The following is a 60,948-nucleotide window of genomic DNA, read 5'->3' on the forward strand; positions in this document are numbered from 1 at the left end:
CTCCACTCAGAATTCAGAGGATATATAGAAATGCCTGGATATCCAGGCAGAAGTTTGGACTCTGCAGGGGCAGAGTCCTCATGGAGAACCTCTGCTAGGGCAGTGCAGAAGGGAAATGTGGGACGGGAGCCCCCACACAGAGTTCCCACTGGACACCACCTAGTGGATCTGTGAGAAGAAGACCACTGTCCTCCAGACCCCAGAATGGTAGATCAGCCAACAGCTTGCACCATGTGCCTGGAAAAGCTGCAGACACTCAATGGCAGCCTGTGAAAGCAGCCTGGAGGGAGACTGTACCCTACAAAGCTACAGGGGCAGAGCTGCCCAAAGCCATGGGAGCCCACCTTTCGCATCAGTGTGACCTGGATATGAGACATAGGAGATCATTTTGGAACTTTAAGATTTAATGACTGTGCAGCTGGACTTCAGACTTGTATGGGACTGTATTTTGGCTTTATTTTGGCTAATTTCTCCCATTAGAAATGGGAACATTTACTCAATGCCTGTACCCCAACTGTATCTAGGAAGTAACTAGCTTTCTTTTAATTTTACAGGCTCATAAGTGGAAGAAACTTGCCTTGTCTCAGATAAGACTTTGGGTTAAGACTTTGGGGTACCATTGGAAAGACATTATTGTGTTTTGAAATGTGAGGACACTAGACTTGGGAGGGTCCAGGGGTGGAATGATATGGTTTGGCTTTGTCCCTACCCAAAATCTCATCTTGAATAGTAATCCAACTTATAATCCCTATGTGTTGGGGAGGGACCTCATGGGAGGTGATTAGATCATGGGGGTGGTTCCTCCATGCTGTTCTCATGATAGTAAGTGAGTTCTCATGTGATCTGGTGGTTTTATAAGGGGCTTTCCCCCCTTGCTCCGCATTTCTCTCTCCTGCCACCATGTGAAGAAGGATGTGTTTGCTTCCCATCTGCCATGATTGTAAATTTCCTGAGGCCTCCCCAGCCTTGTGGAACTGTGAGTCAATTAAATCTCTTTCCTTTATAAATTACCCAGTTTCAGGTAGTTCTTTATAGCAGCATGAGAATGGACTAATACAGGGACCAAGGAACTAAATTAACAAAAATTTCTTGTTTTTCTCTTTTTTATTCTTTCATCCCTCCTTCCCTCCCTCCCTCCTAATGTCTCTACTTTTCTTTATACTTCCATTGATTCTTTATTTTCTATAACTTGAATTATTTTGTGTATTTAGTCTTCAGTCACTCTGACCCTTAGCTATATACTGCTTGTCATAATTCTAAATGCCTAGAAAAAAATTAAATTCATTGTTTTCATTCTTCTCAAGCAAGTCAAAGTAAATTAGATTGCCTGCGAGGGTATGGATAGCTTCCTTTGCATCTGGGGCCTAGGTCTAAACAATAGTGTCTGGGAGAGCTGGGGATGGTCATATGATCTAGTGTCCAAGCAATTGGACCTGTGAATGAGAATAATTTCCCTGAAAAAGAAATATGGGTAGGGCAAGGTATCAATCTGGGTTCTAGCAGTGAAACAGAATGAGTAGGGCTCTATGTATATATGTATGTATGTATGTATGTATGTATGTATCTATCTATCTATCTATCGATCTATCGATCTATCTATCTATCGATCTATCGATCTATCATCTATCTATCACAGGGAAGTCTCATGCCATTATGGGGACTGGCTAGGTAAATTTGAAATCCATAGGGCAGGCTATCAAGAAGGGCAGGCTGGAAATTCTCAGGCAGGAGCTGATACTGCAGTCTACAGGTAGAATTTCTGTTTTGTCAGAGAAACCTCAGTTTTGTTCTTCAGGCCTCTCATTTGTTTAGGTGAGGCCCCCTTAGAAAATTGAGGATAATTTCGTTTACGTAAAGTCAGTTGATGGAAGATGCTAATCACATCTACAAAAAACCTTCACAGTAACACCTAGGTTAGTTTTTGAATAGCAGGGGACCATAGCTTAGCCAAGTTGACACATAAAACTAACTGTCATAGGCAAGCACTCCAAAACAGGCCTAATACATTGACCATACAAGAAGATGGAAGTGCACTATAAGAAAAAATATTGAGCCTGTTTTTGAACACATAGAGTTTTCAGTGTCCTTGAGTCATTGACATATTATCTTTGTGCTTTTGTACAGTTTGTTATAGATGATTTCTGAGGCTTCAGTTATAAAATAATTCCTATTATTATCATGTGCAAAAACAATAGAGATGATTAACAAAAGGCAATTGTTATTGCAAAGAGAATAACCTTTCAGAATTAAATTTTTTTTTCCTATTTACCACCTCTTCCCATAAGGAAAGTAACAGAATGAATTAATTATGGCTAAGAAATAAGGCATTCAGCTAGTCATTTACTCAGCACCCAATAGACCATATACTATGTTAGATGCTACAGATATCGATATGGAGAAACATGACTATAATCTAATGACTATAGGCAAATCGATCATTTCAGTACATGTTACATTCTGCGAGAGAAATGTGCACAGCACTGAGGAGTGGCGTGTGAATCAGGCCAGGGGTTCAGGGAAGGCTTCCTGGGAGACAGATGTTTTGAACTAAACCTGAAGGTCAGGATTTAGATAGGCAGAGAAGATGGCCACAGGAAGGGGCAGCTGCTGGGAACAGAGAAACTTTGAGTAAACCTCTGCTATAGGCTGGTAAGGAGGACAGAAAAGTCAGACACTTTAGTGGGCTATTTAACTTTTTGAAAAGTGCTGTAGGTTTGCAAGGAAAGAAATTAGTGTGTTTGGGGGCAGTGAGAGAAGTTATGTGTCTTGATCAGAGCCTTGAGAGAAGAGAAGGCATTTCTAGGTGCACTATGGTGGTGAGGGTAGCTGGAACAGGCACAACTGGAGGGGCATTTTAGGCAGAAGGTAGAAGACAGTAGGTTTAGGGGTGACGAAGAAAGTGGATTATTAATTTACTTTTGGCTATGTTGTGTCTTTCCAAACATTCTCATGGTAGAGAGAAATAGCCTTATTAGCTAGATACTGGGTCATATTTCAAAGCTTACGTATTACATGGCTGTCATTTTATGGTAATCTTATTATACAAAAAATTCTAAAGTGATAGGTAATTCTTTCCCTATAGTTATTCATTCAATTTCAAACAAAATTGTATTAAAATTCTTTTGTCCATTTTGTTTTGTTTTCCCTCCATTGTTTTAGCTCCTTCATCTTTCAGAGTTTTCTGATCGTATTAATATTCACTTGGATATCAATCTTGTTCAATTTACTTAGCATACCTAACATGCAGTTTCCGAATTGTGATTTGACTCCTGCACTTCCAATAATTCTCATTTATTCTTGTCATGTTAAATGTGATTGAAAGCAGAAAATTTACATGCTGCTACATTAATGCATTTTGAAGCTGACTTTGAAAATGTCATTTGTTTATTTATACAAACCTTAAGCCATCCAAGGGTCTTTTGAATAAGAAGAAATTTATCTGCTCAGGACATAGTGCCATGTTGTTTTCATTTATGGAGTTGTGAACTGTCATCAACCAGCCCATCTTCAGAACATCGAGATGAAGTAGATGGTAAACTTTGTGGAGTTGTGCTTGTTTGTGATTCTTTGTGTCTGTGTATGTGTGTGTGCATGTGTTTTCAGTGGATTTGTCCAGTGAAGTAATACAGTGCCCCAGAGAAATATTAGTACATGGTTTTCTCCATATTTTGTGCTTAAGTACTTTCTGTCCTATGTATGAAATAAGCCATGTGAATGTCCTTTGTATAACTAATGCATCATATTATGGTGAAACACTACTTCTTTTCATTATATTGAAAAAATATGCATTGTATTATGGTGAAGCACTGCTTCTTTGCATTATATTGAAAAAATACTTCAGGCCTTGCACCTCTTACTGCAGTAGAAATGTGCTCTGGTTTGAATGTGTCCCCTCCAAAATTCGGGTGTTCAAACTTAATGGCCAAATGACTAATATAATACTATTAAGAGATATGGCCCTTAAGAGTTAATTAGTCCATAATGGCTTTTCCCTTGCGAATGGGGTTAGGTACCCCATAAAAGGACTTGACAGAGGGATTTTGTCTCTTTTTACCCTTCCACCTTATGCCATAGAGGACACAGCATTCTTCTACTCTGAGGAGAATAGTGTTCAAGGTGCCATCTTGGAGGAGGAGACCAGACTCTTACCAGATAATGAACTTGCCGGCACCTTGATCTTGGACTTCACAACCTCTGGAAATGTGATAAATAATTTTATTTCTTCATTAATTACCCAGACTGATATGTTGTTATGGAAGCACAGGCTAGGACAAAACTTATTTGTCCAAATTTAGTATTTAAAAGGTTTTAATGTAACTCCTCTCTTTTTTAGCTTTAACATTTTCCTTCCTTCCTTCCCTGCCTCCTTCCTTCCTTCCTTCCTTCCTTCCTTCCTTCCTTCCTTCCTTCCTTCCTTCCTTCCTTCCTTCCTTCCTTCCTTCCTCTCTTCTTGCTTCTTTCTTTTTTGCTTTTTCTTGTCATTATTTCAGTGATTTCATTTCTCCTTTGCCTACACTGTCTTTTTAATATCTGCTACATACAAAGCTGTATTCTTGACATTGTGAGAGTTATAAAGATAAAATAAATACTACAAATAATTAAGCACTTTTGAGTACTTATTATGGCACTCTTTCATATGTTTCACATGTATTAATTTATATAATCTTCACAACAATTGTATGAAGCAAATACTGTTATCATCTCCATTTTACAGATGAGAAAACTAAGTCTTAAGTCCAGTAATTGCCCAAGGCCCCACAGGAGTTAAGGGGCAAAGATTTAAACTCATATTTTTAATCACATCCTCACTGTTTCATCTAACTAAAACCTAGCAGGAAAAGTGACAGCCACAAAAAATACATAAAAAATAAAATAAATAAAGTAGGTACCCTCAGAGACATTCACACAAAGTACTACTGAAGCTCAGAGGAGGGGAGAAGATGTGAGCATGTTAGCCATCATCATGGGCCTTGATGGATGGGAAGGATTTTGAGAGAGAATGATAAAGGGGACATTCCAGCAAGAGGGAATGATTTATCTCTGGGATAGGACCATTGAGAACACAAAGGGGAGCAGTCAGAACAAAGCCTGGAAGGGCGAGTCAGAGCCATGTTGTGTGAGGCTTTACATTCAAGCAGAGAAGTTGGCATTTAACATGTCAGGCAGGAGGAAAACAGCTAAAGGTTTTAAGCAGGAGCTTGACAGTGATTTGTATCAAATCATTTATTAAGATTCTGTAGGATGGATTAGCATGAGTGAGTTCAGAATCTGGGAGATTGAATTGAAGTTTGATAAGAGATACTAAAGGCTTGAATTCAAGTGTTGGCTTTGGAAATGATCCGGGGAGAATAAGAGGCCCTACATATGCATACAGAACTTAGTAACCTCGTGGAGGAAGAGTGAGGTTTCCATGGTTTCTAAAGAAGCAGTACAGCTCTGGGAGAATGAGGGTATGGTTCACTTACACAGCAAGACAGGTTTAAGGGGAGCAGAGTGGAGATGCATTCATGTTTTGACCCATTAGTGTCCAAGAAAATGTTCCACCATTCATAAGAAATAAATGTGTAAAGTCAAGGGCAAGAACTTTTAAGGATCCATCAGTGCTCAGCCAGATTGTTTTGCCTATCTCCTCTTTCCCCTTTTGTTGTTCTTTCACATTTGGCCCCCTGCTATTTGGAACATTTCTCAATGCCTGGATGCACTGGCTGCTCACCATTTATCTCCTCCTTCTGATTTCTCTCTATTGTGACAACAAAATTCATGAAATTATACCTCTTAATTGTTTACATCTGCATGGTGCTGAACCTTTGCTAATAAAAATATGCATTTCTGCTGATCTTTAGCAAAAGATAAAAGCAAAATCATAGCAAAACCAAACAAAAACAGAAGAAATAAGCATGCAGCCTAGAGGAAAAGAGAAACTGGAAGCAAGAGAAACCAGGAAGCCATGCAGTCATCAACCTAATAGAAACCAAGCAGAAACTGCCACAGAAACAACACGGTCTACATTTGTCTCCGTGGATCTTGTCTCAGGTTCTGCCAGTGAAAACCTGAGAGTAGGTCTTTTACAATTACCTACATGGTCTGTGGTCAACATATTAAATTGGATTAAACAAACAACTCTTGAGTAAGGGAGAACAGAAAGCTTTGGTTTTCTGGACTGGATAAGTAGAAGTTCCTTAATGGTATGAAGAGAGGTCACAGCTGAGTTACTCAAAGTAGAAACACGGAGACATTGTTTTGAAAGTTATATTAAATAATACAAGTTTAGGATGCTTATGAATAAGTTTATTATATCATATACCTTCAATCTCATTAGCTGTCAGCTAATGGCATTAACAGAAAGAAAAGTTTCTATTTTTAATTCTCTCAATCTATAAGGATTTGAGTAAAATTACTTCCTGGCAAGTCTCTTGTTGAAAATCATAGTTAGCAAACAGATTTAAGATCAACTTATTTTCTTCAATTAATGTGATTTATTTCAATATCAGTTTTGAGACATCACCTTCTTTTTTTTTTTTTTTTCCCCCCAAATGTGCTATAATTCTGAACTAAGTATGTGCCTTTTAGGTTTCTTTCTGGTGTCCTGCCAATTGCCTGTTGACCTTCTACTTCTGTCTTCCACAACCATCTCTACACATCATTCTTCTGATCTTATTCTATGTACCTTTATAGCAAGCATATCTACAAGTCATGTTACCAACAGGTCCAAACTTCTGAATTCACACCTCGCACCCTCTTTATTTTTAGCTATTAACTGCTCAAGAGTAGGACTCTTGTCTTTAATCATATCACCATTCTCGCCATCATAATAACTCTGCTTTAGAAACTCAGGGCAGATACCACTGCCACTGAGGTGGCCTCCCCGACCTCTTTTCTTCTCTAGTTGAGTTAGTTAGGAACTCTTATCACACCTGGTAATCCTTTCTCTCATTGAGTACAGAAGCTGTGTCATTCTCTCTCTCTCTTTTTTTATCTTTAGAGATTTGCATTGTTTTCAACACACAATGGATTCCCCAGTTAAGACCTGTGGAGTGAAAAAACAAAGGAACTACTTATTCGTATCTGTTAAAAAAATGTGTGCTTCTGCATATTCTCACTCATAGGTGGGAAATGAACAATGAGATCACTTGGACACAGGAAGGGGAACATCACACACGGGGGCCTATTGTGGGGTGGGGGGAGGGGGAGGGATAGCATTAGGAGATATACCTAATGTAAATGATGAATTAATGGGTGCAGCACATCAACATGGCACATGTATACATATGTAACAAACCTGCATGTTGTGCACATGTACCCTAGAACTTAAAGTATAATAAAAAAAGTGTGCTTACAAAATGGACTTAGATATAGCTATTGATACAGCTACAAATTAGTTTCAGTTTTAGCCTTTTCCCAAATCCCCTTTCTGAGGTGTCTTCCTATATATTGGTCCACCTCCATTGGCACTAGTGCCTTGATGCCACCTTTGGGCATTGCTTGAGGCTCAAAAGTGTTCATTTCTCCTCTTCCCATCATTATTTCTGTTCTTCCATTCCTGTGATAATAGCTAGTTGTCAGCAAAAGAGAACACTGTCTTTTAATTCTCGTAAAATAACAAAGAACTAAGAATGTAATGATTGAGCTTTCTCAAATCTATTTGAATTTCAAATGCAAGTGTTAATCCTGAAGAATCAATCTCTAATGATAAGATTTAGGGTATCACCTGAAAAACATCTCATAACCTGCTAGTCCATTTGTAAAACCCAGTCTGCACAGCACTGGGGGACATGGATACTTTGGGACAGGGTAGTTATTTGTGGGGGGTGTGCATTAGGATATTCATTTCTTAGATATGATCTTTAGCTCCCCAGATATGCTGGGTTAAAGCTCAACTTATGGTAAGTGCTTACTGCAATCCCTGCAATGACTGGCTCATGGAAAAGGAGCCCAGGTTCCTCCCCAGGCTCATTTATTGCCACTTCCCTCTGCACACTCTACATTCCAGTGTGGCTGGCTTTCACTTAGTTTTGTATGTATTGCCTAATCTTTTCTGGACTCAGAATGTACTACTCTATCATTCAGGAAGGACATGGCCTCCTCTTCTTCGCCTGGTTAACTTCTACTCATTCTGCTCATCTCTCTGGTGCTAACACTTTATATAACACAGGGTATATATCCAAAGGAAATCAAATTAATATGTTGAAGAGCTATCTCTATACACACATTTATTGCAGCATTATTCACAATAGCACTATTCATAATATTCATAATGTGGAGCCAACCTAAGTGTCGATCAGTGGATGAATGGATGAAGAAAATTTGGTATATATGCACAATGGAATACTATTCAACCATAGAAAGAATGAAATCTCATTTGTGACAACATGGATGAGTTTGAAAAACATTATGCTAAGTGAAATAAGCCAGACGCAGAAAGATAAATACCGCATAATCTCACTCATATGTGGAATCTAAAAAAATTGATCTCATAGAAGTATAGTGTGGACTGCTGGTTACCAGAGGTTGGGGTGGTTAGGAGGGAGGGAAAATGGGGGGATATTGGTTAAGCAGATCTCAGAGATATTGTGGGATCTGTTCCAGATCACTGAAATAAAAGAAATATTGCAATAAAGTGAGTGACATGAATTTTTTGTTTCCCACTGCATATAAAAGTAAAGTTTACACCATACTGTAGTTTATTAAGTGTGCAATAGCATTATGTCTAAAAAAACTACATACATAAAATAAAAAATATTTTATTGGGCAGGCATTGTGGGTCATGTCTATAATCCCGGCATGTTGGCAGGCTGAGTAGAGAGAATTGATTGAGGCCTGGAGTTTGATGCTACAGTAAGCTAAGATGGTGCCACTGCACTCCAGCCTGGGTGACAGAGTAAGACTCTATTTCGGAAAAAAAAAAAAAGAAAAAAAACCAACAAAACTCCCCAACCCCCCACAGAATTTTGTTGCTAAAAAATGTTAATGAGCATCTGAGCCATCAATGAGTCATAATCTTTTTGGCAATAAAGTGTCTTGCCTTGATGTTGATGTCTGCTGACTGATCAGGGTGGTGGTTGCTGAAGTTTGGGGTGACTGTGACAATTTCTTAAAATAAGACAGTGATGAAATTTGCCACATTGCTGTAGCATGTGATGTTGTTTAATAGCATTTTACCCACAGTAGAACTTCTTTAAAAATTGGAATAAATCCTCTCAAACCTTGCTGCTGCTTTAGCAACTAAGTTTATGTAAACTCTAAATCCATTTTTGTCATTTCAACAATGTTCACAAAATCTTCATCAGGAGTTAGATTCCATCTCAACGAAACCACTTTCTTTGCTCCTCTATAAGAAGCAACTTTTCATTCATTAAAATTTTATCCTGAGATTGTGGCAATTCAGTGACATCTTCAGGCTCCACATTTAATTCTAGTTCTCTTACTATTTCCACCACAGCTGCGGTTACTTCCTTTACTGAAGGCTTGAACCTCTCAAAGTCATCCAGGAGGGTTAGAATCAACTTCTTTCAAACTGCTGTTCACGTTGATATTTTGATTTCCTCCTTTGAATCCAAATGTTCTTAATGGCATCTAGCATGGTGAGTCCTTTCCAGAGGGTTTTTAATTTATCTTTCTCAGATTCCTGAGAGGACTCTTGTCTATAGCCTTACAAAAGGTATTTCTTAAATAATCAGACTTAAAAGTTGAAATGATTCCTTGATCTATGGGCTGCAAAATGGATGTTGGTGTTGGCAGACATGAAAACAACATTAATTTCCTTCCACATCTTCATCACAGCTCTTGGGTGGCTAGGTGCATTGTCAATGAGTAGTAATATTTTGAAAGGAATATGTTCTTTTCTGAGCAGTAGATCTCAACCGTGGACTTAAAATATTCAGTAAACCATACTGTAAACAGATGTGCTGTTGTCCAGGCTTTGTTGTTCTATTTATAGAAAACAGGCAGAGTAGATTTAGCATCATTCTTAAGGGCCCTAGGATTTTCAGAATAGTAAATGAGCATTGGCTTCAATTTAAAGCAAAGAACTGCATTAGCCCCTAATAAGAGAGTCAGCCTGTCCTTTGAAGCTTTAAAGCCAGTCATTTCCTTCTCCTCTCTAGCTATGGAAGTCCTATATAGCATCTTCTTCCAATAGAAGGTTGCTTCAGCTATGGTGAAAACCTGTCATTTAAGGTAGCTGTCTTCCTCAATGATCTTAGCTAGGTCTTCTGAAGGACTTTTTAAAAGCTTGTATATCAGCCCTCGCTGCTTCACTATGCACTTCCAAGTTACAGAGACAGTGTCTTTCCTTAAACCTCACGAACATATGCTAATATCACACTTTTCTTCCTCACCTCTCTCAGCCTTCAGAGAATTGAAGAGAGTTAGAAACCTTCTGTGGGTCAAGCTTTGGCTTCAGGAAATATTGTGGGTGATTTGCTCTTCAATCCAGACCACTCAAACGTTCTCCATTCAGCAATGAAGGTGTTTTGCTTTTTTATTATTTGTGTGTTCACTGGACTAGCAATTTTAATATGCTTTAATAATTTTTCCTTTATATTCATAATTGGACTGTTTGGCTCAAGAGGCCAGCTTTTGGCTTGTCTTGGCTTCCAACATGCCTTCCTCATTCAGCTTAACCATTTATAGCTTCTGATTTAAAGTGAGAGATGTATCGCTTCTCAACCTTTTGGCTAAGATCAAGTGTAAAGCGAGAGATGTGTGGCTCTTCTTTTCACCTGAACTGTTAGAGGCCATTGTAGAGTTAATTAGACTAAATTCAATATTGTCATGTCCCAGGGAATAGGAAAACCAAAGGAGAGGGAGTGAGACAGAGGAATAGCTAGTGGGTGGAGCAATTAGAAACACACATTTATCTATTAAGTTTGCCGTCTTAAATGGGTGTGGTTCTTGGAGCCCCAAAATAGTTACAGTAGTAACATTGAAGAATACTGACCAACATAACAGGTATAAAAATAATAATCATAAAGTTTGAACTATTGCAAGAATACCAAAATGTGACACAGAGACATGAAGTGAGCATATGCTGCTGGAAAATGGTGCCGTTAGATTTGTTCAATGTAGGCTTACCACAAATCTTCAATTTGTAAAAACACACAGTATCTGCAAAGCACAATAAAGTGAAGCAAAATAGAATGAAGTATGCCTCATCCTACATACAGTTAGATAGGAGGAATAAGTTCAAGAGATCTCTTATATAGCACATTGACTAGAGTTAATGATGATATATTGTATTCTTGAAAAACGTAAAGATAGTGGATAAGTGTTCTTGCCACAAAATGATAGCTATATAAGGTAATGCTTTTGTTAATCAGCTAGATTTAACTATTTCACAATTTTTATATACTTCAAACATCATATTGTACATGACAAATGCACAATAAAAATAAAAAAAATAGTGAGCAACTACTGGGCTCAAAGCATTGTGCGTGGTGACAAGACAGTTTCAAACACAAGAAATAAGGCTTTTATACTTTAAACAATGTGATTGATTCTCATTTATTCAGAGGCTCATAAGCACAGTGTGACCTAAAATGCAGATGCATGAGTTTGATGGGCACTATGGCTGCTCTGAACCTTTCAGTTTTGATGATTCCAAGGAGACTATAAATGTGTGTGATATGTGTGTAGTGGCAGTGGTGGGAGGCACATTAGATGGATGGGCAGGCAGAGTAATTTTCCCTTCTGTAGAATTTCATAACAAATTGTTTGCAGCAATAAAACCCCAGCAGTAAACTGATACAAACATCAAAGCAATTATTTCTTTTGCAGCAAAGAAAGCCGAGGACCTTGCAAACATGTGCTTTCAAACATTTCTTGCTGTCTAGGTGAGTTTTTATGGAAAGACTGACTGCCAAGTGGATGAGAAGAACAAGAGGAATGGAATAGTAGTTATTACTTTATGTAAGGAATAAAGACAGTTCTGCTGCTCCTTTTTGCTTGCTTTCATAACAAAGAGCCATCATGCCAGCTATCTGCAGAGGGCCAAAACCTGGGTTTAGCATGTTCAAACACACCTCAAATGCCACTGCACTGTTATTTCCGATGTCAGGGTTCTCAGTTGTCTCAACCCCTAGTTAATTATTTCCACTGGCTTACCACTTCTACCACCACAACTGTATACTGTCATGTCCCTAAATAGCTCCCCGGTAAAGACATCCCCACGAATCTACCAAAATAATAAAGATTTGGGTAGGATGTTCATATAAGAGATATTATGAGCATATTTTATTAGTAGTGTTAAAGTAACGATTTTTTTCACTTCTAGCTGCCCAGTAACTCTGTTTCCCTCACATTTAAAGTACTGGTTATCTCTGGTGGAAAGGCTTTTGCCTAAGGCTATAGCTTTGGAGTTATCAGGGTAGTACTTCATTCTGAAACTACAATACTATGATACATACCAGTGCAGCTGGACATGGTAGTACACAGTTACAGTCCCAGCTTCATGGGAGGCTGAAGTGGGAGGATTGCTTGATCCCAGGAATTCAAGACCAGCCTGGGCAACATAGCGAGCTTCTGCCTTTTCTTAAAAATACATACCAGTGGCATGGGCATTGCATAGCATCAAAACACTAGGCCACATGTCCATGAAGAGAAAATTATCACCCTACTTAAGTAAAATGTACCTTTATTGGCTTTCATTTATAACATCTCCCAACCTGTTCATATAAATATATTTATCATTTTAGGTATCTGTGGTAGGTGACATTAAGAAAATCTTAAGTCAGTTAAAAGATAAAGTTGTGGGGCAGAGCAAAAGTAGAATCCAGAGAAGTAGAAAGGAATTAGATGATATGGGCCACACAGAGCATGATAAGGAGTTTACTTTTAAGAGTAATAGGGAAATCATGGAAACATTTTAAATTGAGGATGTCATTGTCAACTGTGAAGGATCTAAGACTACTCTACTTGGTAACAACCTACACAGTCTCAAGTTTTCTGGCAGAGGACATGAGACTCATGAGTTAGAGACAAATGACTTTATTACTCATGGAAGAACAAACAGCATGAGTATCAGCATATCTGTGTCAATTCCCCTTGCCTCTAAGTCCCACAACTTGAATAGGCCCAAGTGGATGACTAGGTACACGGTTTAATTATAGAAGAGAAAACCAGAGCTGGGGGAACCCAAATCTTTTATCATGAGCAATAAGCACGTCTGCCATTTGTTTCCAAAGTGACTTTATTTTTAAAGTGCTGAACAGTAAGCATACTTGCTGTTTGCTCTGGAAGGAGACATTATCTTCCAAGACTGTTGGAAAACCTACATTTGCTCTGGATGGTGACACTATCTTTATTTTCAAAGGCTGTTCACTATTTAAAAATTCTTGAAAGGGTAGTCGAGAACAAATAATTCCCTGCTTGCAGAATGTGTACAAATGTGGAAGCTATGGAGAATTATTTCCCCAAAATATCTATTCCTTGTTTATAAATTGTTTTGATTTATGGAGAAGTTTTCCTACTGGAATTTTCCTACCAGTAGGCAACTATGTTGGCTTAGTTGACCCACAGAGAATGGGACGAAACACATTCAATATTTTTTATAAAACATTTAATTAAGGCTAATATCAGCAGAACTCAAACCAATAACCTCAACCATACCCTCTGTGTTAGACATAACCAGATGAACAAACTACATAAACAAGGGGCTCTGCTTTTGAAAGTCAGGCGGTTATTTCTTTAAGTTTCTGTATTAACTTTTTCTACTTCTGAAGCACTAATGCAAGTATAGTAGAATGTATCTGTGGTTATACAGACTCTACCATGGCTTACAACAAAGAAGTAGAGTGCAATCCATAGCTACCCTGGTCAGTGACTTAAGTGTGACCTGAATGTCTTCTGAAGCTGAAGCGGTAACATTGATCACTTCAGGTAAAGTCAAGGACAAGTTTCATGTCATCTTTTAAAATTGGCTGATCACATGATAAGGATAGCAACTTACAGGGTGTATGTAAGTAACAAGTCATTTATTTCTCTAGGAAACTTCTCCAAGTAAGCATCTTTGGCTTTATTTTAGAGAGATCATCACAATTGTCTGAAGACTACATGATTTACTAGCGGTGTTTCTCTAAATCCTTGGAGTTCTCTTACTCCATCTCTAAGGTGCTAGTTACCACATTTTCTGGATGTAGGAAAACACCAACTGTTTTTGTCTTAAAAATAATATCTTGGCTATATGTGAAGAATGGACTGGAGGTTAGCATCAGTAGAAACATGCGGCCAACAGGGAATATTTGGCAGGCTAGAGATAATGTTGGCATGCACTAGATGTGCAAATAGAGAGAAGTGGACAAGTTCTGGATAAATTCTAGAGGAAGAGCATATAGAATTTGTTGAGGGGTGGGATGTAATAGAACAAAAGGAATCAAGAATGACTCCTAAATTTATGGCTTGAGCAACTCAGTATATTCCCTGAGATATGGAAGACTGGAGAGAGGAGCAAGTTAGAAGGTAATCAAAAGCCGTGTGTTGAACACAACTTACCACAGAGCAGACCTATCTTGCTCAACCCTAGATCTTTCCAAAAATATTATAGTGGAAGTTCCCAAAGCAAATGCAACTTTAAGATCCTCTTACTGGGTTAGGCAAATGAAACTGACAAGAATGAGAAATACAAAGAAGATTCTCTTTCTCTCCCCCACCCCTGAAAAGTATATGGCACATGGACTCAAATGTGTTTAATCATTTCTTTCTAACACCAGCCCTAATGCCATGGCTCAATAATTTGCTTGATCTTGTCTCTCACCTTTATTAGCCTTTTTCCTCAAGGATAGAATGTTTTGTTGGTTGTATAGAGTGACTGGGACATTCCAATTATTATGGATGCCCTTAACTTACAATAAGTGTTCAAGTGAGCTATAAATGCACAGCAATCATATTCATTTGTTCTTGTGAACAACTGACAATAACAGCTAAAACCAAAGATCATAATTACCATGTTTAAGTTATTTTCTGAAGTTATTAAGACTACTTCTGCATAATAAAATATTATAAGAGAAAAAGGAGTTTATGTTTATAAAAGTGGTAAGGTCTGGGGTTTTTCTGTATTTCCAATAATTCTATTTATAATAATATTTTTAAAAGAGTGAATACACTCTTTTTATAATAACACACACTATACAAAATTGGGAAATAAGTACATGTATGTATGTATTTATATATAGAAACATATATATGTGTGTGTGTATATATATATATAAATTTGTTAATAGTGGTTAAGTAGGGAGACTAGAAATTAGGAATGACTGGGTAGGAGGAGATATTCACTTTTTGCTTAACAGCTAATGACATTGGGGTTTTCTTACCCTGAACATTTGTTATAACACACAAAACAAAACAAAACAAAACCAAATTTAAAACTTATAGTGTTTTATAATAACAAGTGAAACAAAGAAAAAAATAAAAAGGGTAAATATTGCTGATTCATACAGCTGCACAGGATGTACACTATATAAATCAGGGGACAACTTTCACACAATGTGAATAAGGCCCTCTGGAGCTGTACAGTGCATTACCCACAAAACTGTACAGCTCATTGGGCAGCTAGTTCTTCTGATCGTTTAAGCAAGTGATTTGTACTGAAACTGAAATAAATTATGTGTAGGAGAAGAGTACACATGATGATTGATTTTAAGGAAATAATAGTTAAGGAATGACTTGAATAAGCTTCATATTCCTTTTAAAGTTCTTTGTAACCTATGAAAACTGAAACAAATCAAAATGTCACATTTAAACTTCATGTATCCATAATTTGCAGAACAAACCTCATGTCACATTTGTTGCTTCATTGACATAACTTATTGGAAATGGGGGAGAACAACCTTCAAGGACATCCATCATAGTGGTTGACACTAGGAAAGGAGAATGCAGGAAAGAATTGGATATCAACATGTCCTGGAAGACGTTTGACCAATTGACACAGGCCTGCCCATCTCTCCTTTCATCTCCTTTTTTTCTGCCCTCATCTCTTCCATTCTGAGGTTCACATATGTCCCTTAGGGCAGAACATATCAGACTCTGAGGTGGGCACCTGTATGGTGGAGTATGTGTGTGTGCACAAGTGTGTGTGAAGTGGGGGAAGACACGAAAGGGGTGTATAGTTTGAAAAATCTTCCAGATAATTCTGATATTTTCACCCCCGCATCCCACTTTTTGCCCTCACTCATCCCCATCGAGAACCCTATATGTGTTATGTTAAAAATGGGCCTGTTTTTAAGAGAGTTAGCTAACAACCAGTCCACAGAGTTAGCAAATAACAAAACTGGCAGAAAATTTTGAACCACAGCTCTTCATTTTTTGGGTTACTTCGCTATGTTATTTCATTTTGACTCTGGAATAAAGTCCATTAAACTGTGAATTTTCCATCTGTGTACACCACAAATCACAATATCCTTCATCATAGAACAAAAAGATAAAATCTTGCCACCGGTATTTGACTAATAGCTCCTGTTATGGTGACCTGATTTGAAAAAGACTGTGGCCTTGACGTTTTCTATGGATAAAATTTGTTCTGTAACCCTTTATTTAGCAAAGATTCGTTCCATTTAAAAAAAGTAACATTAATTTAATGTTAAGAAAATGGCATAGAACAAACATACAATTTAGGATTAAGACATGTTTATTTTCATGATGTAATTTTACCTAGAGAGTTTGTATCTAAAGGCAGTGGGATAATTACTTATAGAAGCAATATTTTAATGCTGTATAAAGATAAGGCTTTGGCTAATACTCAGATTTAGGTAAAAGTTAAATATGCAATTAGCTCTGTTTTATCTTTTTAATCCAAATAAACATTTTAAAGATTTGATACTACATTTTAAGTTGGTAGAAAAAATATGTAATTAGCTCTGTTTTATATTTTTTATCTAAATAAATATTTCAAAGAACTGATATTACATTCGAGGATTAAGTTCTGGGGTATACTGAATAAGATATTTAGAAAGTACTTTTAAGTATTTTGTCTGTTGGGACCACTGCATTCTTTGCATGGGGCATTATTTTATTATAGGCATGGGGGACCAGGATAACAAAGAATGATGAGAAATTAGGAGATAAAAAGAAGAAAAGAAAAAGACGATGGGGAGAAAAGAGACAAAGGAAATGAGTGAGAAAGAATTAGAAAGTCTTTGAAGAGAAATAAACAAGGAGGGTGTTGGATGGACACAAAATACAGGGTAGGCCAGGCACAGTGACTCATGCTTGTAATCTCAGCAATTTGGGAGGCCGAGGTGGGAGGACTGCTTGAGACCAGCCTGGGCAACATTGTGAGACCACGATAAAAAAATAAAAATAAAAAATTAGCTGGGCATAGTGGTGCATGCCTGTAGTCCCAGCTATTCTGGAAGCTGAGGTGGGAGGATTGCTTGAGCCCAGGAGGTGGAGGCTGCAGTGAGCTGTGATTACCGCACTTCACTCCAGCTTGGGTGACAGAGCAAGACCCGATCTTAATAAATAAATAAATAAATAAATAAATAAAAACATAAAAATTGCACAATAAACCAATGAACTAGGGCAGAATAGAGGGCAAAAAAAATACAACAAAAAAAATGAAGACACACAATGAAGCTGAATTTTAATCTGTGACAAAGAGCTATGTGGAGATAGAAAAAAAAAAGTTTCTGACCCATTTAACTTTTAAAAAAGGAAGAGTTAGGGCTAATGGAAACTTAGATTACTGCAGCATTTAAACATAATTTCTAGAACAGAGTATTAATATTTTATTATTATCATCTTCTAACTCCCTCTCTGATTCCATATATTGTGGAGTCTGAAGGATCTCTGTATCCTTAAGAAGTCCTTCAAACGCACCATTAGTAACTTAGTAAAAGTTAGTAAAGCCTGTTGCAGGAAAATAAGCAATATTTTAATTTCAGCTTTAATAGGTGGTTCTTCAGATTTTCCCAGTTAAGTGAGGCAACAGAGTAACAGCACCATTTCTACGTGTTTATTTATATCCCTTGTCTGCACGGCTCAGCCAAAATGCCACTTCTTTATGAAAACTTTTCCCGATCTTTCCCTTCTAGAGGGAATTTATCCTTATTCCTTCATAGCATTTAATCCCAATTATGATACTCTCTACCATTATTGTAGCTATAGGTTTGTTATATTTCTCCTATAACCATTCACATATATAACCAAATATATAAATATTTATATATAACCTACAATGGTAGAATCTGTACAAACGAACAAGTATTTATTAATGAATAAAGAAATGAATTCCTAATTTCTCCAAATGCAAGCCAGAGATAATTTATTGGCATCTATTTTAAAAACTGCTGTTGTTTATGTAAAATCTGACTTACTGAAAGGCTTAGTACATTTTTTCCCTCTTTAGGAGATGTGTGGATATGTGCGTGTGCATGCACATGCATGCATGACTATTTTGAATAGGTTTATTTGATTTGTAAAGAGTGAGTAATTTCAAATTCAGTTTGAAATATTTCCATGATGCCAGTCTGCTTTCTCAAGGGAGATAGACTTCTACTACTCAAAGTGAAAATGTAAAAACGTCTGTATCTTATGGGAAATGGTGTTTCCTTGAGGTAGCACACTTTTCTGCTTGCAGGTAACATGAAGAAATGGTTAAGATCTTAGACTGTGCAGTAAGACGGAAGTCCAAATCTCCCACTCTGCCACTCTGGATTACCCAATTTTGATAATTTTAGTTTCCTGTTTGCAAAATGGAGGAAATATTCATGATTATTTTATAGGATTGTTCTGAGGATTAAATAAGATGTAAAGTACTAAGCAAAGTACATGGACCAGAGAAAACACAGTGTTAATGTTAGGTATAGTAACATCTACAGAGCTGTAGTTCCAAATGCCCCGTTTTTGGAAATTTCTTTCCACTCTAATATGCATGGTTACTTCCTTATTTGTTCAATGTGTCCTTACCCTTTGGCCAAAGCTAATTGGTTGAAAAATGGACTTCACCCTAAGCTAGGTCAATATAAGTTTATTCTTTGGGAATGGGAATTTGACATCAAGAGAATAATTTTTTTTTCTCATTTTGAATTGCTAGCCCTGTAATGTAGACATGGGAGCTATCATGCACATGGATTTTGCACATTACCTAGAGAAAATGAGAAAACTAATCTTAAGCAGCAGAGAGAAGAAAAAAATGGCAGGTTATTGGGCCCTGGTTAAAGATGGTGGATTGAACATACATATTAACCCCACTATTTCCTGAAACCCTCAAAAAACACTGTAAAGGAGTTAAAAGAAGGCATACATACATAGAGAAAAAAAATTCCTGAACAAGACGAAGGAGGTACATTTCTTCTCATTCCTCCCACTAAGTACAGCTAAGTGGCCGGGACATTAGATACAAAACAAATTGAGAAGACTTTGAAAGGTGGAGTGAAGATAGACTGGCTAGGAATTTCAGGACTCTAGATAAGACACAGTGGTAAATTTCCTGAGTTTTCTTTTTGCCTCATATATGCTTGTATTTCTGTGTGGTGGAAAAGCCATCGACCTGGAAATGTGAATAATCACAGCCAAAAAGGAAAATTTAAGAAAAGCCTGTTTTTGTTTTTTTTTTCTAGGCAAAACCAAAAAGTAGGCAGTATACCAGTAAAGTTCTAGACAACAATTACTCTAGTGTAATCAAACATCATAGAGAAAAGTGTGGCCCCTCCTATACCCCCAGAAACAAAGGCCTGGTGGGAAGCCTAGGATTCCTCCCTTGCCCAGTTATGATGAGGTTCCCTCCCCAGCTTGCTGTGTTTCCCAGAAGGCCAAGGGGAACTGATACTTTAATCCCCAACTGGTCATGTCAGTAGAGAACATATGGGGAGCATGGACTTCCATTCCCATCCAGCGATAACCAACTGCTCCTCCTTCTCCCTGCCATGGTGGTGTTACTGAAGGCTGAGTGGGAAACTAGGACCTTTACCTGCTTCCAGAGGTGACAAGGCCACCCCATGGTGTCAGTGGAGGCCACACAGAAGGAAGTAGTAAGTGCCCCTCACTCTTCCAGCCAGGGTTATGTCAGCAGAGGCTTATTGAGAGCCAGAACTACCACCTGCACTCAGTGGCAACTAGGAGCCCTTCTTCCCCTTCCTCAGGTATAAATTAAGGCTGAGTGGGGAACTTAGACTTCCACATTTCTTTCTCTCTCTTTTTTTTTTTTTTAGACAATGTCTCACTCTGTCACCCAGGCTAGAGTACAGTGGCACAATTCCAGCTCACTGTAATCTCTACTACCCAAACTCAAGTGATCCTCCCACCTCAGTCTCCTATTTGGGCTACAGGTGTGCACACTACACTGGCTAATTAAATTTTTTTTTTTTTTTTGTAGAGCTGAGGTCTCTCTATGTTGCCAGGCTGGTCTTGAACTCCTGGGCTCAAGTGATCCATCTTCTTTGGCCTCCACAGTGCTGGGATTACAAGTGTGAGCCACCATGCTGGGCCAAGACCTTCCATATTCTATCTCCACCTGGCAGTAATATGGTGTAAGGCCTAAAATTAAGGTCAAGTATTAAGTGTGATCTTAACATTTGTTGAAACCAGAAGGGCCTCAGTTGGCCTAACCACATGTTCCCCTCCCCCTGCTCCTGCAGATAAGGACCTCTAGCCCAACAATCCCCCCTTTAAGAGGATCAGGTGAAGTTCCTGCTTATCCCTGAGTAGTGGGTTTCAATTCCAGCCCTTGGAATTATTCAAACAAGTCAATCATATCCTCTCACAGGAACCAGGGGGCACCCCACTCTCTTGATACTAGCAAGCTTTCCTTCCACAGTCCCTGGTTGTTCATTCTGTCTTTGAGTGCAATATCAGTGTGACCTGGTATAGTGTAGTATGTGGTGTCCTCCTTCACAGGCTGTGAGTACATGTGACTAATAAATTGCTATCAATTTCATCTGTCTAGTGTTGGGTGTCATGTGTTCAGCCATCTCTATGGTTCTAGGCAGGAATCTCTCCCTTACCAATAAGGTGAATAGGAGGTCATTAAAACAGGAACAAAACAGCATTATCCTACCCAAACTGGAGCAATGTAGAAAAAGAAAAACAACAACAACAAAAACAGTTAAAGTTTAAAATAGATCTCAAGTCTTATAATGTAACACACAAATCTTCAGGTTTCAATACAAAGCAACGCATCATTCCAAAAACTAGGAAGATCACAAATGGAATGAAAAAGACAATCCATAAATTCCAACACTGTGATGACACAGATATTAGAGTTATCTGATAGGATTTTGAAGGAGCCATCATAAAAATGCTCCAGCAAACAATTGTAAATACACTTGAAACAAATTTTAAAAAACCAGAAAATCTCAGTGAAGAAATAAAAAATATAAAGAGGGAATAAATGGACATTCTAGAACTGAAGAAAAATACAATAAACAAAATGAAAACTCAGAGACTGAGTTTCACAACAGAATAGAGAGAACAGATAAAAAACATCTGTGATTTTGAAAGAACAATAAAAATTACCCAGTCTGGAACAGGGAAAAAATACACTTTGAAAAAAAAAAAGGAAAACAGACTTGCAGGGAACTGAACCTCACACCTTATACAAAAATTAACACACAGTGGACTATCTATTTAAATGTAAAATATAAAACTCTCAAACTTTTAGAAGAAAGCATATGAGAAAATATTCAGGATTTAGGACTTGGTGAAGTTCTTAGACTTGACAGCAAAACATGACACACAGATGCAAAAAAATTGGTAAGTTAGATTTTCCCCGAATTAAAATCTTTCTCTACAAAAGACCCCGTTAAGTGGATGAAGAACAAGGTGCAGATTGGGAGAATGGAATATGTGTATTACATGTTACATACCTGGGTATCAAACTCATATCTAGAATATATAAAGAATTCTTAAAAGTTTACAATAAAACGATGACAACAACAAATAACGATTCAATTAGAACATGGAAAAGAGACATGATCAGATATTTCACGGGAGGATGTATAAATAACAAGCACAGGAAAAGATGTTTCACATCACTAGCTATGAAGGAAATGCAAATGAAGACTAATGAGATATCATTATACATGTTAATATGATTAACATAAAAAATAGTGGCAACGCCAAATGCTATAAGAATTTAGGAAAACTAAATCTTCCATACATTGCTGGTGAGAATGTAAAATGATACAGCCACTCTGGAAAAGAGTTTGGCAGTTTCTTATAAAATTAAACATTCAACTACCATATGACTCAATAATCATGCTTGTAACTGAACTCAGGTCTGGCCATTCATCACTTGAAAGCCAAAACTCAAGAGACAAGCTTTGGTGAAAAGGAAAGTTAGCCGTATTTTGGAAGCTGGTAACCTGGGGGAGGCAGTGAACTCATGTTCAAAGACCACTTCTCTGATTTGTGTCTCTGCATTAGGGGTTTTTAAGAGGAAATTGGGGGAAGTACAAATGATGATCAAAGCATTCTAGTAAAATGTGCACAGTCTCAGACAGATAGTTAATTATTGCTTTTTAGGTCAATGTCTGGTAACCTTCTGCAGGCACCTCAGGCTATTCTTTTCAGGCCAGCCAGCCCATTTCCAGAGTTGTTGGTCAGCATATTTTCTTTTATCTTTGTTGAAGGTCCAGTTTTCCTAAGGCTGTTTTTAATGAATAATCTACAAACTCAAACAAAGCAGTAATCATTTTCAAGCAAATGAGCTTTTCTTGAACATGAAGTCAGTACTGTTACATGCTTGTGGGCATTTATCACAGAGAAATAAAATTTTATGTTACAAAAACCTATACAAGAATGGTTACAGCAGCTTAATTTGTAATCACCCTAAACTATAAAAAAAAATCCTTCAATAAATATGTGGTTAATCAAACTGTAGCACACTCATAGCATAAAATAATTTTTTTCTCTGTTTTTAGGCTGATACATGGGAAAACTGAAGACTAAATATGATATATTGGATTCGTTTGTTCTCTTTCATTACAAAAAACCTTTTAAGTTCTCTAACTTAAAATTTCCCATTAAGTAGTAAAAGTTCATTTTACATTACAAGAAGACTTGGTGTTAAGGAATTTGCAGTCAAAATATATAAAATTCTCATATATTAAAATATATTCTTGTGATCCAAGTCTACTAAACACTGTGAATAACTAGAAAAATGATTTCCAGCCCTCCTTTTAATCTTCTAGTAGTTAAAATGCACATCAAAATGTAAAACAATGTCCAAAATCACACAAGAAATAAGTGGAAGAATGGGAATTGTGTCCCTATTTATCTTGTTCCAGAGCCAAGTTCTTAACTGGCATTGTGCATAGAAAGCCTGCAACTTGAGACCTAACCCACTCCAGAGAAGATTTTCCATTGGCCCATTTTCATTTTGGGTAAAGCAAAGCAGCTACATCTTGTCTTCCCCTAATTTTCTCTAGTGCGGAATAAAAACAGCAACAACACTGCTTTATTTTATTGAGCCCTGCCTATAATATCTTACTCTTTGAAAGGTCATGGTATCTCTGTTTTATCAAATATAATAGCATGTTAAATACAACTCTTCCTGCTGTCTCAGAGATTACTTATAAGCCTCCAAAACCAAAAAGAAGTACCACTAAGGCATGGAGCAAGGAAGAGGTGGATCACAAATATGGTACAATACATACTGAGCAATTGTGAAGGCTGTTCTGCCAACCTTCAGTTGTTGGCCACATCCAGGTTACATGAGAGAGGCTGAAGAGGCTATTATCTTTTCTAAATGAAGCATACAGAGGTTTATGTGGTATTCCAAGTTTGGAGGTCCTAGAGATTGAGGCTATGTGTGAATTTTGCCAGGAAATTTGCCAGGAAACTTGAGATGCCTGCCTGGTGACAGAGAAAGATCTGCACAGAAAATGAGATGTAATTCATGCTGTGGAAAAGGACCTATCTTTTGGGTATTAGATGTTGACCCAGCAGACATATGGGTTAATATTTAGAGGGACTCCACAAAGAGGACCATCTGGAGTGGTGAAAAGATTCCAAGAGAGGGAGGAACCATTGGAAGATAGAAAGCAGACATGGGGTCCTAAGTGGACAATGGAAAAAACTATTACCATCTGGGAAGTTGATGGGTCTGAGGAATCCTCAAGAGCAGCTAGCAGAGAGGAAAAACTATTCCTCTACTCTGTCATATTCAGTATCTGGGAATCTGTGACTTAAACTAGTAAAAGACAGATTAATAGGAGAAAAGGCATACAATTTTTATTAATGTTTACATTCATGGGAGTTCACAGGGGGAAAAAGTGAAACTCAAGGAGTGTTTAGACTCAGGGGCTTATATTAAATGGTAATGTTAACAAAAGAAAAGGAGTTTGAACTTTGAGGGATGACAAATTGCAGATAAGTGACTTGGAAACATGAGGAAACTAATGGAAGGTAAGAGTTATTTTCATAGGGTCTTTTAATGCAAACTTACCTTCTTGTTGACTTTGTCTTGAGTGATAATAGTTGCTCTCCTCTTTCTGGTATGAGGAAGGGGTTGTGGGGGAGACATCTTTGCAAACATAAATTTATGTCCTGCTTTTGGGCAGATAAGGGGAGGGCAGCAAACTCTTCTGCATCTTGATTCGTAATAATCCTCAGCTCAAAATACTCTTTTTGCCAAAGTGGCATATTTTGGAGTGGCATATCCTGATCCCCTTCACAGCTCTCCCTATTTCAGGCTTCTGAGCCTGAAGCAGTCTGGAGCAGGTGAATTGAGCTTGGAGTAATGAGCCATTGGACAGGAATTGTGTTATTTGTTATCTGAGAGTGACTGAAAAAGCTAGGGGATTCATTACAATTTCATTTGGAGGATTAAACAGAGCTCTTTAGTGGAATGAGTTTAATGGAGACTGAGGGTGTATTAGTCAGGGTTCTCTATGGGGGCAGAAGTAACAGGATAGATGTATATATATAAAGGGGAGTTTATTAAGGAGTATTGACTCACACGATCACAAAGGTGAGGTCCCACAATAGGCCGTCTGCAAGCTGAGGAGTAAAGAAGCCAGTCCGAGTCCCAAACCTGAAGAACTTGGAGTCCGAAGTTCGAGGGCAGGAAACATCCAGCATGGGAGAAAGACGTAGGCCAGAAGACTAAACCTATCTAGTCTTTCATGTTTTCCTGCTTGCTTTTATTCTGGCCATGCTGGCAGTTGATTAGATGGTGCCCTCCCAGATTGAGGGTGGGTCTGCCTTTACCAGTCTCCTGACTCAAATGTTAATCTCCTTTGGCAACACACTCACAGACACACCCAGGAACAATACTTTGCATCCTTCAGTCTAATCAAGTTGACACTCAGTATTAACCATCACAGAGGGAAAACATAAAGTTGCTTTCTCCATGCTTCTGGCCAATTAAAACCATTTGTGATGGGGAAACTCAACGGAGACAGACACTATGGAATGATAAAAACAGCCTGCATGCTAAATGTAAAGATTAGCCCCCTCCTCGTCACCTAATAGTGTGAGAGAGGAATATTCCAACACAATATGTAGAGTTAAGTGAGATGATAAAGATATGATGAAAAATTCCTTACTGCAAAGGTGATTTAGGAGTTAAAAAGAAATTAGGCAGATAATGAGACTATGGAAATCCTTGGTAAGGTTTTCTTTACATGAAAAACAGCCCCCAAATCGTTTTCTTTTCTAACAAAAAGCAACTTGTACAATTGGGCTGCAAACATAAACAAGCAAGCAGGAAGCTGGCACAGGTGAATGCTGGCAGTTGTGCCTATAGGAAAAAATGCTACCTGGGACCAGGCATGATCAAAATGGTGATTCCACCTTCTTTTTGCCAGCCATGTGTACAGTAAGGAGCAGACAAGAGGGGGCTGGCCGAGTGGAAAGGCCATTTGCATAATAAGATTAGGGTGGGGTGTCCAGCCTTCACTGTGCTACGTAAACATCATATCTGGCTGAACTAATGTGTGGGTCCTAGTAAATCAGACACTGCCTCCTCAAGCCTACCTATAAAATCGGCTGCAATCTGCTGCTTTTCCCTTTTTGGATGTCTCTCTATCACAAGAGAGAGACAGCTGCTCTTCTCTCTCTTTTCTTCTGCCTATTAAAATTTCCAGTCCTTACTCACTCCACATGTGTGTGTCTGTGTCATTAGACTTCTCAGTGGGAGATGAACCCCAGGTATTTAGCCCAGACAATGATGTTGCTTCATTGGGAATGTAAGAGATCATGATGTGACTTTATGTTAAAATGACACTACATATAGATAAGATAATTACAGTAAGAGGTAAGTTACATGGGATTAATTTAGACTCTGGATAGAAGATGAGAACCATGTGTCTACCTAGATAAAGGCATAAAGAGATCATGGTGCAGATGAGTTGCTAGAGGGAATCCTTCGGGAATTTTGGGAGCAGCAGAACAGTATACACTTCCAGACTCTTTCAGAGCTAGCATGTAACCTCAACCCAAATGAAAGAGACTACTTTATTTTTTTGGCCAGAGAAACTTGAAACTGGGAGCAGTGGCTCATGCCTGTAATCCCAGCACTTTGGGAGGCCAAGGCGGGCAGATCACCTGAGGTCAGGAGTTCAAGAGCAGCCTGGCCAACATAGTGAAACCCCATCTCTACTTTAAAAAAAAACTACAGAAAAACTAGCCGGGCATGGTGGCACACGCCTGTAGTCCCAGCTACTTGGGAGGCTGAGGCACAAAGATTGCTTGAACCCAGGAGGCAGAGGTTGCAGTGAGCCGAGATGGTGCCACTGCACTCCAGCCTGGGTGGCACAGCAAGACTTTGTATCAAAAAAAAAAAAAAAAAAAAGAAACTTGAGAACTTATTTTGAACCAGATATACATGTAGGTTGAAATACAGAAGAAAATGTCAAATTTTAACTTAGAAAGAGAATGAATAAACAAATCTGTTAACACGGTGGCCTTCACTGGGCTGACACAATTATAGTAACAGATGCAGAGCTGCTGTTGCCACATGGGTGGGGGTTAACACCCATCCACTTACCCCTATACCTAAAGGTGATTTGAAATTGAGACTGATGATATCACACACACACCAAGAAAATGTGAAAAGATTCATTACTCACATATGAGGCTCTCTGGGAAGACAAGGCAGGCACAGAAGCTGGTCTGAAATAGCTTGAGTAAGGGGAGAAGTGGCTTTGGTTTTTGTTGTGATTAAGGGCTATGGGCAGGGTTTTTGTGGTTTGAACATCCCCCTGAGCTAAAACAGGGAGATGGAGCTTTCTCATCAGTTTTCCTAGAAATGGGACAAGTCAGGAGGGGAGATAGCTAGGACTTGAAAACTTTCAGCAGCAAAACATCAAAAATGGAATCAGACTCTTTAATGACAACATCCATCTCCTCACTTGCATACTTTTAAAATTAAGAAAGTTTGCATTTGGCTGGGCACGGTGGCTCACGCCTGTAATCCCAGCACTTTAGGAGGCCAAGGCGGGTGGATCACAAGGTAAAGAGATCGAGACCATCCTAGCCAACATGATGAAACCCTGTCTCTACTAAAAATACAAAAATTAGCTGGGTGTGTTGGTACATGCCTATAGTCCCAGCTACTCTGGAGGCTGAGGCAGGAGAATCACTTGAACCCGGCAGGCAGAGGTTGCAGTGAGCTGAGATCACGTCATTGCGCTCCAGCCTAGCAACAGAATGAGACTTTTTGTTGGAAAAAAAAAAACAAAAACAAAGTTTGCACTCAAGGTAATGGATCTGAGAGTGTACTTTGAGGAAGTTTATAACGTAAAATTATAACCCCTGGAGAGAACCTGGAGCTCTTGGGTGGTCATAACTAAGGTAGAGGGCTTGGTGTTTTAGACTGAAGAGACAAAATTTGAATATCAGTCTTTTCCTATATTAAAAATGATTTTTTTGCACTTATCTCTTAATTTTATTACTTCATTATTTTACAAATATTTCTTACTATTTAAATGAAGATACCTTCCATAAAGTACAAATTTCTTATGACTTAGGGCCAGAGGACTTACTAATTACTCGCTACAGGTTTTCTAGTAGTATTTATGACCCACGTAGTTGAACGTCTCACACAAAGTGCTTTTGCCAAAGATATCAAGGACAAAGGAAGTTGAAACTTTAAATTTATAAAGGTCTCATTTGTAATTTAAATCTGCCACTAAGTAGAAGAAATAATGTGATTAGAAATAGGTGATGGGAAACTAGAAAAAGCAAATGGTAACTAAACTTTTAAAGGAAGATTAGTTCTATTTTCTGGCTGGCTTTTTAAAAAATATGTAAATGGAATTTTAGGTAACTAGGATAGGATACTTTATGGCAGGTGAAAGAAACTATAGCTTGCAGGTCAAATCCAGCCCACTGTCTGCTTTTGTATGCCTCACAGGCTAAGAATGGCATTGACATATTCGAATGATTACATTTTATGTAGTTATCTAAGTATCTATATAATAGTCTCAATTTTACTTCTTGTCCTGCAGTGTCTAAAATATTTACTATCTTGCCCCCTACTGAAGTAAAATTTGCTGACCTCAGTTTAGGGGCTAGAATTTTGAGAAATAAGAAAAATGGTCAGAATTGAAGGAACAAAATAATAAGGGGGAAAATCTGCTTCAAGGTAGTATATGTGTTTAGGGCCTTTCCTTCTAACATGTGAAATATTATAATCTTAGTATTATCTCTTAGAGAATTGCAGTAGGCCATGCGGAGAATCCCACAGTTGTTTTTTAACGGTGTGGCCAGGATCCAGTGAGGTCTTATAATATGTTACCGTTGTTCATACTTCATTGTTTCCATATAAACAGGTCTTCATAAAGAAGTCTTCAAAGAGGCAAGGACCTCATTCAAGTTATGGAAGAAGAAGACTTCACTAAAGGCAAGTGAACCACATGAATTGCCTGAGCCAAATAATATATTAGTAGCATAGATGAATCCAGCATAAACCCTGTGGCAGCTTGGCCAACTGACCTTAGTCCGTATGTGCTGGTCAGGAGGGGATAAAAAAGTATGCTGGTGGGCCACAGTGGGTTTTTTCTGATGGGAAAGCTGAGACAAGGATGTGACTATCCCAGGCAAAGAAATGTTCACTGCTGACCAAGTGCAACATCACTGAGTTTTGCATGTGCCAGACAGCATAGTAAAGGGCTGCTGCCAATCTTGGGTAGGCAACATTAGATCTGCTGCCTCAAATTTCAGTCTGAGGTCAGCACTAAGGAGGAATTTGTGGAGGAGCCTATATCAGACTCATGTTCTTGTTCACAGGCTCAAAATATTCCTCCTAGTAGTTGGTTCAAATTGGCTCTACTTGGAGAAGTTTTCCAGGAGACAGGTTTTAGATATAAGCAGTTCTTTAGCAAGTTGCAATTATTTTGGAGTGCATAAACAGTCAATATGGCATTAGGCCAAACATACCTAATTACATGAAAATCTAGTAGCTTTAAAACTAGATAGTACACCATTTAATTCAATACTGTGGTGTCAAAGGAAATCAAAATTAAGAGATTTGGATGGATGTAAAAGAAAGGTTCCCCAAATACAGCTAGTGACTACCGTTACTACAGTTGCAAATTACTAAACTTTGCAAGAAACGGACAATTTCTCAAATGCCATTCTCTGCAAAAACCAAATAGGGTGAACTGGAGGTTTCTCTTCAGACATGATACATTTGTCATGTAAAACATAATTTCTTTCTGAGAGATTTTTTTCAAAATCTTTTCATGTTTTCAGGTTACAGGTTCTGCACAACTGGCACAGACTATTTTCTCTGTCTTCCTACAGTTGAAATTACTGAGTCTGTGGCTATTCCAGGTGTTATATTTGGGGAATACTATCTAGTTTGGGATAACAATTTAGGGTGCGAAGAATTATGGTTTGTTTTCTAAATTTCATGCACATGGGTCACTGCTGTGACAGTCTTTCCTTTCCTATTAACTTTTTTTTTTTTTTTCTGTAACAGTGAGTTTCTTAACGGATGTGACATTGAATCGATGTAACTTCAGAGACCTTTTCCAATCAGGGACAGTCCCGGTTGCAACTCCTCAAAGAACTACACCAACACATTAAGATATATTTGAGGGACAGCAGAATTGAAATCTTGGGAGGAAGAAATCGGAACATAGTTCCTTTGAAGTTTATCTCGCAAGGTCAAGAAAATTTGATTTCTAACTTTAATCCCTTTGGTTTTTTAATGTCTGTGGACTTTAGCTTGCAAATAGAATTTATTTTTAAAGTTTAAATTCTTCCTGTGAATTTTAAAATGAAAATAGTTTACTTGCAAATTTGAAGCATCTTTGTAATGCTGAAGTTTTATTTTTAGAGTGATTTAATGTCATTTGATTTCATGGCATAACCTTGAATAGATTATGTTGGATAATACTGCCATACATAATTTGAGGTGAGATTTCCATCTCTCACCTCAGACTGCAGAGTAAACTTTTGGCCTTGGGCACAGAGAGGCTTAAAAGTTAATTAAATTGGTTTTTTATAGACATTTCAGAAACTTCTGGGAAAAATCTGTGCAGCCCACCAGCAGTCCTAGAAAAATACCCTAAAGATAGTGGTTGACATTAGGTACAGCAGACCTGTTTGGATTTATTGCTATTCTCATCCCCAAGGGATAAGTCACAGGCTTTGTATACTATATACTTAATGGTTGAGTTCAAAAGATTTAGAAAGAGAAACTGGGAGATGGGAGCGGGTTGGGGGAAATGCTTCTTTCTGACTTCCTTCCAAAGAAACTCAATTCTCTTAGATCATGGACACCATCCTTGCCCTTACTAGCTCATGGACCCCATCCATCCACTTACTCTTTGCATTTAGAGACCTAAAGTAACATATGTGGTGGTGGATTTGGGGAGGCAAGTGTAGCCCAGACTCTTCTTCCCTTCTGTGGGAGGGAGACTGCCTTCTGACTGCAATCATTGGTACTACTTCATTTACACCCAACGTTTTCCAGGTCCTTCAGTGAAGAGGTTTTTTTCTGGGCTTGAGAATCAAAGTTTATCTAATTCTGGGATGTAAGTCACATTCTCCAACATGAGTCTTATAAAAAATAAAGGTGACATGTCGGGTTCTTTGATAAATGATTATCTTACTTTATACCTTAATTTGTTCAGCACTTGGTTGGGAGATGGACTATTATTCTTTGGATCCTTTCAAATATCCCAAAACTCACTATGCCAGAACTGCTTATAGTTACACACTTCCTGCCTAATGTCTGGTGGGTTAACCCAATGTCTGGTGGGTTATTTTAGGTTTACTGATTGGCAATTCCAGTTTGTTTACTTTGTCTTACCCTGGTTTGTATTTACGAATGCATCACATGGTGAACTTGATCAATATGCAATATTTGATTGTTTCTATGTGGACAAATTTACCACATATTTTAATTGTACTGTACCTTGCAGACAATGTTCTGATTGTTGGTTGTCACAAAAAATTTAAGGGCCCTAAATCCTTTCCTGCGCTCTGTGTTTCTTGTTTCTAACCTTAACTCCAAATGCTGCCCTCACTCTTGAAATTTCTCATTCTTTGGAATGTCTAAGTCCAAAAGAAAAAAAATTCCCTAGATGATCTTGGTCATAAAATGCTACTGACACATTAAAGATGCTCAGCATCATTGCTAATCAAATAAATACAAATGGAAATAAATATTATTACAGTATGGCTATTAGGCAAGCAAGATTTAAAAACCTGGTTAGTGCCAAATATTGGTAGGGATATGCAAACATAGAAACTCTCTTATACTGCAGGAGATAGTGTAGGAGTATAGGGCCACACTCCAGAGAGCAATCTAGTAATAGGTCATGAGAGTAAATACTGTAGACACACACACTTTGATTCAAAAATATTGTTTTTGCATATAAACCCAAGAAAATTCCCATACAGTTCCATAAGGAAACATGTATAAAAATATTTATTACTTTTGGTGGAGGAGAGTTAAAGGGTACCTGGTTATATGCAGAAGCAAGAAACAAGTAGCTTTCCAGAAACGAGAGAGAGTTTGGAAGACTAATTCTTGTTTTCATCAAAGGAGCAAAATAAGCACAGTTTTCTGGCCCCCTTCCCATGTAAAACTCTGAAAGTTCTAGGAAAAATAGAAGAAAGCAGGCCAACACAGAATCACACAAAAAACTAGTACAAAACTATATATCCCAAAGGGTAACATTTAATAAACTGCAGGAAATAAAAATAAGCTCACAGTAAAAAAAAAATAATCATGAGATGTCTAGACATACTATGAGAAAAATAAAGCAAAGATAATAAATTATGCCAAAGAAATTACTCTTATTGGAAGAAACATTATGAAATAGACGAAAACAATAATATGTCATTGGAAACATTAGGGCACTATTACAAATACAAAATACTTATGAAGAAATGGAAATATTGGACATGAAAAATATACTTGCCAAAATAGAGACATTGATTTGGAGGGAAGACGATATTTGAAGAATAATGCTAAAACATTTTTCAGAGCAAAAGAAAGACATGAGATGTAAGAGTGTGCAGCGAAATATATAAGAACAATTTATAATCGGGCACATCAAAAATTACAAGAGCGTCTTAAAATTTCCAAATAGAGAAAAAGCAAATCATTTTCACAGAAATGAAAATTATACATTTATTCGACAATGATTTATAGAATGTTTGTTATAGGGCTAGGGACTTTCTAGATTCTTAGGATAATTTCAAGTAAACTAAGATCCCTGCCCTTGTGGAATTTACATTGAGGTAAGGGAGATGAAGAGACTATAAATAATAAACATAATAACAGAGGCAATTAAAATGGAGTAAGGGGATTAGAAGTGCTATGGAGAGGAGCTTGGGAGATGAGAAGATTGGTGTTAAAATATGCTTATCACAAGAGTCTTCCGTCTCGTCTAGCCATTATCCCTTTATGGGTAACCATTATGCTGACTTACAGCAGCATACATTTTTTCCAGTTTGTGTAATTATTTATATTTAATGATTATATGCATACTTAACTTGTCAGTTTGACATGTCTGGTGGGTTATTTTAGGTTTACTGACTGGCAATTCCAGTTGCTGCTGCTGTTCCAGATGTTATCTTACTACTGGTGTGGATAACACAGAACTTAGTACTCGATATGTGGAAATTAGAATGTTATTTTTCTCCCTATCAATAAACTGAGAATTCCAAGGCAACATGCTTTCACCAAGCAGGGACAGCAATATTCTTTCTCTATATTGATTCAGTTCTACATTACCTCTCTGGCTCTATGCCACAATTCAGTCATAAGAAAACATGATCACCTTTCTGTTCAACAGGGCACCATTCTGCTTCACTACTTGGATAAAATCATTCTTATAGGACTTAATTTATAGGAAGTAGCAGATACCTAGATGCTTGCTAAAGTACATAAACATGGAAGAGGATGAAAGAAGGATCCCACAAAAATTCAGAAGGCTGCATCTTCAGTGATATTTGTAGAGGTTGCCAGTCTGAGGATGTTAGCATATCATATAAAAGTTTTCTGCACTTGCGTCACCTACCAAAATGAAAGGAGCATGTTGTTAGGTAAGATGTTTTGAATCTTGAAGGTAATATGTACAACACTTACTTTGCTTCTCTAATCTGTAATGCTGTTCGTTTTGAATATCCAAGAGCAATACAAAATCAGAACTGGTTCAGGCAGGAATGCAAGCATTTCAGTCTCTTGGCTTTGATGAGATGGCACATCCAGTCACACTCAAAGTATCTGTGGCTTGTTGGGATGCCATTTGGAACTTCTAGCAAACTTATTTAGGAAAGTCACTGCACAGTTTTTTTTTTTTTTTTTTTTTTTTTTTTTTTTTTGAGAAGGAGTCTCGCTCTGTCACCCAGGCTGGAGTGCTGTGGCGCGATCTCGGCTCATTGCAAGCTCCGCCTCCTGGGTTCACGCCCTTCTCCTGCCTCAGCCTCCCAAGTAGCTGGGACTACAGGCACCCACCACCACGCCCGGCTAATTTTTTGTGTTTTTAGTAGAGACGGAGTTTCACCGTGTTAGCCAGGATGGTCTCCATCTCCTGACCTCCTGATCTGCCCATTTCAGCCTCCCAAAGTGCTGGGATTACAGGCGTGAGCCACCGTGCCCGGCCAGTCACTGGACAGTTTTTTAAAGGTTTTTAAGCAAAGCCATGACCTCTTTGGCAAATTGCTATTTTGCTTTTGTAAATCAGATTTGGCTTGCTTTGAATATCTGGTAGAGAACACCAAAGAATTACCTGAAATGATCTGAATTTTATATTAGCCTATCAAAGACATTGATGTCTATGGAAGAAATGCTTTGCAAAGTTAAATCTCATTTTCTAGAATTATGTTATGTCTTCTGAAACTAAGACAAAATACTTATTCTTCTAAGACCATAATAGCTAGGTCTGAGAACTAAGGAGTGGAAGTGGGAGTGGTACCTTTACTATTACACCTAATTACTCACTTGAAAAATATTTGCTCCTCACTCTTTTGCCATAGAGGTCTTAGTTCCCAAGGGAAAAATGCTTCCACCAGAGAAAACAACAGAGATTCCACTGAACTAGGAAGTTAAGACTGCCACTTGTTTGTCTTGACCTCCTCTTGTACTAAGTCACATAAAAAGTAAAGATACTCTAATCAATGGGGTGATTTTGTGATTGCCTTTGCAAAATTATGACAGTAACACAAATCTGACATAGTTGATTCCACCTTGCTTCTGACCTCCAAGCTGCCCTTGCTCATTTCTGGGCATAGGCCAACCTAATTTTGGGAGGAATTTAGTTTAGAGTTTAACTTAAAGGCAAAGATGATAATAGTCCCTCTCTAAAACTTTCTCAGGGATCTACAACTGCCTTTATAAGACTAATGAAAGGCCACAAGAATAGGATGATGGGAGGGGCCTGAACTCTGCTGAAATGTAGGCATGGCTTCTATAATCCCTTACTGCTCAGGTATCATGTGGCTGGAGGTCACAAGATTTGTGACCTCTTCAATTTCTCCTATAGATAACATCACTATCGTAGAACCTAAAACTGATCTTTTGTGATGTTTTCAGTTATATTTTTGAAACTGACTGTCTCCATCTGGACCTGTGATTCATAACTCAGCCATCCTGTGGCCCCACCCAGAGATGGACTTGGTGCACAAGGACTGTTTTCTAAACCCCTATGATTTCAGCCCCAACCAATGAGAAGCACCCATTCCCTAGCTGCCTGCCCACCAAACTATCCATAAAAACTCTAATTTTTGAGCCTTGTGGGAGACTGATTTGAGTAACAACTCTGTCTCCCATGTGGCTGGCCTCATGTCAATTAAACTCTTTCTATACTGCAATGCTATGGTTTCAGTGAACTAATTTTTTCGGGGGAAGAATGCAGGAAAAACCCACTGGGTGATGATAATTAATCCTGATTACCCAGGGGACACAGGATAGCTACTACACAAAAAGCATGGAAGTGTATGTCTAAAATCCAGGAGATCCTCCCAGACCCTACAAATATTGAAGAGGTAAAATTTAGGTAAAGGCGCAGCAACCACATGGGAGCACGACATTTGGGATTCAGATACCTCAGGAATGAAGGTTAGAATCAAATGTCAGGTAACAAAACTTGGTCAGCTGGAGTGCTGATTGCGGTAAAAGGAAACATCAAATAGGTAGCAGAATAATGAAGTTACAAATACTAATTGCATTATAAATACTAATTACAGTCTGTGTCCAGTTGCAAAGAGCAAGACTAAATAAGATACCTGCATTTTCTCCTTGATTTACTATGTATTTACTTAGTATTAAATTAGTTTCTCTTTTTTCTTATATTTCCCCACATTTTATATGTGTGTTGGTGGTAGGTACGTTTATTATTTAGTTAATCACTCCAAATATATCAAGACAGAATTGTGACCGAGATAAAGGAAAAAAGAACAGCTCTCAAAAAATAATAGAATGACTGATTTTCCCCAGAGAAGAGGAAGATAGTTACATTTTTTGGCATTTTGTTATGTAGGAGGAGTAGTGTTTACTCCATTCCTTATTTTCTCATTTGTTAATTTTTTAATTGACCATCTACTATAGGCCAGGTACAGTTTTAAGTGCTGGAGGTAACACAATTAACAAGTATAAGTATTGCACTCAAGGGTCTACATCTTAGTGGGGAGAGAAGACAATAAATACCACAAATAAAGAAAACATATAGAATGCTAGCATGATGTTGAGTGCTACAAAAAATAGAAAAGGGTTGGGAGATTCTGAGGGAGGGAAGTTGAGGGGGATACAATTTAGATAAATTGAGCAGGAAAGACCTCACTCATTTGGTGACATTTGAAGTAACATATCCTGAAGGACATGAGGTAAGGAGCCTTTAGAATATCAGGAGAAGACATTCCAGATGGGGACTGCACAGCAAGGCCCTGAGGTGGGAGTGTGCTTGACATACTGAAGGAACAACTAGAAGGCAAGTGTGGCTAGAAAAAAGTGTGTGTGTGTGTGTGTGTATGTGTGTGTGAAATGTAAGGAAATTCATTCAGAGAATTATAAGGAAGCCAGATTGCCACTTGTTAGTCATTCTGATGACACTGAATTTAAATTGGAAGGAGAAAAAAAATTTTTAAGAAGATAATTCATTGCTAATGTCAAAAGTTAATAATGGAAAGAATGATACATATTGATGTAGCCAGAGGAAGAATCATGGTAAATAACAGAATGACTCACTCAACATCTTTCCAATCCCATTCCATTGAGCTTTCTGTATGTTAAAGGCTGAAATTCATACTTTCCCACTAGCATTTTCTTATAGCTCTCTTTTGAGAAGTGGTTTGATTTCTGCCAATCACATGCATTTGTGTAAGGATTGAATCTGTAACTGTTTTATATAGGGAGATGGTGTCACCTTAGGTGTCTGTTGCAGACTGAGCAGGTGCTATATAGCTCTGGAGACATCAGCTATGACAATGGTTTCCTGGTCCCCAGATTGAAGGTAAGGCAGTATTTTATATGAGTCAACAGTTCTGTTGGTACCTTCTGGATCCCTTTATCTTAGGTAAGACTCTGTCTTCCATCAGAAAGCAGTCCTAGCTGTGGAGTCTTGAGCTCCAGATCACAGCTAAGGTGTTTGGGAAAGCAATAGTTAGAAATAATGGCTTCCCATTTCCTCAGCAACCCTAGTGTCTTTAGTTCATTTTCTGTTGCTATTATAGAATACCAGAGACTGGGTAATTTATAAAGAAAAGTCATTTATTTCTCACAGTTTCAGATGCTAGGAAATCCAAGAGCATGATACCAGCATCTGGCAAGGGTGTTCGTTCTGCACTGTAACATGTCAGAATGGCAAATGGGCATGCAAGACAAAGAGGAAATTGGGTTTAACTCATCCTTTTTATCAGGAAGCAACTCCTGTGATAACCAACCCTCCATTCCCATGGTAATGACATTAATCCATTTATGAGAACAGAGCCCTTATGGCCTAATTGCCTCTTAAAGGCCTTACCTCTTAATACTGTTACAATGGCAATTAAATTTTAATATAAGTTTTTGAGGGGACATGCAAACCATGGCAACTACTGTTCTTGGAGGGCAGTCTCTTGATAGACCAGTTCTGTGATATGGTTCTAGTTATTCCTGGAAACTCATCCTAGAATCAACTCTGTAAGCTGTTAAAAGGAGTTCGGAAGCACTGAATTCCTTTTGGCTTTTTTCACAGGAGGCTCTCTATTGCTTGAAATTGAACCATTGGAAGTTGAGGGTTTCTTTCACTCTTGGAGATACCAGTATGATATCTTATTTGAATCTGTACTCTTTGACCAACCCAAAGACCTTAAATAAGAAACAAAATAGAAACCTCCAAAGAGATGGAGAAGGGTACACTATAATTTGAATACAGAGATGGTATAACGTGATAATACAAAACATCAAATCTAGTGAGAAAAAATAAATTAATAAACTCTCATTCTAGAGGAAGATAAAAAGACATTTTATAAGCACGAATTCATGAGCTTTAGACAAATAGTGTATTTTTTCTGCTATGCCATATCATTATGCCTACTCTAGTGTCCAGATTTTGATCTTCAATACTCTCCTTCAAATAGTATCAGAGCTTTTTAGAGAATAAGCAAATATATATTTTAATATTCTAAATAAGCCTACAAACATTTTATCATTGTCAAAAATGAGGATGCTTTTGGAAAGTACATGAAGGGATAAAAATGCGGGTCTGGAAGGAAACCGCTAGAAGTAATGACAAATTGAAAACAATGACTAAATTACAACTTGTTTTATCTGTGAGATGTCCATGATGATATTTGGTGAAGATACATATTATTAATAATTGTATTAGAGGAAAACCTGTCAAGAACTGTGAAGGAGCTGTGATTTTACCATGTTTGGAAGCTAACAAGTTAGTTAGCCTGTCACAGTCTCACAGTTGCTGACAGAAGACACAAAATTCCTGGGTCAAAGACAAAGGGTGTTGTTACTCACGGCATAGCAGGCAGCATGAACTTGATGTCTGCATATGTTCTCCTTACCTCCCAACTTCCCCGGGGGTGACACAGAGGCAGGACCAAATGAATGCTGCACACATGGTGTATTTGTGCTGCAGGTGAGGAACCCTATGAGATTATGAGAACCTAATCCTTTGAAAATGCTGCTACCAAGCCAGATAAATAAGATAATTCATATAATTAAGATTAAGATAATTAAAATAACTATCCTAATTATCTCGATCAGAAAATAAATCTTTCCTGCACCCCGGAGGGAGACACTATCTCTGTCTTCCATGTCTGTTTACTCTACATTACCAGTATGGGATACTTCCGAACAAAAAGTTCGTACAAGATGGGAAAAAATGTCCTGGAGAGATATTTAAAATTTATTATTATTTTTTATTTTGAAATATACAATACATTGTTGCTATGGTTTGAATATCTGTTCCCTCTAAGCTCATATTGAAATTTAATTTCCAATGTGGAGAAATGTAATCCATTCATAAATTAATGGATTAATAGGTTAATGGTCTAACAAGTTATCATAGGAGCAGGACTCTTGGCTTTATAAGAAGAGGGAGAGAGATCTGAGCTAGCACACTCAGCCCTCTTGCCATCTGATACCCTGTGCTACAGAGAATCTCCAACAGCAAGAAGGTTCTTACCATATATGGCCCATTGGCCTTGGACTTTCCAGCCTCCAGAACTGTAAGAAACGAATTTTGTTTCTTATAAATTAGCCAATTTCATTCAGGTATTCAGTTATAAGCAACAAAAACAGACTAAGACAATTGTTATTGACTATGGTCACCCTTCTGTGCAATAGATCTCAAAACTTATTTCTCCTGTTTAACTGAAACTTTGTACCCTTTGACTGACAACTCCCCATTTTCTCCTTTACTGCCCCCTCCCACCTCTTTAAGCCTCTGTTAACCATCATTCTACTCTCTACTTCTATCAGTTCAGAATTTTTTAGATTCTACATACAATTCTCATTTTTCAATTAAAAAATAATAATTTAAAAATGTCATGGAGAATTGTCTCCCAAAGAAATCAAACCATCAAATGTGAGTAAATTGATTGGTGAACAATTTCTCATAAAGTTGAAAAGGGCAAATTATTCAGTTATAAGAGGAAGGCACTGTGCTTTGCTTTATTCGATTTATATAATTCCTTCCTCTGTTGAGATAGTTCAATATTTATTCGAGTTTACTTGATATGTAAGCTATGTTCTATCTGCTGAGCTGTTACTGTGCAATATGGAATTTCTGATTAGAGGAGGATTAGGCATAGACGTCAGTAAAGTCTGAATTCAAGACTGGAGGATATTATGCCTAGAAACTGACCTTGACTTCACCTAGTCAAACAGGAAATTCTTGCCCAAAAGTTATGAGCTTATTTCTCACCAGACCCAGAGCAGGCAGACACGATTTTGGAGTCTTGGGGAAGTTGGGGTAGTTGTATGAAACATTTGGGATGGGAACAGGTAGAGGAATATAAACACCATATAAGAATGGCAAAGTGAGCTCTTGCCTTTGGAGAAATCCTCCCTTCCTCTATCACTATATGCAGGTGCCAACATTTAAAGCTGAACTATCCTGCACTTCCTTCTCAGGATCTTTTCTGTTTTATTTAATCATCACTATAATTTTCATACTATTTGTTATTAATACAACTTTATATGTCCCAGTTGTATTATACTGTCTTATTATTCAAGGAATATTCCTCTTCTGTTGTGCTACACATTCTCTCTCAATTTTAAACTATTTAGTTCCATACGTATTCCTTGGTATTTTATGTCACCATGCCATTATTCAAATAACACCTCATTTTTCCTACTCATCACTAGGATATAGTTTCATCTTTGAGACACTACCATCACCATTGACTCCTTGAGAAATACAGGAGGGGACAAAGAATAGCAATGTACTTGTACCACCTTTCCCCAACCCAGCCAGTGAAGCTAGCAGCAACAAAAGTGATCTCTTCCTTCTGATTGAGGAGAGGAGAAAGGAGAGTAAAGAAGACTTTGTCTTGCACCTGAGATACCAGGTCAGCCATGGTAGGACAGGGCAGCAGGCAGAGTTGTGAGGCCCCCATTCCAGGCCCTAGCTCATAGATAACATTTCTAGATACACCCTGGGCCAGAAGGGAACCCACTGCCTTGAAGGAAAGGACTAAGTCCTGGCAAGATTCATCACCTGCTGACTAAAGAGCCCTTGGACCCTAATAACCAACATGGATACCCATGTAGTATGCTATAGGAGTTGGCCTCTGAGACATGCTGGCTTCAGGTGTGACCCAGCACATTCCTAGCTGTGGTGGCTATAGGGAGAGACTCCTTCTCCTTGAGAAAAGTAGAGGACTTTACTTTTTGAGAAAAGTAAAGAGGACTTTACTTTTCTTATGCCTTAGCTACCACCTTGGCCATAGTAGGGCACAGCACTGACCCCATGGGGGCTCTTGGGGTCCCTGAGTTCAGCCCTAGACTCTTAGACAGCATTTCTGGTCCTGGCCTGGGCCAGAGGGAGTCCACTGCCCTGAGAGGTGAGTCCTTCTGGGACTGGCAGCATTCACCACAAGCTGACTGAAGAGACCTTAGGCTTTAAGTGAACATCAGCAGTGGCCTGGCAGAATCCCATGTGGGCTGGTGGTGGTGACAGCAACCACTCAACTACCTGTGGAAAGAAGAGCAGGAAGAACTTTGTCTTGTGGTACCAGTGTAGCCACAGAATAATAGAATATCAGATAAATTTCTAAGGCTTTTGATTCCAACCACTAGTTCCCATATAACATTTCTGAACCTATTCAGACCCTGGGCGAACTCATTTCCCCAAAGGAAAGGACACAATCCTGGTTGACTTTACAATCTGTTGATTGTAGAGTCCCAGTGCCTTAAGTAAACATATCTCAAAGAAATTCAAGATAACACAGAGAAGGAATTCAGAATTCCATCAGATAAATTTACTAAACACATTGAGATTATGTGAAAGAATCAAGCAAAAGTTCTCGAGCTGAAAAATGCAATTGACATACTGAAGAGTGCATCAGAGTCTTTTACTAGCAGAATTGATCAAGCAGAAGAAAGAATTAATGAACTTGAAGATAGGCTATTTGAAAATATACAGTTAGAGGAGACAAAAGAAAAAAGAATAAAGCATGTCCACCAGGTCTAGAAAATAGCTTCAAAAGGACAAATCTAAGCATTATTGGCTTTAGGGAGGAGGTAGATAAAGAGATAGGAGTGGAAAGTTTACTCAAAAGAATAATATCAGAAAACTTTTCAAACCTAGAGAAAGATATCAATATTCAAGAAGAAGAGGTTTACAGAACACCAAGAAGGTTAAATCCAAATAAAATTACCTCAAGGCATTTAATAATCAAAATCCCAAAGGTCAAAAATAAAGAATGGATCCTACAAGAAACAAGAGAATAGAAACAAATAAGATGCAATGGAACTTCAATACATCTAGCAGTAAACTCTTCAGTGGAAACCTTATAGGCAGGAGAGAACATCATGACATATCTAAAGTGCTGAAGGAAAAAACCTTTTACCCTGGAATAATATACCCAGTGAAAACATCCTTCAAGCATGAAGGAGAAATAATGACTTTCTTAGACATAAAAAAGCTGAGGGATTTTATCAACACCAGACCTGTCCTACAAGAAATGCTAAAGGGAGTACTTCAATATGAAAGAGAAGGACTTTAGTGAGCAATAACAAATCATCTGAAGGTACGAAATTCACTGGTAATAGCACACAGAAAAACACAGAATATTATAACATTGTAATTATGGTGTATAAACTACTCTTAAGTAGAAAGACTAAATGATGAAGCAATCAAAAATAATTACAACTTTTCAAGACATTGACCACACAATAAGACATACAAAGAAACAACAAAAAGTTAAAAAGTGGAGAGAGGAAGTTAAATTGTAGAGTTTTTATTAGTGTTCTTTTTGCTTGTTTGTTTATGCAACTCATATTGTTATCAGTTTAAAACAATTGGTTATAAGACAGCATTTGCAAGCCTCATGGTAACCTCAAATGAAAAAACATACAATGGATACACACACAAAAAGCAAGAAATTAAATCATACCATCAGAGAAAATCATCCTCATTAAAAGTTAGGAAGGAAGAAAAGAAGGGAGAGAAGACAAAAAAACAACCAGAAAACAAATAAAAAAATGGCAGGAGTAAGTACTTACTTATCCATAATAACATTGAATGTAAATGGACTAAATCCTCTAATTAAAAGATATAGAATGGCTCAAAGGATAAAAAAGCAAGACCCAATGATCTGTTGCCTACAAGAAACACATTTCACTTACAAAGACACACAAAGGGATGAAAACCAATATTCCATGACGATGGAAATCAGAAAAGGCCATTTGTATCTTATATCTTATATCAGACAAAATAGATTTCAAGACAAAACACTGTAAGAGACAAAGAAGGTCATTATATAATGACAAACGAGTCAATTCAGCAAGAGGATATAACAACTGTAAATATATATGCACCCAATTCTGGAGCACCCAAATATATAAAGCAAATATTAGTAGAGCTACAGAAAGAGATAGATTTCAATACAGTCATAGCTGGAGACTTCAACACCCCACTTTCAGCATTGGACAGATCATCTGGACAGAAAATCAACAAAGAAACATTGGACTTAATCTGTACTACAGAACAATTGGACCTAATACATATTTACAGAACATTTCATCCAACAACTGCAGAATACACATTCTTCTTCTGAGAACATGGATCATTCTTAAGGATAAACCATATGTTAGGTCACAAAACAGTTCTTACTACATTGAAAAAAGTTGAATAATATCAAGCATCTTCTCTGACCACAATGGAATAAAACTAGAAATTAATAAGAGAAATTTTGGAAATTATACAAATACTTGGAAATTAATCAATATGCACGTGAATTGACTAGTGGATCAATGAAGAAATTAAGGAAATTGTTGGTGGCATGTGCCTGTAATCCCAGCTACTTGGGGCGCTGAGGTAGGAGGGTCACCTGAGTTTGGGAGGTTAAGGCTGCAGTGAGCCAAGACTGTGCCACTGCACTGCAGCCTGGGTGACAGAGTGAGACCCTATCAAAAAAAAAGAAAAAAAGAAAAAAGAAGGAAGGAAGGAAGGAAGGAAGGAAGAAAGGAAGGAAACTGAAAAATTCTTGAAACCAATGATAATGGAAACAAAACATACCAAAACCTATGGGATACAGCAAAAGCTGCACTAAGAGGTAAGTTTGTACCTAAAAGTACCAACATCAAGAAAGAAGAAAAAGTTTAAATAAATAACATAATGACACATCTGAAAAAGCTAGAAAAGCAGGAACAAACCAAACCTAAAATTAATAGAAGAAAAATAAAGATCAGAACAGAAGTAAAAAACCGAAATGAAGAAAAGGATACAAAAAAATAAACAAAGTTAAAAGTTGGTTTTCCAAAATAAATAAATAAATAAATAAATAAATAAATAAATAAATAAATAAATATAATTGGCTAACCTTTAGCCAGACCATGAAAAAAAGAGAAAAACCCAAATAAATAAAGTCAGAGATGAAAATGTAGGCATTATCACTGATATTGCAGAAATTCAAAGGATCAATCTTGGCTACTATGAGCAACTGTATGCCAAAAAAAAAAAAAAAAAAAGGAAAATCTAGAAGAAATGTGCAAATTCCTAGACACAAACAATTTACTAAGATTGAGCCATGAAGAAGTTCAAAACCTCAACAGACAAATAACATGTAATGAGATTGAAGTCATAATAAAGTCTCCCAGCAAAGTAAAGCCTGAGAACCGATGTCTTACTGTTGTATTCTACCAAACTTTTAAAGAAGAACTAATAGGAATCCTATCCCAACTATTCCAAGAAGCAAAGGAGGAGGGAATACTTCCAAACTCATTTTACAAGGCCAGTGTTACCCTGATACCAAAACCAGACAAAGACACATCCAAAAAAAAAAATATATAGGCAAATATTTCTGATGAACATTGATAAAAAAAAATCCTCAACAAAATACTAGCAAAGTGAATTCAACAACACCTTAAAAAGATCATTCAACATGACCAAGTGGGATTTATCCCAGGGAAGTAAGGATGGTTCAATATATGCAAGTCAATCAGTGAGGGGATGGTTAATGAATATAAAAAATAGCAAGAAAGAATGAATAAGAACTAGTATTTGATAGCACAAAAGGGTGGCTACAGTAAATAATAACTTGATCATATATTTTAAAATAACTAAAAGAGTTTAGTTAAATTGTTTGTAACACAAAGGTTAAATTCTTGAAGGGATGGATATCCTATTTACCATGATGTAATTACTATGCATTGCATGCCTGTATCAAAGTATCTCATGTACCTCATAAGTATATACACGTGCTACGTACCCACAAATATAAAAAAAAGGTAATGCTTGGGCTAATTTTCTGCCAACTAGCAGGTGGTTCCTCAGAACAAATATTATTTGGAAGATTAATATTAGTATTACTTTTTTTGCATTTTAAGCTGGTGAGCCCTGTAGATATAGGAACTACATATTAGTAATCCCTATGAAAGGTGAGAAGTATATGTCTCAAATAATAGTAATTTCAAAATAGGAGACTATTAAATGTAGTGGCATTGTAGTTAATTCTTCCCCCTTTTTATTGTACCTTTTAATTCTGTTAAAGCAAATATAATACATTTTTTATTTTCAGATGACAATGTTGCTACTTTTGCTTTCTATTGAGAGCCTTGATTGCACTTAGGAGCAAATAAATGGGTTATGATAAAAGTATAATTGAGAGCCGGCAGAGAATGGAACTCAATTCCAATATTATATACTCTCTCTAAATAAGGTACAGGCAAGAAGGGAAAGTCCTCTTGCCCTCTGAAAATTAACTGAAATGATCTGATAATAGGCAGGTTAACAGGAGAAAACGTGTACAGATTAATTAAGGAGCACAGGTCAAAAATCACAGGAGAATGATTACCCAAACACTCAATGAGTTTTAGAATCTTATATACTCTTCTTCATAGGGGAAATGTGGAGAATGTAGGTAATTTTAGGGGGTGGAAAATGATTTTTAAGAAAACTGAATGGGTCAGACAATGGTTTGTAAATGATTCTTTTTGTAAACTCATTGGGATGGGGGAACAGAAAATTGTTTGGAACAAAGTTCTTCTGGGCTCTAGATCTAGTGTTTAATTTCCAGTTTCTTACTCTGTGATATGACTTTAAGTTTTCTCTGGTTAGTAAAATTTCAGAGAGTGGATCAAAGGCAGTTGTGTTCCTCTTTGGCAGGTTAGGTGATTTCTAGGTAAATAAGGAAACTTCAGAGAAGACCCTTATCCTGGGCTTTGGTGGAGAGACAGAGGAATGAGAGGCAGGAAGGGTTGGAAGGTGAGAGAAACCTTAAGCCTGCTTCTTTAGTTCCTCATATCAAGGCACCATATTTTGGGATGTTGTTTTCTGAGCCCCAACATAGGCATAAAATGTAATTGTACAGATGACTTAACAACTAATCTCATACATGACAAGTTTCTTGCATTCCTAACATACATATTTTTACAGAAACAGAGAACAGGTTTTGTAAAACACATGCAGGTATTCTCATACAAATGTGTAAAATTGATTTTGTTACTCATTTGTTGCACTTGTTGAATATAAAATGAAGAGATGTGTGTAATGGTATCTGATATGAAATTACAAGGCCTACTGAGAGGCAGTAGAGCTTTGTGATTAAGCGTATGATGTCTGGAGCTGGGCTTTCAATGGTGGAATTATGATTCCACTGCTTATAAAATGTGGGACTGTGAACAAGTCACTTAATATTATCTTTGCCTCAATTGCATTGTCTGAGAAAATGAATATCTCTTTTTCTTTTAAAAATATGTACTCAGGTTGCTATCAGGATACAATCAGCAGGACTATGTTAGGCAATCTTGTCAGTACTAGGCTTATATATTTGCATGGACTATTTCTATATGTGTGAACAACAAGACATTTGGTAATAACTGTTAACTCTGGGACATGGGAATGAAATGGATGTCTGTGCTGGGAGAAAAACTTGGTTTGTCCTTATACTGTTTACATTTCCTACTAAATTAAATGATCTAATTAATTTGAAAGGATTCAAAATAAATAAGTGTACAACAGTTTGGTTTTTCACAGCCATATTGTGTTTACTAGTTGTAGTGTTATGATATATATTGGTTTTCATCCATGGTTCCTGGCTTGTAATTCCCATAGCCCTTGTTACAGTCTTCTGTTACAAGGTTGGGTGTGTTAGGTCTCAGGGTTGGGCCTCTGACCTTCTGCCCTCCTTTCACCTGCCTCAGTACAGGACTCCAAAGTTCCCCTCCTTTCTGGTTGTGGATCTTAAGTCCCTCCCATGAAAGAGTCCTGCCCTATACCTTTGGGGAAGGAATGCTGACATCATGAAACTTCCATAGAACCCAAGGGGGCAGCGTTCAGTGAGCTTGCAGATAGGTGCACACGCGGAGGTTCCTGGAGGGTGGTGCACCTCGGGAGGGCATAGAAGTTCCATGCTGATGAGTTGATGGGTGCAGCATGCCAACATGGCACAAGTATACATATGTAACAAACCTGCACATTATGCACATGTACCCTAGAACTTAAAGTATAATAAAAAAAAAATAAAGAAGTTCCATGCCCCTTCCCCCAAACCTCACCCTACACATCTCTTCATTTGTGTCCTTTGTGATATCCTTTATAATAAACTAGTAAACATAAATAAGTGTTTCCCTGAGTTCTGTGAGCCATTTCAGCAAATTAATCAAACCCAAAGAGAGGGTCATGGGAACCCCAACTTGAAGCTAGTCCATTGGAAGTTCTGGAGGCCCGGACTTGCACCTGGTGTGCTGGGGGCAGAGAGGGGGCCAGTCATGGGGACTGAGGCTTCAACCTGTGGCCTCTGACACTATCTCCGGATAGTAGTGTCAGAACTGAATTAGAGGGCACACAGTTGGTGTCTGCTGCTGTGTGTGTGGGGAAAATAAAGCCACACATTTGGTCACAAAAACCTTCTTCTGTGTTGATGACTCTTGTGTGAGAGTAGAAGAAAAACATGGTTTGAGAAGAATTTTTTCCTCCACACTAGTACAATTACAGAAAACTAGATTGCAGGTTTTTATAATTTTGTTTTGGACAGTTGGTCATATAATTTCATAATACCAAAACTTGAGAAAATTCTCCTTAGGACTTTTCTATTCTTTGGTATCCTATAAGATTTTCATAAGACTTTCTCCTTTTTAATAGTTTAAATATCTTTTGGGCAATGCATATTTAATATTTTTCCCATATCTAATTATATATTCAATTATCAACTTGATCTGTTTTGGAGATTCTCGTATTTTGGACAATAGAAAATCATTGATTACAGTACCTCTGCAACCTAAATACTAAAGATGAGTTCATAAAAAAGACAAGATAGTATCAGGCAGCTCTGTCTATGACATTATGAAAATGTTTCACAGGGGCTCTCATCTGTTCAGATGTAGCATCTTTTTGTCCGCGAGAGAATAGAGGGTCAGGTTTGAATACAGGTTTATGGTACCTTTGAGTAGGAAAGAAAATGGAATAGATCCAGTGCCCATGAATGGCATTATCCACACACAATGAGTCGGCAGAAAGCTGACTTTGAGAAGAGACTGGGCTATTGTATTCCTAAATTTTGAAAGGTAGGGGAAGTTGAGTGAGAAGTGTGGAAGAACACTGCAAGCTGGAGAGGCACCACACTGTGGACTTTGACTCAAGACAACTGTCAGTCTCAGAGGAGAGAGTGAAACAGAATTGGTATAGTGGAAAGCTGAAAGCAAGAACATTCTCAACTTTGCCTAGAGGTTTATTATCTTGCCACCGTGTGATTTAAGTCATTTAATTACTACCGTGTCTTTTTTTGCTCACACAAAAGCTTGAGAACAGATTGTCCTTACCTAATGCGTATATTTTCCAGACTTCTTTATTCCCATGTTGGCACTAAGCATAAAATATTCCTTAATGGGACTTTGCCTTCCAAATATCTCAATGCTTTTTCTTCATTCTCTGGCACCTGACATTTTATCAAATAATGCAGAGAAAATGTCTTTTCCTATCGCTATAGCAAGCCAGGTGTCAAACGTTCATATTTCTTTCAGGTAACTATACCCAAGAGAACAACACACTTGGCATTTGGGCAGTAGGGGCTGTAGGGTCTGTTCTGATTTGCAGTAAGCACTGGGAGCATTATCCTGGTGGAGACACACTTGCTTCTGCTTCCCACCCTCATCCCCAAGGTGACAGTCAGTAGGAACACAGTGGCATTTGCTTCTCAGGGAATATGTACCTCCTGACTTACCCATTTGATTAACTGCTAAAAAGTGGGGGTCCACAGTAATAACATATGCAGTACTTTGTGGTAAGAAAGAAGTGTCTCAGTCACCCTCCAAGAGACAGCTAAACATCAGTCCTATTTTTATAACTAGCACATGTGAGTTGCAGAGTTAATGTTTCATTTAATCTATAACCTAAAAATTGGTTGGTGCCTTATAGGCTCCTGACCTGTCTTAGCTTTATCCCTATCTGAGGCTTTATTCTCTGAAGCATTGTCTGTGTTTCAGCAGTCATTGCGTAGCAAAGGACGCATGTTGCTGTCCAGAGTACTTCTATGATGACAGCAGGTGATGAATACCTTTTCTATAGGGATGACTAATATGGCTTTAGTTGGGGACCCTTGGTTATGAGGGGCAATAATGGAAAACACTCTAGGACACCTGATAGCCTGAACTCCCATGTAACTGAAATGGCAAAATTGGTCCTATGATCTGGGAATTTGTCCAAGATTTAAAAAGTGTATCAGAGAAATTGACTTTCTAATTCATCTTTTTAGGTGCCTGTCTAGAGTCATATTATATGACAGCTTAGCATATGCAGATTTTATGTCTCAACTTACCTTATTATTATGAAAACAAGACTTCTACTTGCTGCAGAGACTTTCTCAGCTTCTAATGAAAATAAGAGAAGAGAAGAGAGAATAGAAGTATGGTGTAGGCCCCACATAAATAGAAGTAACATGGAAAACACATCAGTGGGAACTGCTGAGGCACTCTAGATAGGGTGAGCCCAGAATTCTTTCTCTATAGCCAACGACTTCTCTCACTTTCCCCGAAAACTGAAGAATAATATGGATTTATGGATTCCATAACACTGTTAAATACATATCTCAGAATTTTTCTTTTCTTTTCTATGTATGTATGTATGTATGTATGTATGTATGTATGTAAGTATGTATGTAAGTATGTATTTTTTTATTGAGATGGAGTTTCACTCTTGTCACCCAGGCTGGAGTGTAATGGTGCAATCTCGGCTCACTGCAACCTCTGCCTCCCGGGTTCAAGCGATTATCCCGCCTCAGTCTCCCAAGCAGCTGTGATTACAGGTGCCCACACCACGCCCAACTAGTTTTTGTATTTTTAGTAGAAACGAGGTTTCACCATGTTAGCCAGGCTGGTCTTGAATTCCTGACCTCAGGTGATCCGCCCAAGTTGGCCTCCCAAAGGGCCTGGATTCTAGGCATGAGCCACGTGTGTCCAGCCATAATCTGAAGAATGTTTCTTTTAAATAATTTCTAATCTGTAAGCATTTAGATAATCTAACACCATACTAAGTTCTGCTGCATTTTTGTTTCAGTGACAAAGAAGGCAGGCTGCCTAGATATGCAATAGATGTGGCTCTATTATTTATCTAGTGAAATGTTCAGTTAGACATTTCGGATATACAAAGAAGCAACAGAGTTTTCTGCATAAAAGAGTTTCTGTGATAAATAAGGATAGAGTTTATCGTAAGAGACAGCTGCATCGGTTGATGTTTCAAGGTCATTCAAAGAAGGGAAAAAGAAAACAAGGAGTTGGTAATCTCTACCTAAATATGTGGCAGAAATTCTTGTCTAATTGTCAGAGAAAGGCAAGGCTTTAAAAGAGACTGATGGGAGCAGAAGCATTCTGCCTGCTTTGTGGTTTGCTCTTTCTTCGTGGCAGGGACGGGCTCCTCATCTCCACAGCGGCCAGGGGCTTCTTGCTGGCCTTTAGCTACAGAGCATTGACATGATCTAACATCTATGAAGTGCTTTAAACAGTGGCTGACACTCTATTATGCTCAGCACACAATACAGGGCTTGAAAAATCAGTGATAATTAGTACATATTTGTTAAATTAATGCTTCGAAAAATGCTGGGTTTGTGGAACACAGATGTTCAATATATCTGAGTCCTGGATTGCAGATGTATAATCACGGAAATGAGCTAAGGAATGGAATGGGTCAGATTTGTAACTGTTCACATATTGAACTGGTAAAGAAAAAGGGAAAGGGGTAAATTCAGAGTTTAGAGTCTTTCTGGGTTGGGAATTTTAGCTGTATCTTGGAATAAGATAACAGAGATGCATATAACTGTGAAAGGAAAATAAATCTCATGAGCCCAGAATCACTAAGCCAAAGGGGAAAGTCAAACTGGGAACTGTCAGGCAAACCTGCCTCCCATTCCATTCCTAAATAAGATAGCGACAAAACAAACAAACAAACAAAGCTACCTACCTCCCTCACCATTTGCCCACAAGGAAATTCCTTGTGGACAAAGGACAGACAGAACTCAGTCATCCCTCTGCTTATATGAGACAAATGGATATCTGATTCGTTCCTTTGCCCTATTGTTTCACTAAGCCGGATTGAAGCATAAGTGACTATTTCTGTAAACTGTGTATTCAGCGAAAGGCTAATCAGAAACTCAAAAGAGTGCAACTGTTTGTCTCTTATCTACCTATGACCTGGAAGCCTGCTCCCTGCTTCAAGTTGTCGGGTCTTTCTGGATCAAACCAATGTAGATTTTAAATATACTGATTAATGTCTCATGCCTCCCTAAAATGTATAAAACCAAGCTGTGCCCCCATCACCTTGGGTACATGTCCTCAGGACTTCCTGAGGCTGTGTAATAGGAGTGTCTTTAACCTCGGCAAAATAAGCTTTCTAAATTGCCTGAGACCTGTCTCAGATGTTTTGGGTTCACATAGGTAAGAAAATCTCTGAAACATAGTAGTTGCAATATGCTGTAAAGAATAGAACACTAAGTATGTTTGACTAGACAGGTTAATAGTCTAGTTGAGAGATATAAAAAGGAAGTAGAACAGTAGCATCGAAAGATCTACTGGGGCTCATAAAGTGATACCCTAAAGACTGGTGCTTTAACATACTGAGAGGTCTTAGAAGCTGCCTCAGGATCAAGGTACCTTTAACCTTGTCTTGTTATCCTACTTCCCCCAAACTCTTGAAGTGCAGGGAGGTAGACTCTCTGTAATTCCTTTATCTGACCAAGAGAGTCTTTCCTGCAGGGGCCTTTGAAAACAGTATGTTGAGAATAGATAGGGCTCAAAGACAGTATCTCCAATTGAACTTTTAATGAACTCCTGTAGGCGCCAAGAAGGCGGGCAGATAAGGAAGAGCATAGAAACAAAGAACTGAGTAGAAGGTTACATCTGGGAAAAGAAAGTTTGTTTTGCATTGCATTCTTTCTGCTGACGTGGGGTTTATGGAGTATAAATAAAGTGAGGCGGAGGCTCTGAGCGCGGCCGCCATGTTCTCTGTGTGTCTTTGTCTTTTGTGTGTTCTTTCATTCTCCACCACCCCCGGCACGGACCCCAACAAGTGGCGCAGCGAGCAGGGTCAGCACGGGTGAGTAGGGGAGAACAAGAAGGGGAACCCCCTAGGGGCGGGTAAGGCCCAGATATTGTTAAGGGGAACCTTCTTAAGCTTTCATTATGGGGAATTCCATCTCTCTGGCCTCAGAATATTTACGGCTGTTTCAAGGACTATTGCCGTCTATAGGAGTAGAAGTGAAAGAAAAAGACTTTGAAGTGATTGTTTGCCCATGTTGAACAACATTGTTACTGGTTTCAGTATCAGACTAAAGTGCAGCTGAATCGCAGAGAATGGTTACAGGTAGTAAAAACTCTGCTTAGAGTTCTCCAGTTAGGGGATATTATGCCTCTAAAATTGTGGACCTTGTGTGACTCTATCACTCAGACATTAGAGTTACTTGAGACTGATTCAGAGTGTGGTAATGTAGCCACAGGAGGAAAGGTATCTGAGGATTTGGGAAAAAAAAAAAAAAATCTGAAATGGAGCCCATTTGTGCCAGGATAACAGAGGATGGTGGGGGTAGCAAAAGGGGGAGAAGAGAAAAAGCCAGCTCTTCCTTTTTCTAAGGGAAATTCTGACATGCAGTGTATTATGGAAATGCTTCAACAAATATTACAGATACATTCTAGTAATTCACCTTTGTGAGCTTTCCCTGTTTCTTTTCCTTCTGCCCTGTTAAAAGAGGATTTTCCAGTGCCTCCAACCCCCCGGCTTCCTTATCTTTACCTTTGTTTGGCAAAGTTGAAGCCCTATTCACATCAGACATACTTTAAATTTATACTAAACACCTGTTTAATATGTCAAAACCAGTGTATATGTATATCTTGTTGTTTGTTAAAATATTATGAGTATTTCAATAGTTAATAAATAAGCACATTAATATTAACTATTAATATTAATATAGTATTAATAACCCCAGCTAGGAAATTGTTATGTTATAGGGGTGCATAGGTTCCACCAATTTACACTCCAAACAGAAGTTGAGTATTCGAGCTGCTTAACACATTAACTACCTCTTGATATTTTCTGTGTTTTTAAATTTTAACCATTGTATTGTGTATGTAATGATTCTCAATTTGGTATTAATATACATATTTCCTAGTGAGTAATGATGTTAGACATATAGATTTATTGTCATTTCCTTGTTCTGCTACTTTTGGTTGGGTTATTTGCCTTTTCTTATTAATATGTTGAGATTCTTTATTTTTGGGGATATGAGTATTATTATATATTATATATACTTTTAATTAAAAAAAAAAATTTAAGGAGCTGGATCTGTTTCCAATTATTTGTGCTTCTTTTGCTCCTAATGCTCAGTTTTCAAATGGTGGCAATAATGTCCAATTTAATGCCTTACAAATTAAATTTTTAAAAAAGAAATGAAAGCTGCCATTTCTAACTATGGACCTCAATCTCCTTTTATCCTTGGTCTTCTTGATATTTTTCATCAGAAAATTTGATAATTCCTATAGACTGGAAGACTTTGGTGAAGGCTTTTCTTGATCGTTCTCAGTGGTTACAATTGCACAGCTGGTAAATGAACAAGGCACATGTATAGGCTAGGAAAAATATTATGTGTGATCCCCCTGGACCCACTGAGGAACAACTCACAGGCACGGGCCAATATGCTACTCTTAATGCTCAGGCTGGTCTAGATGATGTTGCCCTTACTCAAATCAAGACTTTGTTTTTAAGGGCCTGAAATAAGGTAGAGATAACAGGAAAATGTTCCCTTTCCTCTGTGAAGATTTTATAGGGCACAAATGAACTATATCCAGATTTCGTAGCCCGTCTCCAGGATGCTGTCTTCAAAATTGTGGGTGCTGGCCTTGCTTCAAAAATTTTGTTACAAACATTGTCTTTTAAAAATGCTTATGCTGACTGTTAAAAATTGTTAAAATCGTTAAAGGCCAATGGGGACAATTTAGATAACTATATTAAAACTTGTGTTAGTGTTGGAGGGGCTATTTATAATGCTCAATTATTTGCTGGAGCTTTGTCTAAATCCTTAAAAGGAAATAACAAACAAGGTGTTTGCTTTCAGTGTGGTAAACCTAGACATTCCAAAAAAGAATGTCATAAAAATTGAACACTTTTATCCCTCAAGGCAGAAAGCTGCCTTCAGAGGTGTACAAATATTGTGGTAAAGGTCGACATTGGACAAATAAATGTCGTTCCAAAACTGATAAAAGTGGAAATTTACTATCTCCTCTCCTGGGAAAAGGGAGCCGGGGCCCACAGGCTTGGGGCCCCAACAATTACAATACAAGTCTACTACAATATTCAGTGAGCAATGGCCTACAACATTAAGGAATAAATTCAAGTCCTCCTTAAGGATCCCACACCTTACCCCAGTTTCTCAGCTTTATGCAGCAACTAAGCAGAGCGCCGCTGCTGACTTAGCTATTGCTCAGCCTTATACTTTGTCTCCTAATAGAGAGGTATATAAATTAGCTATTAGAGTGTGTGGCCCTTTGCCAAAAGGACATGATATTACTAATAAAATTTTTATTTTGGTACAAGTTTCACAATTTATACGCCTGGAGGCAGGGGAACGTATTCTCAATAGAGAGGGTTTCGTAGCACAGAAAAAACTGTTTTTTTGGGAAACTTTAGTTTCTAATCAAAAGCCCTTATGTTCATTGCACATTAATGGGATAGTTTTAGAAGAGTTAATTGATACGGGGGTGAATATGTCTATTATTTGTTTAAATTAGTGGCCTATACAATGGGAAAAAAGACAAGTTTCAGTTATACTCACTGGCTTGGGTGCTGCTTCTGTGATTTATCAAGACGTAGAACCTTTAACCTGTGTCGGTCCTAAAGGTCAACAAGGTCAAGTGTTTTTTTTTTTATTTTTATATTGTTCCTATCAATATTAATTTTTGGGAACAAGATCTTTCACAACAATTTGCTGCTTTTTTAAACATTCCTCATATTTCCACAGCTGCCAAAAATATGATGTTCAAAATGGGCTACAATCCTTTAAATTCATAGCCACCACTCCTATTTAGGTGAAACAGTGACCATTATTTAAAGAAATACTTAGGACTCTAAAAGAGTAAGTCAAAAAACAAATGGCCGAGAGGAATATAAAGCCACGTATTTCTGCATGGAATTCCCATCTTTGTCTTGTCTTAAAACTATAAATGTTTACATTAAACCTAGGGAAAGTTTACAGCCTGGTCTTCCTAATCCTGCCCTTATCCCACAAAGTTAAAACCAGAGAAAAGCAGCAAGATGCTTTTGTATCATTACAAACTCAGCTTTCTTTCTACTCACTTAATATTGCCACAGAAAAAATTTAACTGGATTTTCTTATTCAATATTTAGATTATACCTTGGGGGCACAAAATATTCAACCCCAAAAAATTCAAATTCGACGTGATCATTTAAAAACATTAAATGATTTTCAAAAGCTTCTAGGAGACATTAATTGGATGCGTCCTGTTTTAGGAATACAAACATATCAGTTATAACATCTTTTTTCTATTCTAGAAGGAGACAGTCACTTGGACAACTCACGCCATTTAACTCCTTTGGCTTTACAGGAACTCCAGCTTGTTGAAGAGCAACTTCAAAAGGCCCTTCCGTTTGTTTATTTCATACTTTACCTTCTCCCACAGGAATGATTCATCAAACTAGTCGACCACTAAAATGGATCTTTTTGTCCAATAAAATATCTAAATGCTTGGCTACTTATATCGATCGTTTAGCTGAACTGATCATCAAAGGACGGCATCACTGTTGACAACTTTGGGGAGGAGATCCTTCCTTAATTATCTCTCAATTCACTCATAGTCAGATCACTTATCTTCTTGCAACTTCTGATTCTTGGCAAGAAGCTTCATCAATCTTGAGTTACAGTTTATCCTTATCCCTCGGTGCAATAGGGAGAATTGTTTGCTATTCTCATGGTCTTACTTGATTTCCCTACTACTGGTTGTAACATTGTTAGTGATTCTCAATACGCCGTTTATGTTACTTCTTATATTTCTCAGGCCACTTTACCTCTTTGTGTTACTTCTTCTCTTCAGAAATTCTTTTTTTGTTATCCTTTACTTTGAGCCAACGTCGAGCTCCTTTATTCATCACTCATCTTCGTTCTCATTCTCAACTTTCTGGACCATTAGTTCATGGTAATACTCAGATTGATTTGCTTTTAATCGGCCACCTACATGCTGCAGAACAAAAATATACTCTACATCACACTAATAGTTCTGGCCTTCAACGATGGTTTCATTTAACTCATAAACAAGCTCGTTCTCTTATTCGAGCTTGTCCTTCCTGTGCTCCTTTGAGCATTCCATCCTTCCATCCTGGGGTTAATCCACGAGATGTCCCTTCTTTTGGACGATTAAAATGTTCATCATACCATTGATACCTTTTCTCATTTCTGTTATTACTCATCTCTTAGTTTGTTTTGCCATCATGGGCATTCCTCTTATACTTAAAACTGATAATGCCCCTGCTTATGTCTCTCATAAATTACAAGTTTTCTTACAGCAATACAATATTCAACATATCACCGGTATCCCGGGCAACAGTCAAGGTCAAGCCATCATTGAGCGTGCAAATTTAACTTTAAAAACTTAACTATTAAAACAAAACAAAAAGGGGGAAATGAGCCCCCCAGAAACCAGATTTTGAAACCAGATTTTGAAGGTTCTTTTTACCTTAATTTTTTTGAATCAATGGAGACAATTGCAAGATTCTGCTGCCGTAACCCATCTTTCCTCACCTCCCTCGGTGATAGTCCCCGCTGACAGTTTAAAGGTTTGGTATCCTAATGAAGAAGGTAAGTATGTTCAAGGGCAAGTTCTAAAACAGGGACGGGGCTATGCTCTTGTCCTTACAGGGAGCGGACCTGAGTGGTTTCCTACAAGATGATTGAAACCCTGTTGAAAAGAAAACTGGATTCAGCATGCATTTCTTCCTTTGTTGGATGTGCCTCGGTGGGGGACTTATTTCTCTTAGTGAGGCTTTGTATGAATATTGGACTTATATTCCCTTTCTGCCCTTATATCAGGGAGTCGCCTGGGGGGAGGCGGAAATTAAGGTTTTCACCAATGACACTACTTGGATGCCGTCCCCCTATATAGACAAGGACAATATAGAATGGGAAACGGGAATTATAAACAACACATATCAATTTGGAGTGGAAGGAGTTCCAATATGTATGGGAAATAGTTCTCATTGTCTCCGAAGATCGCATGAAGCCTGGGCTGTTCGTTATAATCATAGTCATGTGGCTGCTAATACTGTTATTATTGTAACTAGAAGTTTTTAATATAATCATACTGTATATAGTAATGAAACTATTCCTAGTTCTTTACTTTTTTGTCCTATTCTAGAGGTTTCTCCTAATATTGAGGTGCTGGAGTGACAACAATGTCGGGGAACTAAACCCCGGATTTTATTAGAATACAATGGGATGCAAATAACTGATTGAAGTGTGCACAGTGATTTTCAAACAAAATTTAGTCACATACCTTTGAAATGACACTGGGTAAATAAAAGTATTGCTGCTAACAGTAATGAAACCTTGGTATGGCGTGAAGGAGGCCTGAAGTACAGAGTTATTTTTGGAAGTTGTTAGCTGCAGGCGATGCCATTAGCACTTTTGTGGGGAATATGCCCCTTAATCTTTCTAACCTGAATAACTCCTTTCATATTCAGTTATATCGAAATACCTCCTGATATATTATTGCTTGTGTCCATAAGCCCTACCTATTATTAGCAGGGAATTTGACATGGGATAATGATACGGGGATTGTTAATTGTACAGATACTTGTACATTTTTGTCTTGCCTCAATCATTCCTGGTAGCACAACTTTACTGAGGATATTTATATCCTCAGGGCTCGTAAGGAAATTTGGCTACCTGTTAACCTTACGCGACCGTGGGGGGCATCACCTCTTGAGACTTATATTTGGACTTCTCTCCAGCGAACCCTCCGTGCCCTTGGACTTATAATTGCCTCGGTGATGAGCCTTGTCGCCATCGTCTCCACTGTAGCCATAGCAGGGCTCGCTCTTCATCAAAGTATACAAAATGCTGAATTTGTGCAGCAATGGCATGAACAATCTCACCGGTTATGGCTTCAACAACGAAACATTGATTCTCAACTTGCTGAAAGATTGGACAACATGGAACAAGCCTTGACATGGCTTGGAGATCAGCTCACTGTCCTCAGTACTCGGATAACATTACAATGTGATTGGAACTCCACTCAATTTTGTGTAATGCCTGTGCTTTTTAACATCTCTCAAAATTGGACCGTAATCCAAAAATTATTAATAGGCCATAAAAATATTAGTTTGGACATCCAAGAGCTCACTCAGAACATTTCCAAAGCATTTCGACAACAATTACATGTGTTGTCCGGAACTGTAACACTTCAGGAGCTGGGTCAGCGCCTTGCTGCCTTTAACCCATGGACCCAGATGAAGACATGGATTTCTACAATCTCTGGAAGTATATTGCTTTGGGCACTTGGATTGGGTCTACTTCTTTTGGTGATTCGATGCTCCCTCCATCGCCTCCAAAAACAAAAGAAAACACAAGAACAAATATGGGCTACCTTTTTAGGATTGAGGCAAAACAAAAAAAAAGGGGGGGGGGAAATGCAGGGGCCTTTGAAAACAGTATGCTGAGAATAGATAGGGCTCAAGGACAGTATCTCCAATTGAACTTTTAATGAACTCCCATAGGCGCCAAGAAGGCGGGCAGATAAGGAAGAGCATAGAAACAAAGAACTGAGTAGAAGGTTACATCTGGGAAAAGAAAGTTTGTTTTGCATTGCATTCTTTCTGCTGACGTGGGGTTTATGGAGTATAAATAAAGTGAGGCGGAGGCTCTGAGCGTGGCCGCCATGTTCTCTGTGTGTCTTTGTCTTTTGTGTGTTCTTTCATTCTCCACCACCCCCGGCACGGACCCCAACACTTTCCAAAAGAAATGCAAGTAGAGATTGGGAGTCATCACTACACCCAGATAGATTTTTTATTTATTTTTCTGAGGGCAGCTACAAGAGATTATTTGGAAGTCTTTATCTGCATAATAAGAAAACCTTTGATCCTGTGCAGATGAACCCTTCACCATCCCATTAATACAAGAGCTAGAAATAAATTATTAGGCAGACAGTGATGGTAAAGAAGTCCTTGGCATGACTTTTTTTTTTTTTTTTCCAGAAAGCAGCCCCCAAATCATTTATTTTCTAACGAACAGCAGCCTGAAAAATTGAGCTTCAGACACAGATAAGCAAGCTGGAAGCTTGCACGAGCAAATGTCAGCAGCTGTGCAAAGAGAAGAGGGCTACCTGAGAGCCAGGCATGTTCAACATGGAGGCTCTATCTTCCCTTTTCTTTGTCACCATGTGTACGGTAAAGGAACAGGCAACACGGCATTGACCAGGTGGAGAACCCATCTGCATAATAGAAGATTAGAATGGGGCAGCCAGCTTCTTTGTGTGCTATGCAAATGGCACACCTGGTCCGACCAATCTTCCATGGCCTATGTAAATCGGACACTGCCTCCTAAAGCTCATCTGTGAAAACTTCTGCATTTCACTGCAGAAGTGGCAATCCATTTTCTCTGGGACCCCTCTCTGTGCAGAGAGCTCTTCTCTTTCTTTCACCTATTAAACTTCTCTTCTTAAACTCACTCTGGTGTATCCATGTCCTATTTTTTCGTGGCTGTGAGACAACAAATCTCAGGTATTTACCCCAGACAACAACGCCGCTTCACCATAATATGGGCTTCCTGCCTCCTGAGCCCATTTATTCTGCCTAATAATTTACTTCCCCTCAAATAATTGTCTACATTCCCCATATCCCTGTTTCCCTTTTAAAAAGAGCATATAAGCTTCTGTACCACATTGGGTTATTGAATCATCATTTTTCTGAAACTTGCCTGTGCTATGCACGTTAAAACATAATATGTGTGCCTTTTCTCCTATTTATCTGCCTTTTGTCAGTTGATTTTCAGTGAAACTTCAGGGGGAAAAGAGGACATTTTCCTTTGGTCCTTACATATGCACATATTTTTTAATATATATATACATATAGTATTGTATACTGTGATATGCTCTGTATTTTTAAATGTCCTGGAAATGGTAGCATTTATTAATTATGCAGAGTTTATGAAAGATTAGCAATTTCTCATGGAAACAGGAAAAAATGAAACATAGGTCAATGTAATTAAAAGAAGGAAGTCCTATTTCTTTTGAAGAGGTCAGAAAGTGATGAGACTTTAAAAATATCAAATGAAGAGATTTCTTAAGGAAAAGGGTAAAATAAGGTTTAAAGAACAAAAATTGATATTCTTCACTACAATCTCAATTAAATTATAGAGAGAAAAACTACGGGCGAAGAGATTGAGATAAAAATAGCAAAAGCGAAGAACAAAAGAGTAATTTTATACATTGGTTTAAGGTTATGAAAATAACACACCAAGAAAAACTCAGAATTCTTTTCACATAGACACAATGTTTGATAATTGCCTAGGAAAATTTCGGAAGGAATTAAAATGTGGTAAAAACATTGATATATGTAAATAAAAATTAAACAAGAAAAATTAAAAATTGATGATGATATCTTTAAAAGGGGAAGGGAAGTATAGAGAAGGAAGTGATGGTGGTAGGAGGTAGATAAACCCTAGGCAGACAGGGCCAGGTCCCCAGTGAAACCTGACATTGAAGCCAAAAAGAGTTTAAAGTCTAGCTACAAGTCCCAGGTAAATGCAGGCTGGACTGAGAACCTGTCTTCTCATTTGGCACACTTTCCTCTGATTGATTCTCCACCCTTCACCTATTTTACATATACCTACACTTTCCTAATTGTTTTTTTATTCTGTCATGCCCACCTTTGAGTGGTGCCTTTGTTTTAGCCTTTTTTGCAT

The 60,948-nt window shown here is 37.9% G+C and overlaps 1 long non-coding RNA gene across 2 annotated transcripts; it reads left to right on the plus strand.

The window, feature by feature from the left end:
- The first annotated feature begins 51,750 nt into the window (after positions 1-51,750).
- Positions 51,751-58,936, plus strand: LOC144332692 (uncharacterized). 2 transcript variants are annotated; one of them, XR_013400664.1, is made up of 2 exons: positions 51,751-52,082; positions 55,601-58,936. It is a non-coding gene; the product is annotated as an uncharacterized LOC144332692 (long non-coding RNA). The 2 variants fall into 2 exon arrangements; XR_013400663.1 differs by having other exon boundaries at positions 56,908-58,936.
- Positions 58,937-60,948: the final 2,012 nt, after the last annotated feature.

The sequence above is a fragment of the Macaca mulatta genome, chromosome 11 (assembly GCF_049350105.2).
Source record: "Macaca mulatta isolate MMU2019108-1 chromosome 11, T2T-MMU8v2.0, whole genome shotgun sequence".
NCBI lineage: Eukaryota > Metazoa > Chordata > Mammalia > Primates > Cercopithecidae > Macaca > Macaca mulatta.